Source organism: Doryrhamphus excisus, linkage group LG17 (assembly GCF_037039965.1).
Source record: "Doryrhamphus excisus strain RoL-2023G ecotype Guam linkage group LG17, RoL_Dexc_Guam_v1.1, whole genome shotgun sequence".
NCBI lineage: Eukaryota > Metazoa > Chordata > Actinopteri > Syngnathiformes > Syngnathidae > Doryrhamphus > Doryrhamphus excisus.
The window spans coordinates 9,075,617-9,147,185 of record NC_136373.1 but is presented as its reverse complement, the minus strand read 5'-3'; the positions used below and the strand labels follow the sequence as shown (position 1 = coordinate 9,147,185).

Here is a 71,569-nt window from a genome sequence, read left to right as displayed (position 1 = left end):
ACTGACATTTGGGATCACAATGACGACCAGGGTGTTGTAAGTGTGTGTGTGTGTGTGTGTGTGTGTAGTGGTCTGCCCATTTGACATAATAGGACTTTGTGTTGTTACAGCAACTGCAATCAGGTGTATTCCCATCCCACAAGGGCCCAATTGTCCTAGAAATAGTCTTAAGCAGCCCATTGTCGGACCCTCATCTGCTACTGTGGCAACAAATCTATTAGAGGTGCAATGGCTGAACCCAACAAGGACTGCTCTGGTAACCAATCACAGGAGTGTAATTAGACCGCCGTGTTGTACACATTGCATGAGACATTGCGATGTTTGAAAAGCAGATTCTGGAGCATCTCATGATCCCCCCCCCCCCCCCCCCATCCCTGCAGTCTCATTCATTTAATGACTGTGAACATGAGTGGCTCCTGCTCAGGGGAAGGATAAAGAAACACACACACAAAAAAGTCCAGAATAGTGGATGGCTCAAAAGCAATCTGATAGCAGCAGAGTGACAGGAATACTACAGCAATACAATACATTGCTTTTTCATTGAAAACACAGTAAGAAACATTCATTCATTCATTCATTCATTTTCTACCGCTTTTCCTCACGAGGTTCGTGGGGCGCTGGAGCCTATCCCAGCTGTCTTCGGGCGAAAGGCGGGGTACACCCCGAACCGGTCGCCAGCCAATCATGGGGACAGTAAGAAACAGTTTGTGTTAAAAAAAAAACAGTAACAGAAAAAACAGTAACAGAAAAAGTAGAATTTCAGTAGTTTGTTTAGTTTGTCATGGCTATTTACACCCGGAAATGCTCCTGAAATACTACTAGTGAGAGTAGTAATTATAATGTACTCCAGTTGATAATAATAACTGATACTAGTGATAATAATTCACACAATGGTAAAAAAATTGGATCTTAAGTAGAGCTTCAAAATGCAAAAGAAAGAAATTGGAGTGAGATAAAAAAAAATTGAGTAAACAATTTATTGCTAACAACTAGGCCTGGGCGATGTATATTGATATTTTTTAAAATATCATAATATTTTCATAATAATATTTCTGTTAGGCTGCACAGTCAGGATATCGACCTGGGTTCGACTCTCCGCTTGGACATCTCTGTGTGGAGTTTGCATGTTGTTGGCTGATAGCAACTGCAGACTCGGTGCCCTCCCCCTCCCTGTATGCACACTCTATAATGCTACACAGACTAGCCCTTTCATTCCATGACGTCCACAAAATAAAGACAGTTAGGACCCTGATAAAGTGTTTTTTTACTGCTGGCTCTTCTGAGTCTTCCACACCACCGAGTAACGTTGGAAAGGCGTAAGGCTTCAGCAAGTTTGTGGGCTAAACAAATGTAGCTTTCCCTTACACACGAAGAAACACGTCCTGGCGCATGTGCGAACAGTACAGGAAACGCCCATATAAGGAAGCCCGCTGTGAGGGAGCTGCCAATCCTCCCTCACTGATCAGGTGTATGCCCCACCTACACACTGTCATGTTTTCTATTTGTGTATATAGCTGGCTTCTGTTATTTACACATAGACATTCTGGTTAGTACTTTAATTATATTTGTCATTTAAGTGTTTAATTGCCACTTTAGTTAGTTAGTTAGTTAGTTTTTCATATATAGAAGTCTTTGGTTGTGTTCCTAATTTTTCATCAGTTTGTCCTTTCTTTGGTCGGGGTACAAGCATGGAGGCGCACCCATGTGAGTGCAGGCCAGAGGCATATGATCACCTTGATTGGACTCTCTCTTAACTGGGTAATTTCTGGGTAAGGTAGTTAAATGTAATATAGTGGTTAAAATGTATACAGAAATTGGAACTTAAGTGTGGTAATATTGAAAGGCTTTTGTAACCTAAAGGAAGGATGTTGAAAGTGTAAATATGGTACCTTTTAGATAAATTGCCTCACCCACTCATTGGGGAATTATGGTTGGCCTTTCACTGGTAAAAAGGGGCTGGGTGAATTGTTGGGGAGGAGGCCTGATGTGTGTGCTGGGGGAAATACTGCTGGACTGTCTGATGAAATAAACTTGAAGAGCTCTCAAACTCATGGTCTGGTGTGCGTTTCAGAGGCTATGGCTATCCCGGGCTAGTAAGAGGCCATTTTTACAACTAAAATCTTACATTTTGGTGTCAGAAGTGGGATTTTCTGTGTCACAATCTGTGACATCACAAATCGCCAGTAAGAGAGCCACCCCAAACTTCTTTCAGGACTCACTTTCCAAATGTGCAAACCTCGTTGTGTGAAACTGGAGGGAAAAATCAAGTTTGTACGTTTGTACAAGATGCAGAAGAAAAGATGTGGTTGTCTTTGAGAGAACATTAACGACCCCTTGATTGGGTCATCTCACATTTAAGGGAGGAAAATGACCACTTTTTATCTTCTTCGACATTCCAGCACGTTTTAAATGTCATCATAATAATATCTTTCACACACCATTTTACCGTGACCCGATCCGAGTTTGAAAAGGCTCCCCATAGTGTCCACCATTTTTGGATTCGACTTTGTCCTGTGGGAGGCGGCTTTTTTGATGGGCCAGCTGTAGCAATGACAGAGTGCACAGGGTCTTGTAATGGTCGGCTTTTAGCGAGGCATTGTGCACTTGAATTAGCCATCAGCCGCCATTTGGCTCTGCTGGGAGAAACTGGCTCTACATTCGCGTCGCAGAGGCCAAACAGAAGGACACTCAAGGCGAAACACATCACAGACACCAAGAGAACATAAAGAGCTTTGGGTCACCGCTATTCCTGATGATGTGACTCCGAAACAATATCTGCTAAATGGAGATGCTGAGTGATCCTCAGCAAAAATACACAAATGATTGCTCTACAGTGAGCCCTCAGAAATCCGGACTGTGCCTCGCTCAGAATACACTCACAAAGTAACATTTATGTGATACTACTAAACCACACACGAGTAAAACTTTGCATTCATGTATACGTACACTCAAAAAATAAATGTTTAGCCTCAACAAAAAAACAGTTTCCATTAGTCTTTCTTAGTTATGACAACTTAATTTGAAATTGCTTTGAACCAACAAACAATATTGCATTGCACAAATTAGCTTTTCCTCTTCACTCAAAGCTTATTTTAAGTAATGCTTACTGAATAATTGTTGTCATAGGGACAAGTTTTTAAGTTCGTAACTCAAAAAATATGTTAAGTCAACTGACTTTTCAAAGTAGTTTAATTTTCTGTCTACTTAATTATAATAACAATGGACACAGCTTTTTAAGTAACAGTAACTTTATATATATATGTATATATACAGTGCATCCGGAAAGTATTCACAGCGCTTCACTTTTTCTACATTTTGTCATGTTACAGCCTCATTCCAAACTGAATTAAATTAATCTCTTACCTCAAAATTCTACACAAAATACTCCATTATGACAATGTGAAAAAAGTTTTTTTTGACATGTTTTGAATTTATTAAAAATAGAAAACAAAAAAAATCACATTTACATAAGTATTCACAGTCTTTGCCATGAAGCTCAAAATTGAGCTCAGGTGCATCTTTTTTCCACTGATCATCCTTGAGATCTTTCTACAGCTTAATTGGAGTCCACCTGCAGTAAATTCAGTTGATTGGACATGATTTGGAAATATAATAACTATATAATAACTGTCTATATAAGGTCCCACAATTGACTGTGCATGTCAGAGCACAAACACCAAGCATGAAGTCAAAAGAACTGTCTGTAGACCTGCGAGACAGGATTGTCTTGAGGCACAAATCTGGGGAAGGATACAGAAAAATTTCTGCTGCTTTGAAGGTCCCAATGAGCACAGTGGCCTCCATTATTCATAAATGGAAGACGTTTGGAACCACCAGGACTCTTCCTAGAGCTGGCCGGCCTTCTAAACTGAGCGATCGGGGAAGAAGGGCCTTAGTCAGGGAGGTGACCAAGGCCCCGATGGTCACTCTGTCAGAGCTCCAGTGTTCCTCTGTGGAGAGAGGAGAGCCTTCCAGAAGGACAACCATCTCTGCAGCAATCCACCAATCAGGCCTGTATGGTAGAGTGGCCAGACGAAAGCCACTCCTTAGTAAAAGGAACATGGCAGCCCGTCTGGAATTTGCCAAAAAGCACCTGAATGACTCTCAGACCATGAGAAACAAAATTCTCTGGTCTGATGAGACAAAGATTGAACTCTTTGGTGTGAATGCCAGGCGCCATGTTTGGAGGAAACCAGGCACTGCTCATCACCAGGCCAATACCATCCCTACAGTGAAGCATGGTGGTGGCAGCATCATGCTGTGGGGATGTTTTTCAGAAGCAGGAACTGGCAGACTAGTCAGGATAGAAGGAAAATGAATGCAGCAATATATAGAGATATCCTGGATGAAAACCTGCTCCAGAGCGCTCTTGACCTCAGTAGACTGGTCATGTACCTTGACCATATAGACAGTAGACATTAGCACACAGCCAAGATCTCAAAAGATTGGCTTCAGAACCACTCCGTGAATGTCCTGGAGTGGCCCAGCCAGAGTCCAGACTTGAATCCGATCGAACATCTCTGGAGAGATCTGAAAATGGCTGTGCACAGACGTCTCCCATCCAACCTGATGGAGCTTGAGACTTATTGCAAAGAAGAATGGGCAAAACTGCCTAAAGATAGGTGTGCTAAACTTGTGGGATCATATTAAAAAAGACTTGAGGCTGTAATTGCTGCCAAAGGTGAATCAACAAAGTATTAAGCAAAGGCTGTGAATACTTATGTAAATGTGATTTTTTTTGTTTTCTATTTTTAATAAATTCAAAACATGTCAAAAAAACCTTTTTTCACATTGTCATAATGGAATATTTTGTGTAGAATTTTGAGGTAAGAGTAATTTTAATTCAGTTTGGAATGAGGCTGTAACATGACAAAATGTAGAAAAAGTGAAGCGCTGTTTCCGGATGCACTGTATATATATATATATATACAGTGAAGAAAATAAGTATTTGAACACCCTGCTATTTTGCTATTTCTCCCACTTAGAAATCATGGAGGGGTCTGAAATTTTCATCGTAGGTGCATGTCCACTGTGAGAGAGATAAACTAAAAAGAAAAATCCAGAAATCACAATGCATGATTTTTTAACAATTTATTTGTGTGATACAGCTGCAAATAAGTATTTGAACACCTGTGTATCATCTAGAATTCTGACCCTGAAAGACCTGTTAGTCTGCCCATTAGAAGTCCACCTGCACTCCATGTATCATCCTGAATCAGATGCACCTGTTTGAGGTCGTTAGCTGCATAAAGACACCTGTCCACCCCATACAATCAGTAAGACTTTAACTTGTAACATGGCGAAGACCAAAGAGCTGTCCAAAGACACCAGAGACAAAATTGTACACCTCCACAAGGCTGGAAAGGGCTACGGAGCAATTACCAAGCAGCTTGGTGAAAAAAGGTCCACTGTTGGAGCTATCATTAGAAAATGGAAGAAGCTAAACATGACGGTCAATCTCAATCGGAGTGGAGCCCCATGCAAGATATCACCTCGTGGGGTCTCAATGATTCTAAGAAAGGTGAGGAATCAGCCCAGAACTACACGACAGGACTTGGTCAATGACCTGAAAAGAGCTGGGACCACCGTTTCCAAGGTTACTGTAGGTAATACACTAAGACGTCATGATGTGAAATCATGCATGGCACGAAAGGTTCCCCTGCTTAAACCAGCACATGTCAAGGCCCGTCTTAAGTTTGCATATGACCATTTGGATGATACAGAGGAGTCATGGGAGAAAGTTTTATGGTCAGATGAGACCAAAATAGAACTTTTTGGTCATAATTCCAATAAGCGTGTTTGGAGGAAGAAGAATGAAGAGTACAATCCGAAGAACACCATCCCTACTGTGAAGCATGGGGGTGGTAGCATCATGCTTTGGGGGTGTTTTTCTGCACATGGGACAGGACGAGTGCACTGCATTAAAGAGAGGATGACTGGGGCCGTGTATTGTGAGATTTTGGGGAACAACCTCCTTCCCTCTGTCAGAGCATTGAAGATGGGTCGTGGCTGGGTCTTCCAACACGACAACGACCCGAAGCACACAGCCAGGAAAACCAAGGAGTGGCTCCGTAAGAAGCATATCAAGGTTCTAGCATGGCCCAGCCAGTCTCCAGACCTGAACCCAATCGAAAATCTTTGGAGGGAGCTCAAACTCCGTGTTTCTCAGCGACAGCCCAGAAACCTGACTGATCTAGAGAAGATCTGTGTGGAGGAGTGGGCCAAGATCCCTCCTGCAGTGTGTGCAAACCTGGTGAAAAACTACAGGAAACGTTTGACCTCTGTAATAGCAAACAAAGGCTACTGTACCAAATATTAACATTCATTTTCTCAGGTGTTCAAATACTTATTTGCAGCTGTATCACACAAATAAATTGTTAAAAAATCATGCATTGTGATTTCTGGATTTTTCTTTTTAGTTTATCTCTCTCACAGTGGACATGCACCTACGATGAAAATTTCAGACCCCTCCATGATTTCTAAGTGGGAGAAATAGCAAAATAGCAGGGTGTTCAAATACTTATTTTCTTCACTGTATATATATATATATATATATATATATATATATATATATATATATACACATTTTTAGTTATTATATTTAATAATAATAATGTAATAGTTATAATAATATTGAATAATAATAATTTAATATTAATAATATATTTTTAATTATATATATATATATATATATACACACACATATATACGTATATATATATATATACTTCATTTTTTCTTTTTGGTATTTTTTGTACTTTCAAGAAAGACAGTTCAACCACTGCTTTTGTGCAATTAACTGCATATTTCTATTTTGAACGTGAGCCTTGCACAAAGAAAGTCTTTGTTACAAAAGTTTGTCATTCTTATGTATGTTTGTGTGACCAGCTCAAAAATAACCACATACAAAGTCGTCATAGATATATAACAGCAAAAGACAACTCAAGAGACAAACCGCAACTGCGTATACAGTACATGAAGGATACTTCATGTACTGTATACGCAGTTGTGGTTTTATTCACTTGCCAATATCTCCCTTCCTCCTGTTTTCGCCCTCAACAAAACCAAACCTTTGTGCATTTGAAACAGCGACACACAGAGACACAGTCAAGTTTGATTGACACATTTCCAAGCTTGCTGGATCCTTTCTCTGCTGCTCAGATCAAATAAAATGTCTGACTAGCAGGCATGGGCATTGATGTTGTTGCTCTGGGCACACTTATTGGAGCTCCACCGGTATAGAAAATGGAAGGAAGGATGGATGGATGGAAAAATGGATGGATGGATGAATAAAGTCTGCAGTGGCCAGCACTTCAAATTGTGTTGTGTTCACAGACTCGGGCATGAGGTTACTCTTCTGTATCACAGTGGACACTTTTTATGACGTCCGTCTTTCTTATGGCTTCCTCATTATGTGCCAAGGGAGTTATGCTTTGTAACCATTTTCTATTTTTCTGCTGAATGTCCTCGACTCAAGGTGGCTTTTTGCAACCCAAAGATATAACACCACCACCACCAGCTAGCATATGCACATTTTAAAGAAGAGATTGAACAAACACGTGTGAAGTAAACCGCATTAAAATCGTCATACGTAAATTGTTGTTCAACCGAACAACAACTCAACACTCAATTGTCAAAGGGGGAAAAATAATGATATCATTCAGCTGTGGTTTGAAAGAAAATAACTGACTGTAATGGAATAATCCCACGGCTGTCTTTTATCCAGCAGCATCATCAAGAAGAATAAAGAAAGCAGCGACCAAAGTGGATAATTATTTCCCTTTTGAATAGTTACTCACCGTCTGGTGACGGCCACTGCAGAGTTTGCATAGTTGTACAAAAGAAAAGCCACAAAGAATTAGATCACTGCAACCTTTCATGTTCCAGTCATAATTCAGCCAGTGCCATGAACAATGTTAACTCAACCTTTGCACCCGTGGAACAAGGTGTCATTAGCGCTTATTCTTCCTGTTCTGGAGGCATGTGTGAAAAAAGGCATCCAATGGGGAGTTAAATAAAATAACTTTCCCCAGGCATTTTTCTATGTGGTTTTAATAGGATTGTTAAACTATTAAATAAACTATTAAATCAGATGAATCACAGTTTTCGAATGAATGAATCATGATTAGTAATTTGCAACTATGTATGGAATATGAAGAAACGACAGAACGGGATTATATTTGTATGTTTGAAAAGATATAACAAAAATAAAATTTTAGTGTATTTTCTGTGATTTTCAATCATGCTTAAAGGGGACCTACGTATTATGCTCATTTTTTGGCCATTTGTATCGGAGTCCGACAGAGCAGCTACACACAATAACCGGCACAGAAAGCTTTGTAGATCTTTCAGAATCTGCACCTATTCAAGCTGTATTTCTTCGATTTCATGCTTCCCCGCAAAAAGCTAATAAAGTGGAGGCAGTGTGACAAACGCCGAGTCGTTTTCAACTTCCCAATTGTACCGTGTACGTGAATGAGGCACGGCTGAGCTCGGCGGTCACTGTGTGTGCCTGGCCAATCACAGAGCGTGAAGAGTGAATACATAATGAGCATTTTCTTTCAACTCAAATACGGATAATGACAAAACTAGGCTGTATTGTATTGCAGTATCTGTAAATGATACTCTCTTATAACAGCTCATCCTAATGTGTAGCCAGCCACTGAGACAGATAATTACAAAAACTGACCTACAGTAACATGCACGACATCCCACTGCAAACTACACCCACAACAATAACACTTTATTACTTCTCCGACAGCGCTAATCAAAATGAAGCATTGTTACCTCCAAGCATTACATCAGTTTTCAACCCAATTTTTGTGTCAGTTAGCAGGACCACAGTACATAAAAACTCTAGCAATGATTTCCACGTCTTTGTGGCTAGGTGGCGTAGGTCTACATTAATTAAGTTACAATCCATTAGGCTTTGGTGCACATTGGAGTAAATATTTTATGTATGTGAATGGAGGGAATTGTAGAGCATTGATTTATTTCTATATAGTGGAAAAAGCACAAAGACTCAGTGAATTGTGCTTGCTTATTTTGTAACTTTTGTAACTTTTGCCAGCATGTTGTTGTTCCGAAACACTTTCATTTATTGATATCGTATACACTTCTGATCTTAGCTGCCCCTGAGAGTATTGACACTGAGGTCTAGAAGAACCAAAACTATACAAGAATGAAATACCAGTGGGTTTATTCTGCAGAATTTCACAGCACAAATGGTTTCATTAAAGTGCTTATATGTTTCAAATGTACTTTTAATGGAGTATGCCAGGATTTGCCATTGAACACATCATATTGGACCAAACATCATCTTTTGTACATTCAAATGACGAGCCAAGCAGCACTCATGCATGATTGTAAGGAACTGTATAGTCATTGTCTTACTATGGCGGCTATTGGCTGGATGGAAATGCAAGGCGATGAGGTCAACACAGGCAATGTGGAATTATCCCTCCACATGCTCCAGCAGCTTCCCTTTTGCGTGTGCATGAACCGTTTGCTTTTTTCACTGCAAACAAGTGACAGCACTCCGTAAACTGGAGGTGGATTTACGCTGTTTCGCCAGCGCCTAACGACCTGTGATAAGTCGGTGGAGCGTGTGGTTGTGTGCCCGTGAATTAATAAGGACAGCTGTCAGGTGCTGCTTCAGAGCATGACGGACCTTGATGACAACAGATTCACTGACTCCTTAATGATCCCTAACACCGTTATCTTGAATCTACAGACGGAACACTTTTTGGTGAACTACATTCATTTTCTAAGTTTTAACATTGTCACTCTCCCTTTTGAACAATATATTTTTGTATGACTTGTCGGGTTGGTGTTAATGCCTTTTACATTGGGATTCTTCATTCAATTATTAAAACTGTTACATGTCTTTTAAAGACACCTTTGCAACCTTCAAACTTCACGTCAATGGAGCTTAGTAAAGCCATACATTTTGCATGAACGCTTCAATTTTGAAAGAAGGTGGAAACAATCTGTCCAATAGCAAATGACAGCTACTAAGTCGAAATATTGACATGATTTATTTGTGACCCTGAAAAAAAACAGTTACATCCGTGAATTCATATTTTTTACATAAATAAACAGCATGTCCCATGAAGGCCATCAATGATGCGTGTCTGACAGGATGGTGACGTGCACAGCTGAGGTCCACTACAGTTCACGAGGTGCCGGCAGAGGAAGGGAAGGGACAGGAAGGGGGGGCACTTTTCAAACTGTTAGCAGGAGGTGAAGGTCTTCCAGAAGAAGTTTTTACAGGGTGCCTTGCGGTCACGCTGAGGCAGGGATAGCCTGTTGTAGAGGGCCCGCTCCTCCAAGCGGGAATCCAGCGGCTCCTCCAGGTCCTCGGGTGAGGTCTCCTCAGGGAGCATGTTGGTGTCTAATGTTCCCTCCAACAGGCTTGAGATCAGCTTGAGGATCAGCTCTTTATGCTGTTTGCTCGTTTCCTGCAATGCGACACATTTGCTAGCATTAAAGACAAAATCATTTCCAGTTTCAAAGCTCAAATGTCAACCTGTTCATGATAATGACAACAGTTTAATATTGGATCTTGCTGAACTAGTGAATTAAAGTAACCAAAAACCAATAAATATTTGAATAATAATAAATACCTCTCTGACAGCGCCCATACCATTTTACTATTAAAGACGGAATAGTCTCACAAATTAATTATTTTTCTCTCTCATCTTACAATCAAGATCAAAAATATCAACATAAGTGGAATAACCCAAAAAAAAAGCTCACCTTGGTCGACCCCTGGATGGGGCTCCTGTCCTCTACCGGAAGCAGGGCAGCTGCTCTGACACTGATCAGAACCCCCATGAAAGCTGCGAACACCACCAAGATCTGCATGCTGGGACGAGTGTGCAGTGGAGGAGTGAAGGAAGCGGTGCCGAAATATGAAGGAACCACTGAGTGATCCACAGGAAGAGGAGAAGATGCAGCAGAAGTCGTAAAAGAAGCTGCTCAGTTGGTGGCCAAAGATGTGGAAGCCAGAGAGATGCTGCTTCTCCTCTTTACTCCTCACTCTTTTTATACGGCTGTGTGACTGCCACTGACGTAGACGCTGGTCGGTGGGTGGGTGGGTATGTGTGCGTGAGTTTGAGGGGTGGGTGTGGGTGTGAGATAGGAGAGCAAGGGACAAATGGAACGAGGGAACAGTTAACTTTCTTGACAAATAGCGAGATGGACACATTCATATGGGCCACCGGGAGAAGATAAGACTCACCATGCAGACCAAAAGAACTTTCACCAAGAATGACTGTAAACAAGACAAAAAGTGGCTTTGCACGCTGTGGGAGGGGTCAGCAGGATATCAAAAACATATAAGAGTGTGATCACGAGCTGACCGACTGTCAATGATCTGTCACCAGCTTCTGATTGGCTTTTTGGCACCTTGAAATGACAATCGAATGGTCTGACTGCGGATGTGGCTTGGGGTGAAGCACATCAGTCATGTACACAAGGAAAAACATCTTCACCCCTTCACAACATATCACATGGAGGTTATCCACATTAAAGTAAAACTGCACTTTGTGGGGAAAATTGAACCATCAACCAAAATCTTTATGTGAGATATGAGCATGTATTTCCCTTCTCTGTGTTTTCTAACCGTCAATCCTGTCGCCAATCTGAAATAAGTCAGAGATGTCAGCAGAAATGTAGGCACACTATTCAGGAGTTATGATCACGAGCTACGGTCAGGAAAATTCCCCAGAATTTTAAAACTCCAGGAGCAAAAAACAGAGCTTTTGCCTTGAGCGTCCTTTCCGTAAACACAGGAAGTAAATACATGATCTCACAACAGGCAAAACAACAGTAATATAATAATTCTAATACCAACACGGGCTAGTGTTGTGGCTATGACTCTCCGCAAGTTAACGCTCAACCCCCAATGTCACTTCCTGTCTGCCACCTATTCTGCTCCCCTACTTGCCATGGAACTTGTGTAATGGGGTGGCCAGCAAGGGCGGGGCGTAAGCCCCACTGGACCGTGTGTCCCACAGAGGGTGTCCTATTGCAAAGTTAACACTGTTTGCCTCCAATATGGGGCGGGGGGAGGGGGGGGGGGGAATCAAAAATAAACAAAAGAAGCACAAACACAACCAATACAAAACAAGTTTTAAATCAAACACTAACCACCGATAAGACAAATTAAAGTGTGTATGTGCGTGCTAAACGATGTTGGTCCTCCACTAAAGTGCTACATGTATTACATGTATGTAAGTCACTAAGCCATACTGAGACAGAGCCAAACTAACTCAGAGGACCATCAACACCACCAAATACCTCAAAGATGAGATTAACTAAATGACAAAAATGTAAACCGGCTAGCCGCTACACATGCATTTAGTATGCATAAAAACACAACAAAGGCGATCCACCTGCCTGCAGGTGACAGGCCAATTAAGGAAGCAAACCTCCCCTTTAAAAGAACAAGAACGGCTCATTAGCACAGCTGTGTGGTGTGTTTGCGGGAGACCTGGCCGTAGGACTTTTGCCTTTTAAAGTGTCACACGGAAAACAAGTAATCCAAAGCCACGCCATTACACAGGTACTGTGACACACACCAGCTCAAGTTGTATTTATGTGTTACATTGTTTTTTTTAATCTAATTATATACAAACATACATGGTAATACGAACGTAAATGTGACTATATAGGTGTTATTAACTTATTTAGTTATTATTAGTAAGTAACTAGAGATAAGTGTAAATGAAATATGAATTCTATTTCCGTCACTAATAAATATTACACTTTAGCATTTGAAAGTCTTGCTCGAATTAGTTTTCATTTATTTTGTGTCCGGAGGAAAAGTAAATGTAATGTGAAGAAAACAGTTGCGATAAATGAGAGTTTGGCCGTGCTGTGTGCACACTAGGCCGCTAGCAGGGTGGAAGCCCGCTAGCATCCAACACGCCAACTGATTGATGTGTCAAAATGGATTTGTTGTGCTTTCAAACATATTTTTCACACGTTTTGCTCACTCACCATTGATCTTTCGATGGCCCCAAGACAACCCAAAGATTAAACGACGAGTATTAGAAAGCTAGAAATGGAAGAATCTACTGGTGTTTGCACTTTTTAGGAGACGTCAATAGGTGGGAAAACGTCACCGTGATGACGAACCCATATCAAACTTCAAGACTGGAACAAATTTAGGGTACGTACAGGTACTATCAGACACGTCAGCGACCCAGCCGTCCACGTGCACCTCAAAGAGAAATAACTCTGTTGAGGACAAAAATCTACATATTTTGGACAGAGAGAGGACGATGGTTTGAAAGGAGTTCAAATGAAGCAATCTATGCTAAAATTGAGAAACCATCTCTAAACAAAGGGGGAGGGTTTGAGCATCTTTCCTTTTATCTCGTCTTAAAAGATTTAAATATTTGGCCTCTAACAAATCAACAAGACACAGCCACCTTGGCTTCTGGGGTGTCCATGATCATCATCACACCATCATCCTCCTTTTTGGAGAATAAATACTTCCTGCATCTCTCTAGTCTCTCTAGACTAGTGTTTGTCCCACCTCGTCGTTCAGAGTCAACTGATGACACCTGCTGGATGAGAGGTGAAACTTTCTCTAAGACAACCACAATAGTCCACTTGCAATTGATTCAATGCCCTGGTTGATTATTCATTCACCTACAATGACCAGAGAAAGGCACAAAAGATGCCATAGAGGAAAGGTGTAAGAACCATAGAGCTGGGAAGTAAAGTCATTGTAAAAATAATGTTGAACATACAGGGTTGCCCCTGACCAAATTGGGGCCTTAAGTGAATTATTTGGGGCACCAGCAAAAACTACACTCTTAAAAATGCTGGGTTAAAAACAACCCAATCTGGGTTGTTTCCCAACCCAACGCTGGTTAAATATAGGACCAACCTCGCGTTGGGTTGGTTCTCTTAACCCAACAATTGGGTTGTACATTGGGTTGTTCATATGACCCAACGCTGGGTTCATATTTACTACACGGCTGGGTTATTTCAACCCAACAAGTTGGGTTGCCAATATACCATATATATATATATATATAAAATTTATTTATTTTTATTGTATGCTAATATTATTAATAATACATTACAATGACACCAATGTAACAATAAAATATTTATTAAAATTCAACATTTCCAGAACATACAAATATAACAACTCACAACATTTCCAGAACATACAAATATAACAACTCACAACATTTCCTTCACATATGAACAAATTATGTCCAAAAAATTACATTTTAAGAACGGGTGAGGGGGACAGCTATGAGAGAGTGATATATACATAGAACAAGAGGCTCTGTGAGCAGCAGCACAAATGGGTAGGCGATTGTGCCTGCTGCAAGTATTCCACCATGTTAGCTCCGACCTATGATGAGAAAAGAAAAAAAGGTAAGTATTTTGTAAGTATTTCTAGCAGTGCAGAGCAATTGTCATCAGCTCTCTACTGAAGCTATTTCAATATAAAATCTACGGGGAGAAGTGTGACACCTGTAAAGTCAATGGCGTGTTCAACAATTTATTCAGGGGGTTTTGCCAGTCTTATGTTTGGTCTGTGGTTTGTGTGATATGTTTGGTCACACATCACTATGGAGTAACAACTTACACCAAGTTACAACTTGTAAGAATAGTGCTTCATGAAATGAGAAACAGCCAAATGTTACGCTGTCACACAGTCCACGAAATACAATCTTTTCAAGTCGCTCCTCATAAAAAGAGTCCTGCTTTAAGACTGTGTAAAAGAACAACTGGAGTCATTTCACAATTCATTTACATTTTAATTTCTGTTGAAAGGTAAATTACTTACCAGCTTAACATCGATGAAGGCTCTCTTCACCTCCTGAATACTCGCCCGGGCCAATTTCCTGCCCTTTTTAAACACAGGCGGAGGGAGCAGGATGGGCAGCAACGTCATGGGCAACTTCTCCCCTGGCATCTGTAGGACAATTATGGGTGTCATTACCAGATTGTTGAGAACATGAGTTTTAAATATTATAATATATTACAATTTTAGATAAAACTGTTTTCAATATGTTCCACTACTGTGCAGTGTTGTCGTATTGCAATCAACCCTAAAATAATATTGAGAAAATGTCTCGATTATGTTTACTTGGTCTATATTAAAACACAAAAACACACCCCAAACATTTTTTTTTACCAATTGGGATCATAATGTGTACCATAGAGGGTTTGTCATCATTGTCTCGAGCAGTGGTGAGCAAACTTTGACTCGCAGGCTGATATAACAGCAATATATATTGGAATCGCAAGATGGCTCACCCTGTTAAAAATGTGGGTATTGGTACAAGCAACAGTGACTGACCCACCGCCATTTCTTATGTCTATAACATATAGCAGACACAGTAGCTACTGTAAAACAATACCCATAAAATGAAGGCATGAAGATGACTTACCTTTCAATCAGCCCCGGTAGCTGCCACTCAGTCAATTTGGAACTGACAAACTCATCCATAGATACTTTTCAGCGAACTGAAACATCCCAAAGAGGGTGCATAAGAACAAACATACCATGAAATGAAATAAGATTCAGTAGTCCAAAAGTATTTTCGACATTTATATGCGACTTACAAAACTGTCGTCGAATTCGCGCCCAAACTAGTTCAAACTGATTAGTATACAGTGGACTATCGGTGGCTAACGGAAGCCCGCTAGCATGCAGCAGTCTAGCTTAAAAAAACACCGGTTCATCAGCAGGCTCGTATTAATTCACGAGATTCTTTAACTTGATATCACATAAAATGGCAAATTGACGAGATAACTGACGTTGTCCTCATAACTATCACACATGTCTCTTGTAATTTCAACAACATAGTTTGGTTCCTACATAGCTCGCCAGCGAATGTGTCCGCTTGCCACTTTTGGAGGGAATGGAAGTTTGCTAAGGTTACCGATCGATTCCTCAGGCTAGTACTCAACAGTGCTTCACGAACTTACATTTTAACACGTTTATGAAGCGTTATATAATAATATAAAGTCATTTATACGGTAAAACAATAGTGGGAATGTAACAAACCTTGCTCCGTGCTGAAATTGGTCTCCTCAGATGAAATGTGGGGTCCGAACGAAGTAAGTTTGTGGGCGGGGCTTTGTTGCGCATGTCCAAAATTCTACCCAACGCTCTGGGTTGTCCAAAATGACCCAGCACAATATAATGGAAATCACAACCCAGCAGCAAATAACTCAGCACCCAACTGAGATAACCCAGCGAATTGGGTTCTCAGAATACCCAACTCAATAAAAATAACCCAATTAAATGACCCAACAGGCTCAACCCAGCGATTGGGTCAAAAAAATAACCCAGCATTTTTAAGAGTGTACTATGTATTATTATATGATTATTATTGTTGTTGTATTATGCACATACCACAGTCCTAAGAAAACATAATTCAGGATCAAATAGAATGACATTTCAAACGTTACGTTCGGGTTTAGTTCCCTCTGTCAACAAATGCATCAGTTACACACTGCTTTCAATCAGTATGCCTCTGTAATGTCTCCTCAGAAGATGGCTGGTATGAATTCAATTCACCAACTGATGGTGACATGTTCTCCCTTGGAATAGTTGAAAACTTCCATCATTTGATATAAAACTTTTGCCAGTGTATTGTTGACCACCAACCTGCCATCTTAGGCTTGATTACCCAAACATTCAACAAATGTTAATCAGGTCCAGTGGAAAAGTCTAGACAGATGATGGTTGTCAAAGATGGTTGTTCATTCACAGTAAATAGCAGACAAGGACAGTGTCAAATGTAAACAGATTTATTACAGTTAGTGGGTTTTATAAAAACAATTTCCTTTCATGACCAAAACATGGATCCCAAACTGCTGTAAATGTTAGCTAATTAAAAGGATAGCATCCAGCAGTAAGACTTAAGACAGAGCAAGCTTTTTTCAATAAACCTACCCCAGTCATTGCATATTGATTAGTATGGTAAAAAAACATTTCTACTAAATATGAAGTATATCTTCCATAACAGAGTCATGGTCAAAGCAGAGAATTGTTCTTAAAGGGACAGTTTTGTAACTCACTTCAAATGTCTTATTTTGATACACACAGAACCCTTTTGCAACAATTAACCAAACGAGACACACTTAAATTTTAAAAAATGTATGCCAACAAAATGTGCTGACTTTCCTATGAGCAAAGAACATTTCTGATGAAAGTACAGCAATATACTGTATTACACAAGAATGATGGAGTTGAACAGTACAAACAGGCCTTCAGCATGAGGTCAGGTTGGATGGTGTGAGCCGAGGCCCAGTCCGGTCCACAATTGGTAGAGACAACATGTTAGAGATAACATGAGCATATCAGAAATAAACACGGATTGTGTTTAAGACAAAGAAAGGAAAACGAAGCATCTCCATGATTCTGAATGTTGACCCAAATACAGCTATCACATAAAAGGACCTTTTCTTATAAGAGAACAGCTTGAAATGTTGACTGTTGACGACCAAGAAAACTGCAGTTGATTTTCCGTGGACTGTGGATCATGCATGAACACTTAGCTCTGATGTGGCCAATCACGCTTCGAGGACCTGCCAAAAACCAAGAAAGGTAGAAAATATAACTCTGTGTCTTGAGATTACAACCGTTTTAACCCTTTAGGCACTAGAGGGTTTTTTTCAGTTTTAACATTTGCGACTGCATCAGTTGGCGACGACGGTGGAGCTGGTTTAAACACACACGTTTCATAGCAGTCTCCATGTGTGTAATCGCATCCGGAGTGCTTCGACCCGAGCTGCAAGAGCTTGCAGATCTGCAAAGTGATTCGCTTTTTGTTTTGACTTTGGCATTGCTGCAGTTGCCAAGCAACACCTTATGTGAACACTGTGTCCATTAGCCCGTTAGCTTAGCTTAAACTGTCTTTGGTGTTTAATATTCATTGTTATAGCAGTTTTTGTCTCTCACCAGACCTTGTTACAGCCAGATATATCACTTCACGAAGACTCAAGAGATATTTAAAGACTGCGGCTCACTTGCTCGCTAGTTTGTAACAGCTGTTGGCTCCTTACTGCTCGTTTGCTACGGTGAGTACGGTCCTCTCACTTGTTTGAATGAAGGCAGGGATGTCGGCACACTTTTCTAGAGTTGTTGTCAGAAGTTATGGCCGGTAGCAAAATAAGAGTTTTTGCCATCCATGGTGGACCATCTAAATGTTGATACTAAAAAAATATCTGATCCCCTCATTTACTGATCATTTGAATGCAAGTCTATTAATGACACTGACCTTTCTTGCGAACTCAGGGAGGACAAATGCTGCTTTGTGGATTTCCGTGTTGTAATATTTCAGGTCCATGCTTTCCAGCTCTTCTTTTGATAGTTCTTTCACTGGGCTCTGGAAATGTGTCTCCTAATGACAAAAGGGCACACATTGCAATAGTCAATCAAATGGGTTCATATCATTCCAGAAGGGGGAAAAAAAAGCACTTACGGGATTCTTACTGCAGAGCATGAATCCAATTTGGCCGCTGGGATAAGTTGGGATGGTGCCATAGGCGTAGTCCACCACTGGGAATAAGGTCTTGCAGAAGGTGTGCATTTCTTTAATTAGCTTCAAATGGAGCCATTGACACTCTCCTGGAAGTATGACAAGCAGCAAGAAAAAGAAACGATGTTTGGCATGTTGCCCAGTTTCAATGAAACAACAACCATTTTTCAATTTTATCTTATATTGTATGGACTTTTAATTGATCTTTTATCAATTAACGACCAACAGGTTTGTTGCTCATGCTGTGTAATGAAAAAAGTTAATTCAGCAATACTTGGTTGCATTTACCCTGGGAGCAAAGAATCCCGCCTTTTGTCAATGCAGTTTTCATCAGTTGATAGTAACTCTCCTTGAATAAACTCTCAGCGGGGCCTGCAATGAAATATATTTTAAGGGCCCTATTGAACATTGGGCAAATGAGATGCCATTGCACTTACCAACAGGATCAGATGAATCGGTAATAATAACATCGAAGGCATCTTGGTTTTGCTTCATAAACTCAAAGCCATCTCCGACATGGAGGGTAAGTTTGGGACTAAAGAACCCTTTGGCCATGCCCGGGAGGAACTTCTTGGAGACGTTAATAACGTCCTACACAGCAGACAACAGCGTATGGTAGTGAACACCAGAGCACAGATTTACAAAGTCTTGTTTCTTACCTCATCAATCTCACAGAGAACTACTGATTCTACCAGAGGATTCTTCACCACTTCCCTCAGCACGCCACCATCTCCACCACCAATAATAAGAACCTGTTGAATGTTAACACAAGCAGCTACAGGTACTTGGTAAAAGTAGACGTGGTTAACTTGGACTGCTTGAAGCACATTGTTTATATTCTCAATGTGTACCTTCTTGGGACAAGGGTGGCTGTACAGAGGGAGGTTGGCAATCATTTCCTGATACGCAAACTCATCTCTCTCCGTGCATTGAATCACTCCGTCCAACACCAACACGTTGCCGTATGTTTTACTGGGAGGGGAAGTTGAAAGTTATATTAAAGTGCTTTTTACTTATTTCACTAAATAATCAGTGCAATTTATACAACATTTATATAGGACAAACTAACGTTATTTCATCAACAAGCTAGTGTTGTAGGTTAAACCGAGATAGCTAGCTTGAAGCTACAAATATACTGGTAGTGTACCGGAGCTAGCACTGTTAGCGCAGTCATGGAGGCTTAACCGCTCACCTCTTGAACACCAACACGTCTTGAAATTTGGACTTCTTGTGGTACAGGACCTCGTCCACTTCTAGACTCGTAGCTTGCCCGGGCCACAACGTACATGTCTCCGTAAACCATCCATCCCTGATGTTGTCCATGCTGTCAGCCCGCTAATTTTTATAACTGAACTAACGTGACAACGTTTTGACACTTAAGGAGATGGCTGACAGCCATACTTGCTGCTTTACCTTAGCAAATAGATGCCGCCTGATGTCATGACGTACAGCTGCGTGAGCCATTAGGGTGAGGGCATAATGAGGCTAGTAGCATAGTTTGCTTGACTTCGCACACACAGGCGCCTCCCTGAAACCCACGTGAAGCCCGGAGCAGTGGGGCGCATAAGCGCATGCGCGCTCCGGAATACCCCAGGACGAAGGAGGGGGCAGTTCCATGATGGGAAGACAACATCTCTTTTGAATAGGTCCAGATCACTAAAAGAATAGGCTATTTCAACCCCAAAGTGGTCAATTAAGATTACAAAAATATTTTAGACCAAAAATAATGTAAAGTTGTGTGTAAATGATACAGTAACCAACAAAAGATATATAATGTCAACTGAGACATCCTCAAGACACCTGAGTGAAATCAAATTGTATATCTTCTTCTTTCTCTTTCTTAGGGGTCACCACAGCAAATCCATCTCCTCCATCCAACACTGTCTTCTGCATCTGTCTCTCTCACACCAGCTACCCTCATGCCCTCCTTCACTAGATCCATAAACCTCCTCTTTGGTCTATATGAACTAAATATTTTGGCAATAAAGACAAAATTCGAATGATAACAGATGAATTATAATGAAGACCAAGAAACAACATTGAGTCATCAGAAGCCATGTCAATTAAAACAAAAGTTTACATTTTTAATACAAATACAGGGTAAGCAATTCCACAATTTGAGGGAGTGGGGGGGTTAAATTCATGAAACATTTAGGTCAAGGGTGGAAAAGAAGGAGTTCAACCTATATCAAAAATGCTCTCAGGCTGGTCTATCTTTTGGGCCAGTTGTGGCGAAATCCTCTGTAAGAATAACACAATAAGAAAAGTGATTATATAAAATACAGACATTTTAATATACAACCAATTATACAAATATACAATATTTTATATACCTGTCAGATCTTCCAGCAATGTATGACATACTTTTCCCAGCACCAGCATTATTTTTTTTCCCACCTGCAAATTTCTACAAAACAAAAAAAAAACTTTAAACACCAATACACATGTACAATACAGACTTATTGAGCACCAGAAACAACAACAAATACCTTTTTCTTAAAGTCGCGGCTTTGTCTGTTGGGATCAAATTGTGCGTTGTCCTTTGCCTTAGTACCTGTGAAAAGAAATAGTCAAATATTAACAAAGCCTGTTGCATCTTTGGGCCATGAAGTACATTTTTGTAAGTTTGAAGAAAAACCTTACCAGAAAAGACTTTGAGGTCTGACTGACTGTAGTCAAAGGGTTCAAATGTGTCTTGAGGAATAGGTTCTGGCTTTTTGGTCTTCTGTGCAGTTTTTAGTTTCTTATTCTGTATGGAAGTCGAATCTCCAGCCTCACTTGGGGCCCTCTCGCGCTTCTTTCCTTCCATTTTTGCACATTCCTGATAAAATAATACTTCTTAATGTATATGTAATGTGATTGGCATTACATGACAGTAATGTCAGTATTTTACATCCATACAAAACCATCAGAAGCCTGAAGATTTTTCACATCAGGCATGGTGTCAGGAAACAATCACAATTTCCACAAGTCTCTGTGCAAGCCATGTGTCATGAACATTTGAAATTATGTGAATACGCCAAGCCTAGATCTCTAGTGGGTAAAAGTGTCCAAAAAGGGACGTGTACATGGACAGTGAGGCCTACCTGAATTGGAACAGCATAGACAAAAGGACAAGGGAGAAAATTACTCACGGCTGCCTGCTGACGCACTGTGGGCACATTCTTCAGGGACTCTTCGTAGCTTTCCTGAGCCTTATTTCTTTCCTCTGCAGGAATCAACAATAACGTGCAATTAATCTTGTGATGACACATCTCACAAGGTTTACAGCATAGTCAAGGGTCATTCACGCTTTGCAAGGGTCCAATTCTATGTTACCTCTTGCTTTCTTTGCTTTTTCCTGTGCTTTCTTCTTGGCTTTCATCTTTGACTCCAGGTCTTGCTGCTGCTGTTCCATACTCTGCAGTTTCCATCTTCTACTGATCTGAAATGAGTGAGACAATTTGGTTAAAATTGTATTGTTGTCTTCATTCTCATTTGTGACTTCTTGAATGTTTGGATCTTTTCGCTGTACCTCGAAAATCTTTGAAGAAGGGTCAGACTTTGCATTCTCACTGATATGGACGTCATTAGAAGGCAGGTACTGGAATGACAAATAACACAAGCAAATATTGTGGGTCTGTTACATTAGATGACAAACAATTCTGGAGGGTGAGTGGAGTGTTAACTCTTACCATCCTGAAAGGGTTTTCAAAAGACTCAATGATTTGCCTGGCTTTCTTTTGAGCCACAGAGAGAGAATCTTGGCATTCATTCCTTCCAGGCTCCTTGGGGAAAAAAAGGTATATATATATATATATATATATATATATATATATCTAAGCGGGTGCAGTACCTTCAAAAATGTACAGTAATCCTTATTGTTACCTCAAACAATGAGATTTTGGCAGATGACATAAGACTGCTTATTTCCAGAAGATCTGCATCAGATTTGTGGTCATCACAGAAGAGCACTCCTTGTTTAACAGGCAGTTCTGAGGGGGAAACGGGTTTACTTTTTTATGCAACAGATGCCAGAAGTAGCAAAACATGTCAAAATTGTAATGTTTTGTCATATGCATGAACTGTATTATATTGTATAGTATATGTCGCTTATTCAGTACTTGTCGCACTGGACATTAAATCCCAAATGATGTCATTAAAGAAACGTCAATGTCAATTAATTAATTAAAGAAAACATTCAAATACCTATACAACAAATATAGTCTCAATGTGAAGCTTACCATCAGTAGAAATGTAACTGGTATTGCTCTCAGGGACTCGAGATGTATCATGTGGACCAAATAACGTAACCTCAGGCTACAAAAGAAATCAACAATTATACGCACTCCAAATGCGGACTGTCTACAACCCATTGAGTGAAAAGTTTCTCACCTTTTTGATTGGTAAGAGTCCTTTTGTTTTTTGCACTGCGACCTCAGCCTGTGTGCACAAAATTAAAGCAATGATAAAGCGCACAAACATGGCAATAGATCATGCGAGAGAGCGTTTCTTACTTTGAGGAGAGGCATTTCTCGAGCCTCCTGCACTAACAAATGGAGCTCGTTGACCTGCTGCCTCACTAGTGGTGGGACCGGGTTACAGCAAGCAATGATGCCCTGAGGCTCTCTTAGTGGATAAAATAACAAAATACACTATACTGACTTCATGAATAAATCGGTTAATAAAACGGTTGGATGTGGAGTGACTGAAATAGATTAATCATCATGTGGCGATTGAGTCAACTTACTTTGGCAACTCTTCAGATATTTTCCTCATCATGTGAGTGGGCAGGACATATCTAAAATAAATAAATACCATCAAATATCATCATACAGTGAACTGACATTGTCACTGAAAACGAAGGCTGTAGCTAAAATAGTTCAAAATCCATTTTGAAACATCCTACCCAGTGCTTTCATCTTCCTGCCGAGCCAGCTTGTCCCTCCAGGCAAACAGCAGTCTGAAGGCAGTCAGCTGCTGGGTGTTAAAAGACTTCTTCTGCTTCCTCTGAACCTCCAGATACGACTCCTCTGTGAATATTGGCTTTGCATATTTCTGTGTGGGAGGAGAACTTGTGAGAAATGTCAGGATAATGCAAGAGGAATTGTAAAATATGAAAGGGATAGAAGAGAAGAACATCATCTGGATGGAGCGAGAGCAAAGAAAAGGATGGAAGGGTGTCATTTCAATCTCTTTGGAGAAATTGAATTTGTGCAAACCTTAAGGGAAACATCTTTGCTTCTGTTCCAGACAGACTGCAGCAGACCAGGCTGGCCATGGTTGACGTCCAAAAGCTGTGCCCTTGTGCAGTCATAGATGTAAAGGAGATAGTGGGTGTCACTGCGAGCGTACAGGGACATCTCATCTGGTAAGGGCCTATGGAGTTAAAGTCGCAGGTCAATCTTAGGGTCACATTAAAAAAAAAAAGACTATGAGAGGTTGAACAGTCATTATCATCAACACACCAATCTGCCTCAGTTTCAGACTGAGGCAGATTGGATCCCTCAGTATCAGACCTCAGTTTAATGAGCGCCAAAATTTAACTTTGCATGTTTGTTTGCCATTTCGCAAAAAAGGATCTAAAAGAACCAACCTCAACAAGGAAAAACATAAATAAAATACCTCTGTCCAATGTCATCATTCGTGCTGTCATTTTTACATTGAATATAGACGGCTAACAATCTATTAAGTGCACATACAAGGTATACCTTGTATGAGACCTGTACTATGTGAAAGGTATGCTTAAATAACGTCTATTGTGATCTGGCGTCACAGAGAAAATACAAATCACATTAAAATTGGATGGATTGTGGCACTTTAACTTTGTAGCAGATTTGTCCTACAATACAGGTCAAGGCATTATGTTCAAGCGTCCCCAGGTTTCCCCTGAAATAAACTATAAATACCGGATCCTCCAGTCAGCAAGCTGATAGCGTTTATCTGAATCCACGCAGCAGAAGTGCTTGAGCAGGTGGTCGAGCGAATGTCTGGCCAGGTTTAATGCTCGACTGGCCTGGTGCGTGTCAAACAGGTTGACCACATACAGGCCAAAGTCTCTCTGGAGCCACTCGATGTCAGAATCTGCGCCATGAAACACCTGACAGCCGTAAAGAAAATACAAACATCAGAACATGAAATGTTCTGCAGAAAGTAACTCCTAAACCCTCCATCAGTGACCAACGACTACTAAATCACTACAGATGAGATAAACCAATTGGTAGATGAGTTGCATTACCTTGACTATAGACTGGTTGGTGAAGGCCTCGTTGAGAATGTACATCTCACTGCGGAGCTCCAAGGTGTCGATAATGAAGTCCTCCTCTCTGGTGGAGATCTGCATCAGACACGTGATTCCTAGGAAGCTCCTGTAGGAATGGTGCTATCATGGAGACCAGGATCAATTGGCTGCTCTGCAGGAGCACACTTAATGACATCATATGCTTGATACATAGTTGTGTGTGTACCTCAAGGTCCACTGCAAATTCAGACACCTCATTCAGCTTCTCATTCAAAGCCACCAGATCACACAGCGTGTCAACGAAGGAGCACCTTGTCTCTTCTATTGGCTTGTACATCTACAATGAATCCACAAGGCCAGTGTGTGTGTATATATATATATATTTATGTATACAAACACACACACCACTTCCTGTCATTTATTAATAAAAAGTGAATAAGTAAAAGGAGGCATATTTCAGAGATAGCTGCTAATGGTGATTAATCCTGATTATATAATCACAAATGAACAAATTACTTCCAACCCGTGATTAATCTGATTAAAATGTTGTGTCATTCATTCATTCATCAATAATGTACCTGTGGCTCTGGCTTGGATAGAAGGTTTTCAGGTACTGTAAGATGATCCAGTTCATATTGGTACGGGTGTGCAAACCTACAGAGAGAAGGGGGTGTGAGACATAATCCCCCAAGCATGCCTTTGGTCTACCCCCGAGCCTTCTACTGGCTGGCCAGAGGGCATCCAGACTACATACTTGAGCTCCCTCTCAATACAGAGGAGCAGCAGGGTCTGTTTTGAGCTTCTCCTGGATTACAGAGCTCCTCATCAAATCTCTTAGGGCAGGGGTCTCAAACTCAATTTACCTGGGGGCCACTGGAACTAGGGTCTGGGTGAGGCTGGGCCACATCAGGTTTAAAAAAAAAAAACACATTTATTAAAAACAGGAAAAAAATAAATTAAAAACTGTCTTCAATGCTTTTGCTTCTGCTATACCCTACACTTTTTTTAGTGCTTTGGTTTAGATTTTCCACAAGAAAAGCTCTGATAAAAGATTCCACTGTTCTCAAATATCTTAATTTTTATTTTTCTACACAAAATAAGATGAAAAAAATAAATAAACAAATCAATAATAAAGAAAATAAATCAATCAGTAATAACTTAAATAAAATAGAAAATAAAAACTCAAGAAACTACGTATAGTTGATGGGTAGAGAAATTATTTTCTTTAGATTCAAATTACAGTTTATAACAGTATTAACAGTTATTTAACCTTTAACATGAACATTAATGAAACTTAATTATTTGACCCAATTAGCAAGTTAGCATCGTTCCATCTAGGCGCAGGTTTGATGAGCTACTTTATCTTGTGACTTGTATTTACAGTTTTATTCCAAATCATTTCCTGCATTTATATTTGTAGCCAGCGTCATAAGCCTGTAGCTTCACTGCTAATACAATGTTGGAGTTGTTGTTGGACCAGACAGCGCATTGACAGCACCTTATTTATGGATTTGGACACGACAAACACCTCTATACACACCAGAGACAGGTGGACAGGCACTTAGCAGCTGAAATAAAGCGCCTGTAGTTGGTTTCCTGTCTGGAAATCCTGGCGCTAACCCGAGCTAGCAGGTCCTCAAACTGAGCCTGAAGTACTGCTGGAAGCACTGTCGACCAGGCGGAACTGCGGGAAGAAGCGTTGGAACCAGCCGAGCGCTGTACGTCGCCAGAGGGTATCATGTACCCAGAAATGACAGCGGAGCTTCAGACTTTCAGAGCAGTACAGCGCAGGGACGCTGGTGATCTCAGTCATGGATGATGAGAGAAAAAGCAAAACAGGCGGTTTTGCTCGCGTATGGGCGGGGCAAAATCACGTAAATTGTGTCCGGTGTGCACACAGCTTGAAGCTGTCATTTCTGGGTACATGATACCATACAGCACCCATATGAAACTCGCGGCCCGCGGCACTAGTTTGAGACTCCTGTCTTAGGGTGATAGGCCGCTCGTATCGGCATATATTTTATAAATAATAAACAATTTAAAATGATGGTGGCTCAGTCTTACATGTCTTCTACATGCTCTTGGGTTCTCTGGAGGTGAATGAAGTCTGCCAGTGCTGCTGGGATGTCAAGATCTTCTGGTCTCTCTTTGCGGATTTGTTTGTTGGTAAAATCTACACTCAGGGGAGTAGGGAGAGGTAATTTAACATTATGTAAGATTTTACACTTGTAAAAACATGAGAATTGGATACGTTGCTGATTGAACTTTGACATCTTACAAGATGGAAGAGGTTTCTGTGCGTTGGGCTTGATGAAGATCTTGGGAATAAATGGTGTGTTGCTGTTGTCAACCTTTTCTTTGAATTTCAGTTGCGGCCGTGGAATATTCTTAGCCTGGAGCAGCCTGAAAGTCTCGCCACGACTGCCAGAGCTCGAACCCTGATCAATACAAGCATGGTTTCAGATAAAGTAAGCATTTAAGGACATGTAACCAGACTATGATTTTCAAACCAACCAACCTTGCGATTCCAGCTGGAAACGACAATCTTAGGAGGCAGAAAGCCAGCTGGCATGACAGGCTGCTGGCTCCGGTTCACACCATCAGCCTCATCCAGAAGAATCCCCTTGTCAAGTGGACGCATGAACTTACTTGCTTTGCTTTTCATAAAGCAATTAGCATAACATAAAAAAAATAACTCATACCACTTTCTCTAAGATGACATCATTGGAGTCCACAACCATGTCAAACCTTTCCTCCAGGTCAGTGATCTTGTGGCGGTCTCTCATACGAGATCGGCAATTGTGATGCTGCATTATCTGACTCATGCTAATACAGAAGCACAGAGGAACGTGTCAGGATATACTGTACGTCAATAGAAAAATATTAATTTACCTAAATTATTTTTTGGTTAATAACATTTTGCAATGAGTTACAAAAACCATCATTGGGATAGGATCTCACCAGAACAAAAGCTTATCTCCTTGAACTCCACAGAATTCCCGGAAACCAGGAAAGCTGCGATAAAAATCAAAATCGTCTCCAGCTTGAGGCAAGCCAGCAGATGCTTTGGTGGCTGACAATACTGAACCCAATCCATACTGCAAAAGGAGACAGTTTGTTACCAAGTATATAAGCGTGCTTTACGATTGGAGACGCGTGTGTTTCGTTGTACGGGTTCAGGTTTGTAGATGTTTTATGCAAGACTACTGAAATCAAATTTTACATCGTCATATCATGATCCAAATATTCCATGATATATGCTAAGGTTCATATCAATGATATTTTTCAAATCAATAATCAGTTGATCTATTACTTTAGGCAATTCTGCCATCTCTGGGTTTGAGTTGCCTTAATGTGCTTTTTACAGCAGTTAGACGGCAATATGTGTACCAACTGGTTTTGTTTGTTTCGTAGCAATTAGCTAACTGTGTCAGCAGTAGTAATGAAAGCAAAGTGAGCTAGTGTACATCCACGTTGCTAGGCTAGTTCTACTACATACTCATAACCTCCACTTACTTTGACAAAAGCATCGACGTCTTTGAAACCGGAGCAAAAGTCTGTAGCTTCCTCTTCCCGGGCGTCAGGATGAGAGTCTTGCTGGTGACTCGTAGATGTTTTATTTTTCTTTAAAGAATCCATCGCCTGGTTTCTTGTAAACATGTGAGCCGCAAGGCGACTACTGGTACCTTGTCTTCTTCTCAGCCGCTGAGATCGATACTCATGTAACACCAGCGCCATCTAACGACGCGGAGTGCAGAGGTAGTGAAACGAAACTGCAGCTCAAATTCACAGACTTCATATTACAATCTGGATGTATAATTCATACATTAATCACCAGTCTATGCTATGTAATGATTTCATTTAATTTACAGCCATAATCGCGATTCTCCCTGCCTTGTAAATGCAATTGGCATTGCCGCAGACAGTTTATATTGCAATACTGCACTAATAATGCTAACCCACAGGGAGGCAGTGTTGATTTTTCCTCTCTTTTTCTGTTTACTCACACCAGCTCCACTGTTATATTCCACTATGCGCCTCGGCTCTTAGAATGCAATTCAGCAAAACATGCACATACTAAATGTCTTCCCACTGTGCACAGGGTACAATTTTGCCCTGTCTGCAGTCCAGAAGATTCCTGGTGTGTGGATTCAAGTGGTCAATACAAGGAGGCGAAGAGTCATTGCTGAGGTATTGACACCCCCAGCTCATTATGGATGATCTGTGGTGTGTGCGGACAAACCTAACTTTTCCTCACTTCCCTTCGTCATTGATCTCTTCACAGCGTCCTCGTCTTGTTATCTTAAAAGCATCTCTGCAACACTGGCTCGATCAATATTTGCCAGTATCTGTGTCATTGTGTTGTTTTAGCTGAAAATATGTGAACTTCAGCACATCTGTGCTCTGTTAAAGCTGGACACTTGCAAGGCTGTGAGTTAAGACTTAAGAGCAGAGTGACTGTTCGGATGCGGTCCAGTTTACCGTGTACATGAGGCAAAAGCAACTCAAGACATTTTCAAGGCAATTATATTAAAGTGGACCTATTATGCTCAGTTTTCGACCCTTACTGTATATTGATTTGGGGACTCCTATAGAGCCTGAATCCGGGTCCCGTTACAGGCCTTCCCAACGTTCCCCTGTTAGCACACGTGAACAAACAAAAGTCAATTAACAAAACGGCTATGTAACAAAACAGCCCCCCCCCCCCCCCTCCCCACAGGAGTTGGCATGGAATCCACGCAAACTTCACCAACTAGACCCTGATCCTTACGACGGTTATTACACAGGGATGTTCTTACGCATCTGTTGTAGGAGGTGACGGGATTCGGGGCAGACCTGTCCAGACAGCTTCATCATATGTTGCAAAAAGGCACCGCTCGAGATTCGTCTCTAAGTGGCGCTCAAACAATAAGACTCGCAGGCTTAATAAGGCTTAGCCAGCCCGGGCCCTCAACACGTAGGCCAGGAACAGAGCCCCAGACAGAGGTCAGACGTAAAACTCCTGAATTTGCCGAACTCGTAAAAAAAATGGCACACAGTTATCAAATGAGTACATCATTTGCATAATGTGACTGTGTCCAAGGACCATCAGGGCCCTGCCATGATCATGAGGATGACAGAAATAGCTGATGCAAGATGCAAGTCCTGTACATCCATTTGGAGTTGCCAATGTTCATCCACACTGAGTTTACTGGTGGGAACAAATATTAAACCTTTGGATAATAAAGACCTTTGTGCCTGGGATGGCACAAATGTCAGAGACAGGATTTTGATATTCTTATATTTTGAATAAACTTGAGACCCCCTTTGGCCTCTTGCTTTCAGGGGGCTTACAAGTTTAACCATTCCACCCAGTGGTCAAACACGGCTTCTGCTGTAGCCGAGGTTCAATGAATTAACTTGCTGTCAGTGAGGAATTCATCCCCAGACAGAAGTGGGATTGATATGTAGTTGTTTCATGTTTGCAGAATCTGCTGTTCCCCCCCGGGGGTAACAGTGGAGAGAAATTAACTAGTGGAACCCAGATTTCTGCGTCTGGCTACCCTCCACATCCTAGCCCGCCACAAGTTTCCTCCAAGGGCAGCAACAAGAGATGGGAGGACCTGCTAGCTAACACAAACATAGATGGCTCTTTCTTTCTCTTTCATAGATGGCTCATAGATGTGCGCTTTCTCTCTGTATTTCTGTATTTCCTAACGGCAAACAATCAATGCTGGAGATGCGCCCATGAACACTTTGCAGCAAAGTGCAACCTCAAAGCGAAATGCAAACAATGTGAGAGGATGTATCTGGAGATCCCGGCCAAAATGAGTCAGGAGCCGGTAAACCCAAAGCACCTGAATCAAGCACTTGTTTCATGTCAAAAGCATTAGAATTCACGTGATGAATTCCCTAACAAATTCCCCATCCATTGAATTGAACAATGTGACTGGAATTTAATCTCATTTGTGTGCTTGTTCATAATATTTTGCACTTTATTGTTTCGGTGGCACGCCAAGTGTCATTTATATTCCACCTCCAGTAAAAGACAATAAAGGTGCTGATGCTGAAAATGACGCAGTGCCACATTGTATGTGTTGCTGTATTTAAAAAAAAGGCTCAAGAATTGTCAGTTGATTTTGTACGGTTTTATTATCTCCCTTGTTTAGAAAACAGAAATACACCAAACAATATTATACATGCACAGCTTCAGCATATCAAGATCGGCTGATGACGTTTCAATGTGAAAACGCTACTGACACAATCTCACAGAGATCACCTGCATGTCAAAAATACAGAAAAAGGGTGAACAGAAAGGCCAAGCATTGTTGTCAAGTTGGGCTTTCTTTGTGGGGGGGATTGCGACCTCTCCTATTGTCAGAGACAATTTTGACTCTCTATTCTTCAATAAACTGATAAAATGAGAAATCTGCATGGGTGTAAAAAGACAACACATACATTATGAGCAGTTGCTTGCAGATGCGTCTAAAGAGAGCGTGTGATGGCATCGACTAAGAACGTTACTTTCTTCTCATGTACTTTTTGATTTCTGGAGTTTTCACCATCACAGGTAGGCAAGCCCCCATTTTTCATCAAATATACAGAAATGTATCATGATAATTCCTGGTTTTAAACAACACTTGACCTTTTGTGCAGAATTATTGTCAAAAACAAAAATCTAAATCAATCGAAAGTCAGAAAAACAATCGCGCAAGAGCTCGGCAGCGCTCACACGTACAAATGTCAATAAAATATTTGCCACAGCACTGCTACTTAACAAAACAAAGAAGTTACTAGTTACTGGTTACTAGTCTGTAACCAAAACATGTTTCATTTTCGACCGTTAAATATCATAAAAAGAGGAAATTGTCTCCCATGTAAACATTGGTTAGATTCATGAATGACATCCCATGATGCAATAATGTACACACATGGATGGCATAGAAAGCTACAAAAACAGCAAATGTACGTGATGTTGACTGACAAACCTCCATGTAGTTACATTTTGCTTTCTTTACGCTCAATCATCTACAAGACGCAAGCTAGGAAACACTTGCACACCCTAAATTAATCATGATCTGCCCACATTTTTCTTTAAATGTATCTCATTATGTAAAATGTAACTTTTGACTATGACATAACCGTCTAAATCTATCATTTCCCTCACTTGTTTGCCCCACTTGTGAGAGAAGATGCACTTAAACGTTCGTCTTTGAGGTTCTGGGTTTTCATGACGTCATGATGGAAAGACCTCCATCATATGGGAGCTGTAATTAATTTGAATTTGTCTTCCACAAACTAAACTAGCATAATGTTCCTGTTCAAATGCAACGTGTGTATCCTGTCCAATTCCATCATGTTATATTGTTGCATGTGATATATGACATTTATTACGTTGCACAAGTGCAGAGTTACAGTGGGTGTGTAAAAAGGGGATAAAGTGCACAATAGTACTTCTCAGAGCCACACTCTGTCGGAGACAAGCGTGGACAAACACAGCTCATTAGCATTAAAGCTACAAACACAAATGGCATGTCCCAGTAGATTGTGTTACAAGCACTTTTAAACTGTCTAAATTCCAGCATTAAGGCTAAGGCTACATCCACACAAATACAAATATTTGAAAAACACATTTTCCGCAATTTGGCCTCTCGTACACACAGGGTTTTGTACTTAAAAACAAAGATTTTGGAAAACTATGTGAGGATTCTTCTGTGTGTTGACGGGTAAACTGAGCTTTTTGGTTTGTGACATTATCTCATGTTTTGAACTTAGTACAGAACTTATTTTGTGCAGCAATCAACACGCATGCATGTGCCTCGGAGCATGCAAGGGCAATAAAAAAGACATTCAGGATGCCTCCTCGGCACCTTGTATGCAAGTGTTGCTTTTAAAAATGATGTACATCCAATAGCTCATTAAACGGACCAATAGAGGTGTTATAACGCGCAACCACTCAGCTGTCATTGATTTTGAAGGCTTTCCATTGGCCAAAATGTGAATGACAGCTGGTAAATGTGTTTATGTGGACAGAGTTTTTTTTTTCAAAACACAAACAGCAACACAACAAAACACGAAATATCTGTATATTTGAAAATATGTTTGTGTGGACTTCATTTTGGACAAAACCTCCAATACACTAGTGTGGGACCTCTGAGATCTACTGTATTTAAAACTGTTGAAAAGTACTACAATATGGGATATTCATTCATTCATTCATTTTCTGCCGCTAATCCTCATGAGGGTCGCAGAGGGTGCTGGAGCCTATCCCAGCTGTCGCCAGCCAATCACAGGGCACATATAGACAAACAACCATTCACACTCACATTTATACCTATGGACAATTTGGAGTGGCCAATTAACCTAGCATGTTTTTGGAATGGGGGAGGAAACCGGAGTACCCGGAGAAAACCCACGCATGCACGGGGAGAACATGCAAACTCCACACAGAGATGGCCGAGGGTGGAATTGAACACGGGTCTCCTAGCTGTGAGGTCTGCTAACCACTCGACTGCCTTGCAGCCTATGGGATATTTAATGATATCTTAATTTTTGTAATGTGCTAAAAGATAGCCATTCCCCAAAATTAAACATTAAAAAAGCACTTAACATTTGGCCATGGCATGGACAATACCTCAATTGTAGGAAAGTTAACACTATAGTAAGTACTGTGTTCCATCGCTTGCCTTCAGGCATGCTCTCATTACTAAAGATGTTTAAACGTCTGCTAAACAACCTGGTTTTCCATGAATCAATCAGACGGTTGTCAAATACAGTATCTGACGTACCATCTGTAGCCATCAAATGCTATTTTAAATACTATGAAGTAATGATTGAGCGAGTGTGGTGCTTTGATTGATTTCAACAAACAATGACGACAGATACTGCACGGAAATCAGCCAATCCAACTGACAACGACGGACGGACTCAAAGTGATAAACACAGCTGAACATACATTGTTGCCAAACAAGCCGGTGGCGAGATTTCAATGATCAGACTGGCACATTTGGCAGCACTTAAAACTTCTCCCGCTGACTTCAGATGCTGTTAATGTTTCGCTCTGCAACCGTGTACCCCAGATGGATTTTATTATTGATTAGTCTGTGGAGTGTAGGCCTTATTAATTGGTTGAAAATGTCAGGAAATAGAACAGAGAAAGCTCATCAAAGTATTCCCACAACTCAAAGTGACATTTTCTCAAGTTGCTTTGGCAATCATGAAAATTCAAAGATAACGACTCTCCGCTATTATACCTGTGCTCAACAACTTTCATGCTTGGAAAAGTTCTCTTTTATAATTGGGTTTCCTGTAGCCTTTCCTTGTGTCTGTGTGTTAATGTGTTCTAACACGTTGCCAAAAATGGTGGTAGCAGTCATTCCAAGACCCTGAATTTCAGTGGTTCCCAAACGCTTTGGTGCGGCACCCACCATCACCCATCACTGACAAGTGGTGACCCCAATTTTCAATTCAAACTTCTCAGATATATTTAACTGGACTGTTTAATATCTTAAGGAACTGCGGCTGCAGTGATAAGATGCTGTCTCTTCTCCAGCAGATATCTGCAGCTGTGTGTTGAATGGACAGCACGTTCAGTCTCCACTCGATGTCAAAGCCTAGCAAAGCCACTAAACTTGGCTCTGTGACCGACTTTTGGGTCCCAGCCCAGTAGTTGAGAATCACTGCTGTACTGTATATACTGTAACTACATGGCATATGCAAGTGAAAATGAAAGTAAAATACAATGTGTTCTCACAAGAATTGTCTCGTCTTTATAATGTTACTGACGTCATAATTATTTTTGTCATTATATGGTAATGTTCCATCCTTCAAACTTTTCTTGGGATGCCATACAGCGTAAAGAAAATTACATCCTCCAAATATGACCTCATCTTGTATTGATCATCACACCGCAAACTAAATAAGTCTGATTGTTTCAGCACGGGCATGGTACTTGAACACATCCCGGTCAGCAGTTGTGCTGCAGATCCAAGCTATGTAAATCCAATCCATCAGTCAGCAATAAATCGCAATGACAGCTCTCAAGCATTAAAAACTGGAGGAGCCCTCAAGCTAAATGGAGCACTCCATAATCACATCATACGGGGTAAATTGACTTTCATGAGTTTCAATGGGGGACAGGACCACCAACAAGCAAGTAAAGATGGAGATGGCTGTAAGTAGAAGTATCGTTCTCATCTGTCAATATGCTTGAGAGGTGCGGGCAGGTGTGAAGGATCGTGTTCCTGCTTGCCAATTCAGACGGAGGAAGGAAAAGCCCAAAACACAAAATATCGCTTCTCTGGAGGTTGTCCAGTTGGTACATAAAGATGTATGGAATAAAAAAAGGACGACTGATTCTACGTAGCACATGAATGGAAATAAGGCATCTGTATCGTTCGAGACACAAAAAAGGCAGAGATGTCGGACAGTGTTTCTGCTCCTCATACCCGCAGAGTACCACAGCAAAATAGCATGTGGTAACCTCCAAAACAAACACAAAATATAAGAATTAAAAATGCACACAATACTTAAAGATGAAAAACGGAGCAAGGTCTGTCACAATGTTGACCTGAATGTTGATATTGATATTGCGAGGAGCAAGCAGGGTGGCGACACGTCACCTTTAAAGCCTCTTGAGCCACGTGCACTCATACCTGCAGCATGCACAAACACAAAAAGGGAATAAGAATTACTTATTGTTTATGACATCTCAGATAATGATGTAGAAGATACAATTAAAAATGGGTACAATGACTGACAACTTCGACCTTCAGAGGATTTGAAGTACGTGGGCCTGTCCTGGCAAACTGTTCATGTGGTAAATGCCCCTTAAAGTAGCAATTTGGGTTCAAAAAGGATCGTCAAGCCAGTGGCAGTATGTGTTTGTCACCAATTAGCTATAACCATTTTCACAAATGAAAGGTTGTCGTGTTCTGACATGTATGGATGAAAAGAATTGGGGGTGGGGGCTCGGATGGAGAAAGCTTGGTCGCCCCCAAGTTCGGGGTTGTACAGTCTAAACCTTTGAGTTGCAATGTCTAACAGAAGGGTAAATATAATTACCTTGTGATAAGGCGTCTTTTAATAATAGTTGTTTTGAGAGTAATATTACATAATGCAACATAACACCTCTTTTGCCACCTTTTTCCCAATATTCACACAATATTATTGTAGTAGTATAACTTTCTTCTAAAAAACGATATTATTTTATTTTTCTAATATATTTATTGTCATGTTATTGTTTTTGTGGCTCAAGTATTTTTTAAATCTGTACTGCACGGAGTACCATTCTGGTTGAATCTGTTTCCTATCTGAGACTAAAGTGCCTTCTTTCCAGTAATCCATTAAAAATGTGAAGCATACAAAAGTGAAAACCTTTGATGTTTCAGAGTTTCTTTGAACACCACTCCCATGCCAAAGTGTTTTGCGCATATACTTTTAAGATGGAGCATTCACGCAATATAAGAAGCCTATTTTTCATGAAATACTTCAAAACACACCCTGGACTTCTACCTCTCTCCGCTGCTGTTTTCGGGGTTTGAACATAAAAGTTAGCTTCACATGCAAATGAGCATTTGGAGCTGAAGAGGAGCCCCCATGGAGTCACACGGGACAGTAATTCTACATGATAATAGAGGAAGTCAACCTGCGACAAAGATGAATTCTACAGCAATATTCAGCCAAACATAAGCCGTTCGAGCCCTGTGCCTGCGCCGGGGACTTGTGTAACGGTGAGCCAACAACACAGGGCTGATATCCTTCTTTAAAAACGTGCGGTGACTTTATTGTGCAAGTGGCTGAATGAGAAAAAAAATATGTAGGTTTTAAGTAAAGAAGACCTATTTAATCCTTGTGTCATGGTCAGCATGCTCAGTGTTGCAATATTGCAAACATTTAACACATGCTATTTCTTGACGGCAGATGAAAACGTTGTGGTCGATATTGTCCTTGAACCACTGAAAAAGAATGTGCTTACTAAGCTGGTGGATTCGAATGGGAATGGAAGCCGGGCCCAGGCCTCCTTCACTCAGGGACTGAATGTGAATGACGTATTCAACATCAACATCGGTGAGGTTCAGCTCTGCTGTTGAATTGGTTGTTGTAAAAATGCTGACTTCTTTGTGTTTACTCCTCCTGTATGACAGCTGAATGAGGCAAACAGAGGTGGGTGAAATCCATGAATAGTCTGATGCTTTTTGTTGAACACAAGTTATGTCAGTGTCAATGTGTGGAGAGACTCACTTGGTAACCTGTAACTTCCGACTCGGACTCCATTGCCACCACGGGCTCCCAGTACAGAGAGAGCTGGGAACCAATTAGAGTCCATTCAACGTCAAGTGGTGGTTGGGAGGGTGCTGTGACATAACATGCCAATGAAAACATTACAAACTGTTAGGAGTGAGGAAAAATCCATTTGTGTCAAGTCAAAGTTCTGGAAAACATGATGTAAGGATGTGAACTTTAACCCCAGCTATCGAAAGTGTTGTATCGTTGACAATGAAAAGTTGGGATGAGCCGGACACTCGTTATATACGAGTATCTGTTAAGGCAAATACATTTTTGTCCAATACGAGCATGAAACATCTTGTCATTATCAGTATCCGACTCTCTGAGCGGCAGCCACAGAGGCTAGCGGTGCCCCGTTCACGTACACGGTGCAATTGAGACAATGAAAACACCTCTCCGTTTGTCACAATGCCCCCACTTTTTTAGGTTTCCTTCAGCTGGCCTCTATGGCAGTTGGTATCGAACGTTACTTGGTAAACGTGTTCCGTAACATGCGTGGTGCACAGCGCTGTGCACACACACTCAACAACTCAACTGGGGTAGCATGACTGCATTTTTCCCTTGAAATGTGTTTTTGTCTTATTTCAATAAGTCATTTATAAAACAAGCGTGCTACTGCTGAACACAGTGCTTTTGAGAAAAATACAGTCCAAAAAGCTGTCAGGTTTTTGCCATGTTTGCATGAATGAGGACTCACTCAATGGTGTGCATTGTTAGCTGGTTCATATTAACTTGTTTCCTCGTGTTATAATGCACAAAAAAGGGAAAAATGTGTTCGTGTTTTACATAAGGATTGTGAATGATGGGCAAAATTCCCCAAAAAGTGCAGTTCCCCTTGAATGTTGTTTTGTTCAGCAGTGTGTTTCATCTTGGAACTATTCAGGTCGTTTATGCCCAATGTCACTGAGGCAGGCCTTGAATGTTGTTTTGGGGTCTTTGTGTGACTGTTTTTCTCCATTTGTGGAGCATGGCTGTCACTGTGTTTTGCTGGAGTCCCAAAGCTTTAGAACTACGGTAGCTTAAGAAACGTTTCCAAACTGATAAATGTCAATGAAATTCTTTAGCTCTCAGCATGCTGCCTAGCTTATGAGAATCTTTTGGTCTACTTCCCTTTGTCAGGCAGGTCCTATTGAACTGATTTGGTTATTGAGAACAGGTGTGGCAGTCATCAGGTGAACTCAGGTGTGATGAATCCCAGTTCAGGTATCTTTTCATGAATGACTTTTTCACACAGGGCTGTGGATTTTTTTTCTCCCTGAATAAAAAAAAATGCCAATGCTTTTTCACCTCCCTCGTCTTAAAATATCGTTATGGTGATCCATGTATCGCAGATCGTATCGTATTATTAGGTACCCTGACTTTTCCAGGGTTAATAGTAAGGTTAAATGTCATGAAGGTTGCTCATATCTACGTATATATTGTCACACTCTCAAAGGTGAAGACACTTTATTTGTAACACAAATAGGAATCCATCTATTTAGGAAAGTTGAAAAACTAAACTAAAAAAAGGACAATTTGTAATAGAATGGGCCGTGACCAAATCCACTGTTGTCTTAACCTTGGCGGCGCCTTCAATTAGAACAATCCCACTAAGTCTCCCAAAGGATAATTCTTTGACTGGAATGCAGTGAGTGTAGTGTGTAATTGCTTTTGTCTTCCCAGACATACTGTAGCAGAGCAACATGAACGAGCAACAAGGAAGGCCATACAGAATACACATCACCCTCCATAGTTTGTACCACAAAATAATCAACACTTGGTGCACAAAAATCAAGCTCCAGAGCTGCAGGATGTCTCAAAACTTACGTGGCTTTTTTGTGGTGACATTGATTGCAGGAAGGAAGGGGCCGGTGCCGGCTGTGTTGAAGGCGCTGACAGTCAGGAAGTACTGCGTGTGCCTTGTTAAGCCGCTAACTGTAACCGAGGTTTGGTTCCACGGTATTCGAACCTTGCCCATGGTCTCTGGTTTAGTGTCATCTTCCCAGTACACCACCTGCAGTGACAAAGATTCACTCATAGCATTTGGACCGGAGGTCATTATGGTTGTTGGTTTTTGCTGTGTTAGCATGCGCTGCTGTGAAATGATCCCCTCCTGCTGTATCGCCTGAAGAGACATCATAGCATTCTAGCTATCCACTGCGATGTTTGATTCGGCATAAACCTCTTTTTTCTTTCTATTTTACCTCCAACAAGTCTTATTTAGGCTTCGCTACCATCAGGAAGGGCAGTCTGTTAGAAAATGACGAATCCATATTTTTCAGATTGGTAAACCATTAAATCAGGAAGATGCTAGTCAGATGAGTCGGATGCACAAACTCCAGAAAGCACAATTCTTCAGATTTTTTTTCCCTCTGCAAAATTTAAATGGGACCTTTTAGTACATTTGGATTAGAGAGGAATTACATTATGATAAACAAACTAATTAAATAAGCTATTATTTAATTGATATACCGTATTTTTTTTAAATTACTGAATCAGCTATATGCACACTCTATTAACTTTACTATTACACAGTCTTATCTTATTTAACGGCTGTCTGGTACATTTTAAACACATCAGTAATTGCCGGGTTGAAAACACATGACAGAGAAACAGCACAATTCACTTCCAGTGAGCTGATGGGGGTCAAACAATGAATATGACTGTGTGTTTGTACAATGTTAGGCAGGTTAAGAAGAAAGTGTCGTTGCAATTAGTTGGTCCAATTGTGACGAGTGTACATGGTGTGTTGCATGAGGACATGAAAACAAGCTGCTCAAACAGCGTGAAAGCTTATCGTCTCCGTATTAGAATATTGAATGTAGTCAGTCTACATGAAAACATTCTTGCATGCGTCCTTCATTGTTTTCCAAGGCGGTCTTAATTGTGTCTTAATTGTTTCTTAATTGTGTGAATCTTGAAAGCATTCATTGTGTGAATGATGAAAACAATGTTATTGTAGCCGGCCGTTTTCACCTATTTATTCCTCCTCTTCTTATTCTCATCCCTCATCCTTTGTCCACTAACTACTATTCCCCACTCCACTCCTAAACTAAACAGATATCAGATCGAATCTGCCCAAATTGAAAAGCCCAATCCCACAACAGGACCTGCGAAGCGACTATTTGTTCCTGACGCTGTCCGTATCCAAGTGCTGAAGGTTATTTGTGTCATGGCCCTTCTTAGGATTCTGACAGGAGATCTTGCATGGTGTTGTTTTGTGTGGGATTGCTATTTTCTATTTAAAAGCATAAAATGTACCTCGTAGCCAAGAACTCTTTCAGGGGTGAAGGAGAGAGTCTGCCAATTCACCTCAATCTCATAGGCTGAGACACTTCTGGCCCAAACTCCCACTGGTACCCCACTTGGCTCTGAAAACAGACAATAGGTGCCTGAGCATCGCTGCCTATTTTCACAAAAAAACAGAATAAATCTATATGAAAATGAATTACATTTGTAGCATCACAAAATCACAAAGAGATAGCGATAAATCATCGCTACACTTTGAAATAACCTTTTTGCAGAGTAGAGATCGAAGTGTCAGAATCTTTTGTCCTTTTCTTGCTTTTACAGTATAGTGATATTCCCAAGCAATCTTCTTTGCGTTTAAAAATGCCTCCATTTTACAACCTTCCATTTGCCTGCATTCGCCTTTGTTTGTCCTGCGCTGTCAGCCGAGTTCAGCTATCAAGACCACTTTCCTGACCTCTCCAGACGAGGAGAGATTTTGCATCGCAGCCTGATTGGCTTACCTGTCTCTGCAGAGTAGATGGTAACCACAGAGCTGAAGGGACCTTGTCCTTTGCTGTTGTAGGTGCCAACCTTGACGTGGAATGGGGAAAAGGGCACTATGCTTTCGTTGCGATACACATAGCGGGATGCGCCGGGGGCAGAGGTGGCCACGTGCGTCCAGCTGACTTCTCCAAAGGCACGGAAAGCGATGATGTAACCAAAGCTTTCGCCATTCTGTAGTTCTTCAGGGACAGGCTGAGATTGAAACACAAAACTATAGTGATATTAAAACATATACAAACCACTCGTGTTCATCATTGCCTTGGGCCGACAAGATCGCTGTGTGTGACCCTAAAATTGCTTCTGAGACCCACCTAACAATATAGAATGAGGAAATGGCTTTAAAAGTGTCTCAGCTCACAGCAGATCCAATGAAAAAGTTATTTGAAAAAACAATGAAAGGATTATCTATGTTTACATGAAATGCATTGCTTGGGCCCCAATCACTTAAGGGTGGTTCATGCTTCTCTGTAGTCACTACTCGGGTTGCCATGATACCAGAACTTTAGTAGTTCTTACCACCACTTTTGGGTTTCCACAATTCTTGATATTCATTCGATACCACAATCAAAAACATGAATTTTATGATATTGTATAAACTGTCAAGTGGATTGTCTACTTTTTCTAAAATGTTGATTTGGGGTGACGAGCCATTTACTAAGGGTGGAATTCTTTTTTGCTGGTCGGGAATCAGAACTCCAACCACTTCTGCCTGATGTTTGCCTAGTTAGGAATTGTAAACAAATTTATATTTATTTATTCAGATTGATATTGTTACCATTAGCATTTTCAAATCAATCATTTCAAGTCAAGAGTCCTGCATTTTACAATTGTATCAATTATCAATCCCCCAAAACTGTTGAACAAGTGAACAACATCCACTTTGAACAATTTAAAATCGATGACTTACCTCCCATGTGATGACCAGCTCAGACCTGCTACCGCCTCCTCCACCCACATCACCTGGCACTGCATCAGGGACTACACACAGAAAAGCTATCAACACCTCCACATAAAAACAACTCTCCAAAAAGAAGACGAGCACTGCGGGAGCAAAGATATCTGCCAAGGAAATAGCTTTGAGGGAAAGTTTCATCCAGGTTCAGAAGTTTCTCTCAATTCAAGGGAAGAAAATATTACAATAGATGGCATCATATGATATTCCAAGATGACAAGAAAGATGCATCTGAAGGTGTTATAAATTTTAATTGCTGCCATCTCACCGTTTCCAGGTTAAACTTGGTTTGATACTGTATATACATAGCAAATTTGGTAAAAATCAGAAAATATATAACAAAGATATTTACAAATGATCAGGTTATTTCTTTGTGACATTATTAATAGAGTCAATCTTTAATAAGAATTATCTATTAAAATAAAAACACAAATGAATCAGCAAACAACAGCGGCACATTCAAAATAGTATATATACCATATTTTCCGGACTATAAGTCACACTTTTTTTCATAGGTTGGCTGTTCCTGCAACTTATACTCCAGAACGACTTATAAATGAAAAATATAAACACTGGAATAAACACTGGACACCTTTTCTGTTCATGTTTATTTTTCGTGTAGCTGAATAGCCATTGTTTTAGCATATCTTACACCTATTCAGCCTGTTCTCTATTCTTTTATTCTTGTTAGAACTTGCCTTCCAAGAGGATGTAATGTCTGTTTTGGTCAAGTAGTTTGTAAAATAAATTACCCACAAAAAATGCGGCTTATACTCCAGTGCGACTTATGTATGTTTTTTTTACCTGATCATGCATTTTTGGCCTTGTGCGACTTACACTCCGGAGTGATTTATAATCCAGAAAATATGGTAATTTGTAAAATATGAATATAATCCAACACTGATTTCAGATGATTGTGCACAGTATGTACCTGCATCTTCTGTCCTGGTCTTGGCTGACACAGGACTAGGTTCTCCAACTCCAACACCGTTTCTGGCCAAAACCCGAAACTCATACTCCACCCAGGCGTTGAGGTCCACCACGGTGGCTGTCAGCGTGCTTCCATCAATTGTTTTTGGAACTACAAAAACACAGAAAATTCACAATACAGATAATACCTTCCCTCATTGCTCAGTGATGTAAAAATCATGCAGCAATCTGTAAAATCAACCAATACCATTATTACATTACAATTTAATACAATAACAAAACCACATATTTTTTCTCAAATGACCTAGAAATACTGCATGTTTACTCTGTACTTCTTATGCTGCATTACCTTCTGTGAGAAGAGGCTGCACTTGTGTTACTCTCGGCATTCTTCTGCAGTGGTATTACCAAGTGACGTTAATATTAGGGTGCTTTTATAAAAGACCTACTGAGAAGGACTTTTAATAACCGTGGATCTGGGATTTGCAGGTCAATTGTGTGGTCCATAATCTCGAGACAATTTCGATGATTGAGAGGCAAGCTGCAGATTTGAGTCTAGACTGGTAAATGGTCACTGGAAGTTGGGATTTACTGAGCGGCGGCAGAGCAGAAGGGCAGCTGTTTGTTCCCTGACTGTGAATTCATGAGCCTTAATTATATAAGCCTGTGTTCACTCGCTTAGATCCCCCAAAGCTTCTGCTTATGGTGCCAAAGAGTTCAAGCTGTTTTTTTTGCATCAAAGAGCTGGACCAATGACCATCCTGTGACAATTTTTACTTCCTTGCCTCTCTGGGGGTTTTTTTCCAAATGGGATCTTTTTCCTCTGGAAGATCTAGAAAGCTTTCTGTGCTGGTTATTGTGTGTAACTGCTCTAGAGGAGTTCACAACTCAATAGAAGGGGCCAGAAAATGAATTAAAGGGGGAACTGCACTTTTTAAAAATGTGCCCATCATTCACAATCCATATGTGAAACATGAGCACTTATTTCTTTCCCTTTTCTGTACATTTTTTTAAGCCAGAAAATGAGTTAATATGAGCTGCCTAACAATGCACGTTATCAGGACACACTTATTTTACCACGAAGCCCTCTAAAAAAGCAATTTTTTCGTTTTATATACTGGACATGATGAGATGCAAGAACAAGTACATTTATGATAGCGTGTAATACTTACAGTATTTTGATGATTTAAAACCTTACAGGAACGTCTTTTCGAGGCGCACTGAGGCACACACACACACAAAACAGTTACTTTCAATATATGCTCTCACTGGGATGCCGACTGATGGAATAGCTGTATCTTTCAGCACAAGACTTGTGCTCCCTGCTGAGTTGCTAAGTTAAAAATAATCCTAATCTAAAAAAAAACAACGCTCAGAAAAAACAAGCATCTTGCTGCGTTTTTGTAGCAATGTCGTCTGGGAGCCGGTGTATCCACTGCGGCAGTTTGTCCTGTGTTTTTGTTGGTAGCATATAGAATCTTAAAGTTGACCAACATTTCGGCCTATTGTCACAACCCTCAACAATATACATGTGAGGCATGATTTATAACCTAACGTTAACTTTTCAAGACTAACAATACAGTATCAGCACCATGAGGGCGCGTTACTACGGAGTAGCAATGACGTGCATTGTTAGCAAGCACATATTAACTCGTTTTCTTACATTATATTGCACAGAAAAGGGAAAGAAATATGTGTTCATGTTTCACATAAGGATTGGGAATGATGGGCAAAATTCCCCCCAAAAGTGCAGTTCCCCTTTAAGCCTGGTGCCTGGACTGATTCTGTGCCAGATTGTCGCTTCATGCTCGGTTGTGCTGCCTTCCTCATGTACTGCAGCTCTCACCTGTGTTGTTTGCCTTCTGGTCCTTTTTGGCTTCTTTGTTGTAAGTTATTCACCCTGCTGGCATTTCAGTAGGGGATTCATTGGTTACCTAATTGTAGCGTAGTTCCCTGCTTGGCTTTTTTCCAGCAGGTTTTCCTTTTTGTAGCTTAGCCCGGTGTTTATGTTTGGACTCTGTTTGGACCCTGTTTTTCTTTTTTTTTTAAATTTGTATTTGAACCCGACTTCAGCCGATTCATAACGGATTCTTTCCAATTCTGTTGTTTGGTAAGCCCATGCAGAGTTGACATCCAACGATCTCAACCACACTAGCTTGTTCATTTTCATCATCACAAACACATCACACGACAACAAACCACAAACACATACTGCACTGTTGTGCACTGTACAACTGGAAATGTTCCTGTTCTATTATTTAGCTGAACAGACAAAAACAAGTGGATAAGATGAAAACAGTTGAGTAGAGATCGGAAATGTGGAAACAATTAATGCTGCACTTTCGGCAATAAGGAACTTTGCATTTTCTAAATAAATAGATATATTCAGACTGTTCAAACAGTTACTGTTGCACTTGTTTGCATCACCGCACATTCCTAAGAAATGTTAAACTGTTAGATGTTTCGTATATATTTTTAAAATGATGGAGGGGTAGGATTTAATAAACTTGGTTTCTTCCTACTCCTTTTGGACATGTGGAACTATGAACTGATTATGGGATGCACTCAATTGGAATCTGATGCATGTTCAAATGAAATAAAACCATTACCAAAATTTATTTAATTTCTTTCATTTGAGAATTGAACCTATTGGTGAATTACTTGCTAGCAGTTTGTAGTTTTTCTGTTTTTGATTTAAAAAAATGTTTTGCATTACCTTCCTTCTTTCAACGAATGCAGTTGCATCTTTGCCCTCTCCTCCCTTATCTTCCCTGCTTTGCCTCTTACGTCTCATTCAGTCCCGTCTCATACTTTTATAGCCACTGTTCTCCAAAACCCAAATTACAGAATCCATCAACTGGTCTCTCCATGCAATTGACAAGATTTTCTTGACGAGAAGCTTGCGTTCACGGGAACCCGCCGGGTATGTGATGGACGGTTATAGGTCGTGTGCAAAATGAAATCAGTACTTGTAAGTTAATAATTAATATACTGTTGTTAAATAACATTTAAATGAAGGAGATAACAGCAGAATTCAACAATTCAACAGAATTGTTAATATTAATTATAGATCATAGATAATATATTATAATTATTGATATAGAATATTAATAATAGAATTGTTAATTGTTAATTCATACAGAATTTAACAAAACCCAAATTATAGAATCCATCAACTGGTCTCTCCATGCATTTGACAAGATTTTTCTCGACGAGAAGCTTGCGTTCAGGGGAACCCGCCGGGTACATGATGGACAGTTATAGGTCGCGTGCAAAATGAAATCAATACTTGTAAGTTAATAATTAAAATTCTGTTGTTAAATATCATTTAAATGACGGAGATAACAGCAGAATTCAAAAATAACAATTCCAAATGTGGTTCCCTGCACAACAGAGGGTTAATCAGCATGACTGAAGAAGATACCGCTGGTTTGACTGACACAGGTGTAAAGTGGTTCTGGTGAGCTCCAGTGAGCACCACATCTCATCTCACCCTTTCACACCTCCCCATCTACAGCTGACCTGTCTGCCTGCCCTCCCTGCAAACCGGGATAGAGTTTCTCCCTACGGAAGTTCTTTAAACGCTTTCCTACCTGTGTTAACCCTCTGCCAGCCCACAGTGAAAGGCGTTCTGGTCTGAACGATGTAATTGGTGATGGGGCTGCTGTTGTCCCGCCCAGGGCTCCACACAAGCTGGGCTGTGCTGTCTGTCACCTCCTCCACTGTCACTGAGTCTGGTGGGCTGGGCGGGCCTGGCTCGATCACACAGACACACATTTAGTCACAAGTAGCATGAATGCACTCAAACGGAAAACATACACAGCTCTCAGAAACGTGTCGGCATGAATAAAACATAAGAACGATGATTGTCAGCCCTTAGCCCAAAGCCTTACCACCTTTAAATCAATATCAGCAAGGGGAAATATTTCTTAATTTTTGTGCGCCAAGAGAGGTGATGCCCTTCACAAGGAATTAAAATTTAATTCACAATTTATCCACCAATGTTCACTCAAGCTGCAATTCTTCCCTTTAAAGGTCCTCTTGGAGGTTGATGGATGAAACAGCAGATGCAAGTAGATGCTGGGAGTCACGTAAAAAAATAACAGTAAAAGATGAAAGCTCTCATATCTGGGATTGGCATTTTATCATTCATTTTCATTAGGTCCCCTTTTGAGGAGTCATCGTCATCTACTGTTTCCTCTTTTAATGAAGGTGTCAGCTCATCAGAAATAATAGACCACTAGAGAGCTATGAGGTGCACCACAGAATAACAACACCTTAGTTTGGTTCACAGACTGAAGTGGTTCTTAAACCCAGCAAATTATACCCAGATAATTATATCTAATTATTGGAGGGTTACATCGTTTTCTAGATTCTAGATTAACATTGTTTACCAGCCGACATCCGCTTGCATTTACAGCACAGAAATATTGATTGCAGTAAAACTCATTAGTAGCTCTTAATAAGAAAAAAAAAGAACGCACAGTCTTTTAAATAAATAATAATGACAAATGAAAGCCAATCAATAGTCAATTCTCCATTTTCTTAATAACATTTTGCTGGATCAAATGGGCGAACGATGTCACTGTTTACCTATCCATTAGGCTCACAGCAAAATATGTATTTCGCAGAATTGAGAACAGTTTTTTTGAAGATACAGCACATAAGACTATGGATTTTTAACCTTGAAGATAATGACCATGCTCCTCAAGATGGCGTCATCTTTACACGCTGACCTTCTCCACAGCCGATGTGCCACAAAATAGTGTTTGTGGAGTAGTTCCTTGAGTGGTATCTAAAACATACCCATTGTCTGCAATGTCAAGAGGAAAGATGGTCGGCCTTCAGTGCCATGACAAGAGTGCAGAAAAACACTCAGCCAGTTGTAGAAAGACAGACCAGTTTGACTTTCTGTTGGGGTCACGGTCGGGTGTCCAAATACTTTTGTGCATACACGAACCTCAATTCCTGGTGACGTTCCCTGCCTTCCCTGTCACTTGTCTCAGACTGCTGAATGCCAAATGATCCTCTCTACCTGCCCACACGCAAAACTTTAAATTGTTATTATTTATTCAAAATGATTTAAATTATTTGTACAAATTACTGTTTACGCTGTACATTGTTCATATTTGATGTCATCTATTTATTCTCCACATTATTATTAATTATTTATTTGTATATTAATATTTATATTATATTAAATATAAAATATATAAATATTAATATTTATTATCATTAATATTTATTATATTATTTTAAATTTATTATTTATTATATGGAAGCCAGGCAACAACATTTCGTTGGCAATTTCACTGCTGTATTAATTGTGCAATGACAATAAAGGAAGTCTATCTATCTATCTATCTGTGCAATGCACTAAAACGCTTTTTATGAATGTAATTCCAGGACCATAAGCAACTGCTTTTTTTTTTTTACACGATTTGAACCCTGCATCTTAATTTGAAGCTAACTATAGTTAGCGCGGTTGTTTTCTCTTGTATCACTTGGGAGATGCCGTAGCCTGCCAATGTGTAAACAAAGCTGGCAGTACTGTCGGGCTGTATGGAGACGGCGGTCAGACCGACATGAATATATCAGTCAAGTGACAAACGTCATAGTGATGGATGATGGAGATCTTTGTTAAATACCACGCGTGATCCACCCACATTACGTTTGGGATACCACAACAAGGACCTTTCCCATTGCTAGCAGTGAGTTAGTAGTCTTATTATTGCTTATAATTGCACATACGTATAAATGTCTAGGGTTGGTAAAGGCAAATCTCATGAATTACTCACCAAACCATAATTTTTTTTTATACCTGTCTTGTTGACTTGTTTGTGGCAATTGTTTCATTGCTATCCTAAGTATCAGTCCCAGCTTTACAGCAACAGCAGGCCTTCCACACAAGATACCAGCTGGCCGCTGGATTGGAAAGTAATATCTAAAATGACATCGCTGGGTTGCCACAGGTTTTTCGCTTTACTGCCAAACATTTGAAGCGGTTTGATGCGTGGAATGACCCATCCGTGACAGCCGCCATGAGCAGGATTTAAAAATAATGCAGAGTCACAGGGAAGGTTCTCTTCACTTGACACCAGGGTCGTGCATGCCATTGTTTTATTAAGAAGAAGCCATTCAAAAACCTTTCTCTCTTCCAACTATCAACAGAAATTCTCATCAATGCTTTGGTCACTTCCTGTTTTGTTTGGACAATTGGATTGGAATTCACTACACACCGGTCTTCACTGAAACTCATCCAACAATTACAGCTCATTCCAAACTCTAGTGACAGAATAATTACCCGTGCTAAATCTTCAAACCACACCACACCAATTCTCTTTCAGCTCCACTGGCTCCCAGTCCTAAAAGAATATTCAATATAAACTCCTCTTTTTAACTTCCAAGCCCTCCATAACCTGACTCCCTCGTACTTAGATGACATGATCTCTCCTCATAGCCCCTCTGTGCCCTCTTCCTCATCTGCTGCCCTCCTCCTTGCTTCAAGATGACTGCATTAGGTGCTTCCAGCATCCAGACTCTGGAATTCCTTACCACCACATACTGTACAGCATCTGTCTGTTTGACTAGGATGGGATTTCAAACACAACCCAACACACCAGTTCAAAGCTTACAGTATTCTACTTGGGATAGAATTTTGGTACTTCATTGTTCTGTCTTTATTGGAATGGATTATTTTTTGTTGTGGCTGCTCATAAAGAGTTTGAACAGTCTCTTAAGGCTCGTTAAGGCTGTTAAAGTTCCTTATTTTTAAGTGCAGCATTAGTAGTTCCGCCCGATCTCGACTGAACACACTCCTTTTGTCTTGCCCACGTCTCCTCGTCCGTTTAATGACAGAAAAGAGTTTTCAAACTCTGCATTCACCTTGGCACCCTCGCTTACCAAAGGCTAGTTATACTTCCTGTCCCTCTCATATGTGTCCTGTGTGGGAACTCACTAGCCTCTGTAACGTACAGAAAAAGCTGATATTATTGAAATGATTCTTAACGTAAACTCGGAACTAAATTATGACACACTTTTTACAGAATATTATTCATCTTGATGTAGCTCCTGACAAATGGGATCGCCTTGGAGACAACCGTGCTGCATGAGTGAGACCAGACAGGCATGGCAAGTACTATCAAATACATCACCGTACAGAATGTTGGCCATAACAAACAAGCTGGCATAAAAAACAAGCCTGTTGTACAGTATGCGTTGTCATCAAGTGAGTGAACCTGGGGAGTAATCTATATGACAATGTCCATAATTCCTTCCTCCATTGGGCCTCTTGCAATAAAACATATTTAAGCTTAAAAGCCAGAGTGAACAATACACACCCGGAGGGAAGCATGCATGGATAATGTCTCCCGTAAGATACACTGTGCTTTATCTTTTGTGCTGCACAACAGTTTTCCCATGCGGAGCACATAAATAGCATTTTGGATACATTTCTGGCCACTTTTTAAAAGTTAGTTGGGGGTGATTCCATTTTTTATATACTTCCTGCCTTCCAGGGCCTCCAAAACGACCCCGCTCTGTGAAACCCATCTTAATTAGCTAGTTCAGAGCCGTGGAGATGTTCTCCTACCTTTCACGATCAATATGGCCACGGCTGAGAGGCTCTCCACATCCGTGTCCACCACACAGATATATTTGCCCGTGTGGTTCAGCTGAATATTCCTGATCATCAGATCGCCTGCAGCTCGCTGGCAAGGAGAAAAGAAAGCTTTAAGTTGCGTGGAATATGCAGCGCTAGTGATAGCATATTAACGGATGGAACCAGGAATGTCTAGTATGAAATAAAAAGTTTTTGATTTTGAAACTATTTGCTTGGAATAGATCTAACATTTAAATAATAATATATATATAATATAATATATATATATATATAATATATATAATATATATATAATATAATATATTTATATAAATATATGTTTCTTCAGCTAGCCTCTATTTCAGTTTGTATCAAAAGTTACTTGGTAAACTTGTCTCGTAACGTCGTACGCAGGCTTGTACGTATGTGTGACATCAGTCACTTATGCATCAGGGGTCGCACGAGCGCTATTGAAATATATTTTTGTCTTATTCCATGAAGTCATCATAAAACAGGTGTACTACTTACAACATAAGAATTTGGTTCCTTTTCAGTTGGCAGTATACCGACTGACTGCCGCATTGACTGGCCACAACATTAGGGACACCTCCACAGTGGCTGCATGGACCACTCTGCTTGCAGAGGGTTATGGCCAAATATTACAGCCCTCTCAATATGCTGCAGTATGCAGGTTGTAATCTTAAACTTGTTTCGTACACCGCTCCTTTCACTATTGCAGGATTGCTGGGCTGTAGAATAAAAAAGGGGGGGAGGTTGTGAGGACACCCCAAAGCAGCAAATGGTGAATTAGTGGTGAAATTGTTCACTTGGCATCGGCAGAGAAAATGTGGAAGTGGTGCCAGCATGGTTTAATTATGGAAATTAGATTCCTTAGAGCAGCAAAGTTAAGTTGATAATCTCTTTGGGCTGGAGACATTCAAGCATTTCTGGGGAAGGGAGTCTCCTTTCAGATAAGAAAACACACACACACACAAAGAATGACTCATCTGGAAGCCTGTGAGGGTGTTCTGAAAGTATACTGTCATTTGGGGCTTTGCCATGCTTTCGTTCCTTTTAAAGACACCTTTAATTATGTGTATCCGCTTTCTGTTGTGTGCAGCAGACAGCATCAAAGTTAATGGCGAACGGATTCACTGAGACTTCTGCAACTAACTGCATCATATAAAAGTGTATTTTCACACATTTCATAAAATAATTAATTTCTTTCAATGTCCACTGATTTCATTGCAACTTATGGTCATTGTTTTATTTGTTTCTAACATAACATTTACTGTATACTATCGGTAACAATACATACATAGCTTATGCAATGATGAAAGAAAAGGAAAACAAAAGAACAAAAACACACATTTATTAAAAGAAGTAAGTAATAAAATACAGTAAATAAAATACATTGAAATTGGCTCATTAAAGCAGACAGCAGTAAAGAGTGGCATCACACTAATTACGATCATATTTGCCAATGTCAAGTTTTTTCTCTTCACACTAACAGCACGGATGAGGTGAAGCAAAAGGTGCCAACCGCTCATTCACACATCCTGACGAAGCGCTCCGAGAGTCACTCACCCCGCCCACCAGCTCGAAGTGGCCGTTGTCATTGGCGATGAGCTGTCCGTTGAAAGCCCATGAGAAGGAAACATCCAGAACGGGGTCGCTGGTGACCTGACAGGGCAACACGATGCTCTCGCCCACGATGATGTCCATGTCTGCTGGGCCTTGGGTGAATCTGGTTGGATCTGACACAAAGAACACATACTTTATAAATGTGGAATGTTGGAATTTTAGACCCTTTCGGCTGTTTGATTTTACAACTCCCAAAATACCAATTAGTACTCAAGCTATATATGTTCAAGGTCCCATTTCATAATCATTCGAAACTATTAAAAATATGTTTTAGCGCTCTCACAGTAGTGTGTGTGTGTGTGTGTGTGTGTGTGCACTGCTCCCAAAATCTGCTCATGCTTCTTGGAAGTCCGACTTTGTGTGTCAATAAAAACTTTATGAAATTGAAGGAGATCTTTTATGCTCATTTTTGTCCTGTGTATTGAGTTGTGGACTCCGACCATATAGAGCAGCTACACACAATAACCAGCACAGAAAGATTTCTAGATCTTCCAGAATCTGCACCTATGCCAGCTATATTTGTTTGGATTTGGCGATTACTGTGACAAATTGTTTTATTCTACCCACAGCCCGCCTCCAGGCACGCCCACTCCCCTGTAGTTGGTCACACTGTCAAGTGCTTCGGTGTTGTGCTGCTAGCTGTCGAACCCAACTTTATAGGAGTTGATAATAAACGGCAATTTATCTTCTTAAAATGTATGCCTGCCTCTGGGTATATGCTCATTGTTATTTTATTCCTCTGAATTATTCATCATTTTATATACGACTTACAATCATCCCATTATTGTCTGCATTGCTGGAAAATGTCCTCTATGTACGACTAGAGAGCATCCCTATAGTTTAGAAGGCAAACATTCCTGAATTTGATGGAAAATATGTGATGTGAACATAAATGGATGGCGGCACACCAAGATGAGGAGCCAACAAATCAAAGGTTGACATAAGCAACACTAAGGAACGGATCCCAAGTCATACCTATCAAAGCTTTCATTTTTACTAAGAAAGTACCGATCGCCTCACGCTAATACAGGAAAAAGTACTTTGGGACGACGGGACGATTCAGTTTTTCAAAGGATGAATGGCGACCCCAGATCCATGTAAGACACAAACATTTGGCGATCAAGAAGAGTTTACCTGTAACAAGGAGCCTTCCAGTCGTACTTGACATGCCAAATCTATTACGAGCGAAGCATGTGTAGCTGCCTGCATCCGATTTGCTCACATTGGCAAGCCTCAGTGTCCCATCAGGTGAAAGGGTGATCCTATAGGAGTGCAGTGGCAGACACAGCAGTTTCTGAGCCAACATCGCTCCATGCCAGGTGATTTTATCATGACATATAGCTAAGAGTCTGGATTGGAGTCCGGGGTTTGAGCTCGTTCAATGAGCACTTCATGTATTCATGGATAAGCGTTATTGGCGTGGTTTATGAGAGACTGAGAGTATTTCTTAAACATTGATCCAACACTGAATCAGAGCTTCTTCAACGCCAAAATGCTTACCTGTTGTTGGTGAGAATAGGAAGGTTTCCTTTTTTCCATAAAATGCTGGCCAAGGGATACGCTTGGGGTTTACACTCCAAAGTCACGGTACTTCCTGCCTTGGCTTTCAGCAAAGCTCGGAGGATGTTCCCTGTAAAGTCTGGGGGAGAGGCTGATGGGAAACAGTAACCAGGCTTAGGACTGCAGAAATCAAGAACAGCTGTTATTGATATTTTTAAAATATCCATATTTGCTTTAAGCACGATGTCAAAATCAACCATTTTGTTGGTATCGATATATAGACTGGATCATGCCTACATGAAGGAGCAAAGAGGGATAGATCACATTATACACAGACTGCAATATATTTTTTTCCCGTAAGGGAAGGGTGGGCAAACTACAGCCCGGGGGTCACATGCGGCCGACCAAGCGTTTGAATCCGGCCCGCCACTTGCTTTCTAAGTATTTCTACTTTTAACATACAACAGCTGGCAACATAACATGCAAAAATCAAAAGAAAATTGTAAAATTAAATTTCTTAGTTTGCTGTGGTCTGATGTTTAAATTGCTCCTGAAAAAAGGGACATGAGAACATATAGCTGATAGTATTACAATTTTACAGCTAAAATTGGACAAATAATTCAATGTGGACTGTTGGAATTATAAGCGTAAAATAGTGTGTGTGTCTTAAATATACATTCTGGCCCTCCAGACAATTTTGTTAACTCAAAGCGGCCCGCCCCTGGTCTGCGGTGGAAGAAGTCAGCAATAAAAATAATAACCCATCATTGTAATAAATAATAATAATAATAATAATACAAATTTAAAATTTTAATTTTAAGTTACAAATATTAAAAATAAAACATTTATTTATTATTATTATTATTATTATTATTATTATTATTATTATTATTATTATTATTATTATTATTATTATTATTATTATTATTATTATTATTATTATTATTATTATTATTATTATTATCTCATATTGAACTGTACTTTGAACTAGAAATAGAAAGAGCTGTCCTTATTGTTACTTCTACACTTAAAAAAACAGTAATATTGTGGCATTTCTGGTTCCATCCGGCAGGTAAATAAAAAGATATATTTTAAATGTGTTTGACCTCCACAAAACATCCTCACTGACCCCATTATCTGTTAAGCCAGACAACCTTTCAGAATGTCACTAAAATGACCTTTAAAATGGTGAAGCAACAATAATTTGAAGGCTTAAGGGAGAGATAAAAGTCACCTACCTAAAACCATCAGTTCAGCGGCAAAATATATAATGCTGTGCTCGTTCTCAGCCACACACTGGTACATTCCGGCATCGGAGAGTGTCAACACCGACACTGACAGAGCTCCATCCTTCATGAGAATCCTATCCTGTGAGGGATAGAAAAGTCATTATTACTTCAGACTTAAGATAGCCTTTGCTTTGCTCAGCAGACCCTGGTCAAGATCAATAAGCATTGGATTGGGAAGAAGACATAATCGCTGGATTTACAAATCAGGAATGAATCAATGTAGGTATAAATCACATTTGCGTCTGCCAAATAGCTCCAAGCTAAGTCTCACCATCATGTAAACTAAGATTTATAGTATGTCGGTTGGTCCGGCTTCCAGCAGCGCCACTCGCTTAAATGCACAGAAATATTGTAGAGTGAAACAGTGGCTTACGGAAGTAAATATATCAAGGGACAACACAGTAGAAATGAAACCTGGCTATAACATAGAGTAGTCAGTGTAAAGCTTGCATAGTAGTTACAGACTCCACACACACCACTCAGCACCACTGATTAAAGAGCTGGAAGCACAAGTGAGTACCAAGAGCACCAAGCATATCAAGCATGGTGATTATACTAGATGATGCAATGTCAATTCTTTCAATTCTGAAACGCTGACAAAAACTAACATGATTCCAAAAGGTGCGAAAATCTAAATTTAGAATGAACGCAGGAGCCATTCGGAAGCTGAAGCTGGACTGAAATGCTGTGGAAATGTGCTAAAACGTAGAATGGAACTAAGAGTAAGTTGGTAGTTTGAGCTCAAATCAGGAATTGAACCAACCAGCTGTGCTATACAACTTTTACGACTGTGCCACAATTGGGGGGAGGGGGGTAGTAGTAAGGCATGCCAAATAAATCTAGTACCATTTTATTTGTCCATTCATTTTTAATGGGAACATTTCCATCGAAAATATGAAATTACACTAAATGTGGGAATATTTTGAAAAGCCTGACTAGGTAGCAAACCTGTCCCGGGTGAGCTGAACATTTTGATGTTGGATTTTTTGGAATTGGTTAAGAATGCTTTCAGTGTTCACACAATAAATAGATGCAAAGATGCAAAGGCTGTAGTAACGGTAGTAAAGGTGTTCGGCTCCAAACTAGATTAAGCTCACTGTCCCTTAATCAGGCGGCTCTTAAATATGCGCCGTGAATAATGAAGAGCAGCAAGCGAGTCCATTCATATGAAATGGAGCAACCTCTCGGGGATCATGCTGCTGTATGATCTGCTGGGGCAAAGACAGGGAACCGTCTCATTATTGGCTCACCTCAGTAACATGTTTATAGTCTCCTTTCATCGCGTCCTGAATTGCACTTGGAAAGACAGCAATCGCTTCGACGCTAGGCATCAAAGGTGAAGATGAAGTCTTCAGAAGGAAACACCGGTGAGGACAGGTGGCATATTTACCTGGGAGATCAGCTGCTTGCCGTTCTTCAGCCACGTGTAAAGGGGTTTGGGTTTGCCACTGGCTCGACACTCCCAGTCCAAATTCTCCTCTATCGCCAAGGCCGTGTCCTTCATGGTCTGAATCCACTGAGGCTTGGCTGGAGGAACACAAACATGAGGCACAGGTTTGGATTAGGCTCCATTACATCACCACGTTCTGTGCATATTAGCTCTCACATAGTAACGACTTTTCAGGAAATTTCCATGAATACAGTATTAGAACAACTCACTTTGTCTTTTCCAATTCACAAGCACAAAACGGCTGTAAGTGGCATAAAATTAAACCCAGCAGGGCTTTTTCTCTGAGAAGATGGCAATATCTGTTCTGACTGTCTGTAAAAACGGGTTTTACTACTGTCATTACATCACCAAATTAGAATTCTCTACTTTATCTCAGTCAGGCGCAATATGAAAAAATAAAACCAAGACAATTACACAACAATCGGTCTCATTTTACACCCAGCTTTTTCTAATAATGTACTCTACTTATCCACATAAGAGACCCAATGGCGAGAAATACCTCGATACTGAATAAAGCTAAATTTGTCCTGATTCAAAAATCACTCCGTGCTCTCTCTGGTATTCCTAAAATCACAATTCTTAAAATGTGTTTAGCTAGTAGATTTTCAAGGAATAACATGCTACACAATACAATTCTTCTCAAGGAGAGAGGATAAGTATGACCTCAAGAAAAAAAGAAAAAAACCATCAGCATTTGAATATGTGGAATCACATTCTGGAAAGGATTGAGTAAGGAATTCAAACAATACATTCAAATGAATGATTTAAAGAAAGAGTACAAGCAGTTGATGTTTACTGTAATGTGATAATAAATATAGGAACAAAACAAACCATAGAAAAGCAGTCGACCAGTGGCTGTGTTCTTGCCCATCTTATTCTCCGCCACACACTCATATCCTCCCGCATCCTCCTGCTGGAAGCTGGGGATCTCCAGCACAGCATTGGCATACTTCATTTTGACTTTGCTAGGGAATGGAACGCCATTCGCCCTCTTCCAGGTGATCTCTGGGACAGGACTGTTAGGAGAAATTCACATTTAAGTTCTTCAGAAGGGTTGAGATTATTGCTCAGGATACACACATGTGTTTAATAACCTTGCAATAAAGTTTTTGGCAGACCTGACAACCTTTTTTGCAGAGGAGGGGATAGAATCCATAAAAAAAAACAAACAAACAAACAAAACGGATTCACATTATACGCTTTCAGCACAGTGAAGGCTTAAAATGGAGCTGCACTTTTTGGAATTTTGCCCATCATTCACAATCCTTATGTGAAACATCAACACATATTTATTCCCAAAACAAATTGGTATAAGCTTGCTCACAATGCACACAAGACTTGTGCTCCAGTCCTCGGGTAAAAAATGCTGACAGCAAACAAGCATTTTGTTGAGTCTTTGTAGCAAAATTGACAGCTAGGTATCCACTCTTCCGTCTGTGCGGCTAGCGAGGCATTGTGTTAGTCCAGCATATAGGTACAGTTTTTTGCGTTTGTTTCTACAATAACAATATCACAATAGCTTGATTAATACATGAGTCAGTTATGTAAATGGAACAGAGAGCTTGAGCATGAAAATAGGTACGTCCGTTGGTAGCTCATATTAATTGTCGAATATGCAACACCAAGATTGAAAACGTGCTTCAGCTTACTTCCCAAGAGCAAAACACTCCAGCGTAACTGTTGATCCTTTTGCAGCAGCTACATTGTCCGGGAAATTAACTTCTATTTTCGGTTCATATTCGCCCATCACTCCTATAAAGAGAACACAGGAGGTGTCATTCTTTCATGATTCACATTTTACAAGGAATATGGGTTGCATTATGTTACCACAAATACAACCACAAACAGAAGGTGGATTATAAAAGCCACGTAAACCTTCTCTAATGGATGACCACAATACAGAAGGCCACTTACAACAAGGGAGCAAATGTAACAAAGGGATAATTGAAACCTTGACTGGAATGGATATCGAATGCTGGACGTTGCGTCGGTTTTAAACTTGCGATGGAATTGAAAGTTACGAAAAGACATGTGCAATGGGTGGAAACTAACTAGTGGAACCACTGGAACACTCAATGTAATGGTTCAGTGATGTATGGCTTATGTTTAATTCATTTCAAAGGAGATCTTTAGGCTCTATTTTTACTAAAGTGCAAACCAAAGAACAGGGGCTGTAAATTCTCCAGGGAGAGCTTTTAAAGTAGGGTCAGTGAGCAAAGAAGAGCTTGGCACTCATTGTTTTCCTGTCCTACATGGACAAGCAACTATTTATTTAAAGGCATTAGCACTCAGTGACTGAACTAAGACCACAGCACACACAACGCTCTCCCGCTAGTTCTGGTAATTAAAGCCAGCCTTGAAAGGAAGGACAAATAATAAAATCACACTGACAACCAAATTGGCCACATCAGGACCGCTGCTTTCTCACCGTCTGTCCTGAGTATGAGAGATGTAGGTGAGCTGTGAACTTTGCCCTTTGTGATGCTGTTCATCACAACACAAGTGTAGTTGCCCACATCGGAGGACTCCACCTTGGCGATGTAAAGGTTCCCTGTTTGCTGAGAGACAAAACGCCGATTGTCTTGCTGGACGAAGTATGGGTACTCATTGAAGACCCATGCATAAGTAAGATCTGGGGGTTGGGGGGATATTAGGTGTTATGCAATATTTTTCGGCAAGATGATTTGATGTTTTCACCTCCTGAGGAAGTGGGCGTTCCACAAAGCAACACCACTCCTTGTCCCTCTCGGACCGATACTGCGCTTCTGGTGTGGACTTTGAAATGATCCAAGTCTGGAAGTGGAAAAAAAAACAAAAGACTGAGAAGTCACCACTGGATCCCACTTGGACTCTACAAGTGGAGCAGAGATCGGGTAGAAGTTTTGAACAGCACACTGATAAGTCCATCAGAAAGCATTACTGAGAAAACGTTAGCACACAAAGAGTAACGTAGCTACTACTAGTAACGTTCTACTCTTAGTGCTAAAGGTATTCAAAGTTAGAAGGCACATTCAAGTACTGTCAAACAAGGTGAGACAACACGCCACTCACATTAAACATACAAAACCTTTGGGATTGCCTGTCAATCAAACCACTGGAAGTCACAGGAGGAGATAATAGGAGATAATATTTACCAACATACAACATAACAGTCTGACTCATGGTGTCATCTAACTTAAGCTAAACCCATCACACATCAACTTACCAATCAACTTAACATAAAACTCTAAACCTTTTCCCATAATGCATTGCGTCTAAGCAACGCATTCATAGGTGCGCTGCAATAATGTCAGCCTCCCACTGGGCTCCCCCGGCTCCCTCTAGTGGGCAGAGGCAGCAATGGAATGTTGTGCTATACTATATGAAACTATATTATGCAATGTTGACACGTCTTGTAGCTTGTACAATTATTTATTTATTTGTGCACAAGCACATTTGTTTTTAAAAGATTTAAGAACAAAATAGGTCCAACCAAACCCATGACTGATTAATTCGAAGTCTGAGTATTTATACATCTGTCTAACCAGATGTTTTTGTAAATTGGGATATGAACATCTTTTTCTTTCTATGCATTTTTTATATATAACATACTGCACAATCAACACATGCAAGCGTGGATATTTTTACATTTTTATCCTCAGCACCAGTCCAAAATGAAATCCAAAATTCCAATTGAACGTTCAAACTGCAACGGTTACATTTGTACATTTCTACTTTAAATCTTATTTTCCATTCATTATAATAATTTTGTATTCAGATTGTCCCAGCAATGCCAGTGCATGCTATTGTATTGCTATTCAACTGTATTTTTTACAGTCGAAGTTCTAAACAGATAAAAAGAACCCATGCTAAAGTTGAACTTCCTTGAACGTGTTTTTACAACCACCATGTTGTTAAACATTTGGTGGTCTGCCAACCTCCAAATTGAAACATTTTCGTAATCCTTGAAGCTAGCTGCAGTGGATTAATTGTAACAACACAATGTAGATGCATTGAAGACTCTTCGGTGAGCTCAAATGTGTCGCTTAAGAAGTTCGAACAACAGCATTGTGTCTGTAAAAACGGTTGAGACATTTCCATTTATCTTTCCTTATTTTGTGCAGCATGAATCTCAGCAGTGGATGTCTTAAGAGCTTACTGATTGGAACCGATTGTGCATGGCTGTATGCCTCAAGCATAGGTGATCTGCATGAGAGGAGCTCTTAATGAGTAGTGTGAGGAACACAATCAGATTGCATATTGTGTAAAACACAGCATTTCCATGTACCTTTTACTCATTTGCATTTCTTCCCTTTATTCAAACACTGGGTATTTGACTGTTGCTATATTTGTCTCTGACTGTCACACAAAACAACACATTGTGAATTCAGTAAACAAGTCTACCAGATTGTTTCCAAGTGCTGACGTTCTTTCTTGCGGTGACCATTCAGAGGTTTTACACTCAACCCCACGCACACACGTTAACTTTTAATGCACTTTCACACTGAGGCAGTGGCAATCTGCTAAATATTGCAAATAATTGCTGGGTGTGTGTCCATGTTATTCCCTGACTTTGCTGACATGCCATCTCTGTGATGAGTGACACAAAGTGACAAGGAGTGACTTACAGGCAAACTTGAGATGGGCTCTCCTGCTGAGGATGGCTCCTGCAATGTTGTAGGCCATGCACTGATACACGCCTACATCCTGGTAGCGGTCCAGGCTGCTTATAATGAGGTTGCCCCCTGACAGACGCCGCCGTCGATCCAGGCTCAGATTTATGAAAGTCCCGTTCAGCGACCATCTGTGGGGGCAAAGACACCATCAGTGTCTGGCAAAATGGGCCGTCCAATTCCTTCAAGCAAGCAAGGTGCTCTGATAGAAGATGAGTGACCGAGACAACTCACTTAAGGTACAGATAATATAGCCTAAATATGCACTCACTAGCAGGTTGAAATAGGCAGAGTGATGCTAAAGGTTGTAACTGTGATCATTCATTCTGCAAGCAGAGACTTCAGACTTTCTAAAAGCAAACTATGGAACTTCTTAGCTTGAGTGGCCTTAAGTGGCTTTTTGTTGCAGCACCACAAGCTTACAGTGGATTCCTATCAATGGCTGCCCGTTTTTTTATTGTTTTACTTTGTCTCTCCCAGTTGAAAGTCGACAAAGAGTATGAGCGAATATTTCAAATATATACATAGAGAATGTTAATGTAGAGTCATATTGATGTCAAAATCTAATGATACAACTTAAAAAATACACAATTTAATTTTTATTGCATTCTTATAAAATAACACTTTTATTCTCATAACCATACAGTAATTCCTGGACAGGGCCGACCGTAAAAATAGGAGGCTTTAAACTTGAAAATGTTCCCATTTTGTGTTAATAATGATACCAAGGATCTCAACATGGTCAAAATGTCATTTCTGTTTCAGTTTTGATGAATTATGATAGCACTTTAATTTTCCTACACATAATATTAGAGTATTGAGCTTTCCGCTTGGACACTGGTGACAAGTAAGGGAATGAATATAGTCATTGAAATGATAACTCAAGTGCAAAGTCAACACGAGAGGCATCCTGGTCCAGCAATATTATAAACAGACGAAGGTGATCCAGAGTTGCCATGGCAACGACAGCGACACTATCCTCCTTATACAGGCCTGACATCATTATTTTAAGGTCATATTCCGGCGTATTGGTCTTTTAAATATTTACTATACCACTTTTCCCCATGAATCTATTCTATGCATCAGTTAGGCTAACAGTGTACTGTTTTAGTTCAAAACATAATGGGAACATTTTATTAAGGCATATGGTTCTATCCACTTAGTCCATTTTCATCCACTGTGTCTTTCTGCTGCCGCTGCCTGCTGCCGAAACAATCCGTGTTTCCCCACAGGGGCCATGAAATATTAATCTTAGCATATCATACACAAGGCTGTCCTCTGTTATTTAGGAGGAACAGAAGACAAAGGTTTTAGAAGGCATCCCAGATATTAGCTTCAGTCTCAACCCTAATTGCCACTGTCCTGACACATTATACTGAAATAAGGTGACATTTTGACTTCTCCTTATGGCCAAACATTAGCATCTGGCAAGAGATATGCGTCTGATGTTACAGGAACGCCTTTTGTTCTATTTTTAACCTGCCTTGGCATCATTTTCACATTCAGCAGAAATGTAAAAATATCGTAGCATGGTACAAACTGAGTAAAAGAGGGACTTTAACTGATTCAAATGAATCCAAAAGTCTAATTAAGTTCACAGTGCACTCATTTTTGCCATGTACTGTATCTCATTGAAATGCTATAAAAAAAATAGACTACTAACGACTTGAAGGACAGAGCACATTCAAGACTGTTCCCTTCAATTTTGTTTCAAAGTGGATAAAATAAGTTGTCTTTCCGTAGCCACATTGCTCTATTGTGCCTTCTTTAACAGGAAATGGAAGGCGTGGAGGGCATACTGGCAAACTCTGCAAAAGCTTTTTAGTCTCGTCTAGTTTATAACCTTGAAAATAATGTCTAAGAATAAATCCACAACATCGATGAGCGCTTACTGCCATATTCAAGGCACTCTTAAGGGACTCTATTCTGTGGATTTAGATCAGTGATGTGTGGTGATCATGTCTGGTGCGTCACATACGCCCACTCAGACACTCACCTTATGACTTTTCAGCAAGAATAATTATGTCACATTCAGCTTTTCTGCCCTGTATTTGATTGGGGAATCAAATACATGTGTCACGTACGTCACGTCCATGTAGCTTAATTCTCATTAGAGGCGTCAGATTTTGATATCACATATGGCGATCGAACACGACCCGACTTAAGACTGTTCCTAAACTCACTAAACTCAACTTTAAGACGCCCTCCTGTGCAAGTTGTGCTGAGAGAATTGTCACTGCAGTATTTCTACATGGGAAACTTCATCCTGCTGCCTGAGCAACAGGACTGTCGCAGGAAAGGAAGATAGACGAAAAGGGACGCGGGGCGATGGAGCCCATTTACACTTCAAGAGAGGAAGCAGAGAGGTGCTGCGGGCGTGCAGAATCCTGCACAGCCAGCTTGACAAGACACCGCGTCAAAATGTGCTCAGCTAACCTTTCATCACCACATAGAGATACCTGGTCTTGGGCATGGAGGGAGAAATAATGAGCCGACATAACCGGTGCTGCTATCATTAAGCTCATCTGTGCTGCAGTAATTCAATGCCCAATGGAACAACAACGCTTATACTAATCAGTGCTGCTCAGAGACAACTGGCGTCTGGGAAACCTGCCCGGGTCTCGTGGAGCTGATCATTCCGACACTCTACACGTGTCTCTAAGATACTATCTGGCAAGACATGACACAGATTGGTGGTAAGTTACTCAATATGAATTAGTAAAGACGTGACTGAAGCTCTGGGTCTGTCTGTGCTGGTGCTTAGAAAAGGCATGCTTTAGGTAGAAATAGGTAGACATAACGGTGATGTCTTTACAACCGTATATATAATATAATAACAAGTTAACACAACAAGACTTGTATTTTGCAAACTGCTTGCATGGTTTCTTGAATTATTATTGCCAGTGGTGAAAGTGGTGAAAGTGAAAGAAAAACAGATAAAAAGAGACAAGTGCATTCTTTTATACCAATTACAGGTCTCACAATGAAGTAGGACCCCGGAGAAACTCAAATAATGACATTCCTTTATGAAGAATTTAAACATTCAATCTGATATTTGAGTTTATCTTGTAAATGATTCCCGGGTGAACGGAGCACAAATGAAGTTCTGAGCACGCTCAAGCCGAGTGCAGATGAACCATCCCCACGATGCGGTGCAATGTAGAGAGAGGGAGCATTCAACTCCAATCGCTAGGCGCATGCAGCAAATGAAAATGTTTTAATCCCATTTCAACACAGATGTTGGCTTGAGTTTCACAAATGTACAAGATAAGAAATAGTTACGCTTCTACCTGTACTGAGGGGGTGGGGTACCCTTGGTGTCGCACGTCAGGGTGGCCTCTTCTTCGATGGAATCTACTGGGATAAAAAGGTCACCCGGTTCCATCCTCCATCTTGGACCATGGTACAAGCCACTGTCCAGACTATCTGTGAGGAGCAGGGACAGACTGTGGTCATGGGCATGGTTTTATTTGTGTGGCACAACAAATTATCGTCATTTCTGGGCGATAAGCCACTACTTTTTTCACGCACAATGAGCCTTGCGACTTAAACAATGATGCGGTTAACTTAATAAACAAAGACCTCCATTTACCGCTCGATCAATCAGCTTTGGGTCATGAGCAAAAGAATGAGATTGTGGATACAAGCGGCTTCAATGAGTTTCCTTGGTAAGAGATGGAGTGAGTATTATATCGTTATTTGTGGATCTTCAAATCGTTGTAAATATGGAGGTCATTTTCTTCTAATATTACAGGAGTACAACAGCAAATGTCTGTTCATCAGCTAAATGAAGGAGGAGTGGGGAGAAGATCAGTGGGTGTTGTGAGTCAATACCAACGACTTTTTCCCCTTTCAAACCAAGTCAGCCATTCTTCACAGTCACAGTCAAATCATTTTCATCTCCTCAGCATCCTCCCCATACCCGTAAATGTCGAAATGGGGGAGAACCATTACTCTTGTAAAAGTATGTATGAAATAAAATTGTGGCTTACCTGACAAACACTCAATGATCGATAACAGTAGAAGCTGTTTCCATGGCAACGTCATCTTTGGCAAGCAAGGGCAAATGAGACTTTCATCCAATAAGATTTTAAATAGCCCTTGTGATCCGAGTAGAGAAGGTGCACTTGACCTGTTTCAAAGAGAACATTTTGCTTTAAAATTCCAAACTCAGCTGCTCCAGGTGATGCTAACAGTGTCATGTGTTTCAATGGGAAGCGTACATAATAATAATGTGTCTCATAATGTGTCAGCCTTTTTGGCTGTACCACACTGGGTACTACAAACAGTTTTCCAACTGACTTTATATAACCAGCCAAAAAACTGTCTGTGGACCAAAAAAAAAGATACACAATCGTGCCCCATGTCTTGAAAAAAATATGCTCCATGTACGTACGTTATTTAACAAGTTTAAGATTGAAAGGTGCATACAGCAACCTATTGTAATATTTTAGCATGAGTTTAAGTAAGGAAGGAGGACGAAATAAGCAGGCAAAGATATACCACTGCCACACGGAATAATAGTCCATGGTCAACCACAAATAGCAACCATTCATTCATTAAATGCTTTTTGAATAACTGCACTGTGTGAGGGAGAACCGCGATGTAGCGAGGGACGACTGCACATTGTGATAAATTGAATTCAGTTTGATTTTTGCAGTAGTATAAAATGAATGCCATACTACATGATCGAAAATATGTACATTCATTTACTGTTGCTCTGTGTAACAGTACCTAAGGTAAACAGGGTTACAACTGAGCTACTTAGGCTCTGAATGTCATGAGCATATTCCCAACTCAGGTTGCTGTCACGGTACCCACAAGTGAAAATGTAACGCCTGTCTGAGTTGAAAAGGCATAAAAGGCATATTAGGGAAGTGTGTGCAATGGGGGGCACCTTGGGATGTCGGTGTTCCAAACAGAGCTAGAGGTGAGCCATGTTAGTATTTCAGGCTTACATACATCCTTTACATTAGCCAATTCATATAACCATAGCGTATCTCTACCCCCCCAATGTGGTCTACTTATGGTCAACACAGTAGATCAAGGGTGTACAAAACTTTCCCCAATGAGGGTGGCATATTGAAAAATCTAAGTATATGAGCGCCACTTTTTCAGCTTTTTCTTTCTTTTTTTTACATTTTATTCCTACAATATGGGTCAATGAAAGACCGGGCCACAAATGACCCTGGGCCCCACTTTGGACACCACAGCAGTAGATGGTCATCAAACTACATATACTGTAGGCACTAAATTGGACACTGCAGTGTGAATCCAACCATAGAGGGTGACACCACAGGCGTATAGGATCAGAGGTAATGTTACACTATTAGGGGAGCCACCGTCAGCCCAGCTCATCCTTCACTTGGACAATTCACTTTCTGGCAGCCTGAAAAGACTTCGAACTTAGAATTGGGTGCTATCCAATCAATTAGATGCACCCACAGTGGTGTGTGTCTACCCACATCTTGCTATAGACCTGGACAGGCCCATGAAGAAGCCATTCCACCAGGGTCCTTAATCAAGGACAAGTGTCTGTCTGCTTGAAGCATGTGTTTGCAAATTGCCGTGTGCTTCCTTATGGCAGGAGGGAGGGAAGGAGAGATGGAGTGAGTAATGATGCAATTATGAAATGTCAAACACACACACATGCCCACAACAAAAAAATGTGCACACTGCGTTAAAGTGAGTGAGTGGATGAAGAAACACACGTTTCTGCTCTTAGTGAGCATAGTGGTGACTCAAGAAGTCCGGAGGCACAGGCTGCCTTTTTTTGTCTTTTATAAAAAATGGACTAATTGGTGTGCTGTCTTAATTCATCTCTGGTGGAGTCATCTTTTTTCAAACAAATAAGAACCTCAAATCAAATTTCTGTTCTTGGATAATAATTCCAACAAATACTGAAGAGCGTCCCAATTGGAACGTAGCTGCTAATCAAAACAGAAGCACCGACTGAGGCAAATAGGATTCATCAAATGTGAAGTCATCAGTGGGGGAAGTAAGTTTGCCTCTTTGCGTGCTCTGCTGTGTTACGTTAATGTGTTTTTACGTTCCAGGTAGCTATGGTTCTCAAGATTAGTTCTGCACAATTCCCTGTACTAATTCTAATAGAATCCTTTTGATTTGTTTCAGCAGGGAGAATGGAACAATATAGTTTGGACAATGTTTGACAGGCAGATATTTTAAACAACTGATCAATGGTGGGATTGCTTTCACAAGGTTGGAGGAAATGTTAATACCCAAATACCTGATATTCCCTTAGCACAGTGTATGGAGGTGGTGCTCAGGAAAACAAAATTAATGGGCAATACTGAGGATTTACACCAGCTAATGGGGTAGTCTGAAAAGGTGCTAAAATTATTGATGAGTGAAATAGATTTAAAAAGTGAGGAGTGTGAATTTTTTTAGGAAATCAGCATAAAGACTTATCTTATGATGAAACTATTTAATATTAACATGTCATTTTGTGGCTGCAAGAGGTTCAACGAATATCGCAAACAAGGAGGGAGAGAGTGGATATGACGGCAAAGAAAATAACGTCAAGCAATTTGTAAGGTCTGATTTTTTTGTAGTAGGCAATTTTGTGATGCAAATGTATTATGCTTTTCATCGCATGTTTGAGAAGCCTAACTCTACTTAACTGTCCACACCAAGCAGCACAAACCGGACGTCTTTTTAAGCACTCACGATTGTGACCAACTACAGTGGAGTAATGCCTGGAAAACATGAAATTCCTGGGTGGAATACATTAAAATAGACCACAAAATCCAAAGAAATACAGCTGAATAGGTGCAGATTCTGGAAGAACTAGAAAGCTTTTGTGTATTTTGTTTATGTGTATTTTGAACTTTTAAAAACATCTCAGAAAGTGAAGGAGTACTGTTGTCCCTCCATATTCCATTCATAAATAAGAATTCCGAGGGACGACGGTACTGTGATTTTCCTGCTATGTATCCTTAGTTGATGCCCCGCCTATTTTTTCACAGTATAAAAACACCAGAGAGTGGAAACAAGCGTGAAGATGTGCTGGTTCACCCACAATGAATGAATGTCTTCAGGAGGGTTTCAGGATGTATTAAGGCCACAGATTGATATCAACACCAATCTGCTAAATGTCACACACACACACCATCACCGCCGTGCCTCCACACATACACTCACTTTCCATTTAGAAGACATAAGTCGTGATGTGCAGCTCATTTGTGGTCTAATCCCAAGAGAGCCCAGTTCAGAGCGCTACTTATAGAGGCTCTAATTGTTTGTCAGCTGCCTTGGATGTCAAATCAGACACCATGATTTCGGGGACGGTGTGACTCATTTGGTACAGTGGTCGACTCCCAACCTGATGGTTGTGAGTCGGATCCTGTCGTATCCTTGGGCAAGATACTGAACCGCCAGTTGCTCCTGATGCTGCACCATCAGTGGGTAAATGTGCTAACAGTCTCTAAGCGCCTTGGAGGTGGAAAAGCACTATACAAGGGAAAGACCATTTCCCATGATTTTCGTCACCACCTTTCATGTGTGCTCTGGCCTTTTTCTCCTCCACATAGTCAGCCAAATTGGATTTTTATGCTTTCTCCCTGCAAAGAGTCCTGCATGCCATAGCTCAGTGATAGGACTGCATTGTACAAAAATGCTGGCACCCAGACTGAGGATTGGTGAGTGGAAGGCACACTGGGTAACACACTCCTGTCTACTTTGCATGTTGCAGTGTGCATTTGGAGTGGGTGTTTGACGTGCTTGGCACCTTTTATCAACAATGTGGGCCTCTCTTTAATAAGGCAAATGCACATATAAAACTGTGACTGACATTAGCCAGCAGCTGGTAAGTGTCACACATGTGGGCTATGAGCTGTTTTTACAACACACAGGCAGCTTGTATGTGGCCGTACATTCTGAGCTTGCACCGAATAATGGTGCTAACGATGATGGCAATGCAAGATGGTGTGAAAGCTTCACAGCGTGAATCACTTTCCGCCAAGGAGCGTATACCTTTCATTGCAGGATTTAACTGACATTGTACAAAAAAATAAAAATCCTGACATCTACCTCCTCCATCACACCCTAGCATCCAAGCAGATTGACGCTTGAACAGACAGTGCAGCTGGAAGAGTGGGAGTCTACTTACTTTGAAGGCCTAAGCTGCATTCATCACAGCTATTTCAGCTGACATGGTGGCATACCAGTACACAATTACCTAGTGAATGTGTGTGACCGTGTTTTTACTAACTGTATCTATTAATGCATACTGCCAACCCACCCGCGGCACTCTAATCAGGATGATAGGTTTTTTTCTGTCCATTTATAGAAACACTCAGTGGACTCTTAATAAGGTATACCAGGACAATCTAATACACCACAATACAATAGTACTTAAATATGTAAAATACATGACATTTCATATACATGATACATAGAATGAAGTACATGGAAGATTTCAATCCTAGAATGTAGGGATGTTCTGATTAGGATTTTATAATAAACCATGCGTGAAATCGGCCGATACTGATACGGATCACATACATGCAGTATAAATATTTAAATGTACTACTGGCTATATTAGGGCTATATGCAAGGTTTTTTTTCTACTTTTACAAAGTAAAGCTTCACAGTTCTTCTGTGCCCGGGTAGAAGATACAATATCATAGTGATATGGGTGTGCACAAGGCCTCAGTCATACGGTCACTCATAATACCGAAGATGCAGTCCCGCACACAACCAATGTTCCTCCTGCACTAAAAGTGCTACATCGTGTCTGCATGCTCCCAAATCCGTACCGAGGCAGTACTCATCCCCAAATGTTGCCCACGCTCACAAGTACACCGGGTTGGGACCGGGGCTTTATAATCGCTGCCTGACAGAAGATCACATTGAGAGCCTCAAACTCCTCACACCCTGCCAAGTACTCGCCCCCAATCTAAGCTTTTTAAAGCACCACCCTGGTGAGACCTTTTAGAGGCACGTTTTACAGGATGCAGAATTGATATCACTCTCACAAAGACTGGAAGTCCAGCAAACGGCAGCCATGCTTCTGGATGCTGCAAGGGGGCAAATACTTTAAATACATTTTTTAAAATACATTGACTTCATGAACCCTACAATATGTACTTAGAGCTTCATATGCAACATTTTAATCATTGAATATTTTATACTTGCAATACTATAAAATGTAATCCCAGACTAAAAATACTTCCCATGCCAATAACGCTTTATATCATGTATAAAATATAATGAATAATGTTTTTATTCTAGACTGAAATACTCAAAATTCTGCAGAAACTTTTTTTAAATAAAAAATGTCTCTTTGCCCTGATAAATCTAAAAAATAATTTGATTGTATAAATGGTATAGACATGCAGCCACAATGAAGCATATTGATCAATTCTTGGACAGTGTCAATCCAAACTGAGCCTACTGTAATATTCGGAAAGACACATTTGAAAACACCTCGTGGTGAATTCCACTGGCCTGTGCAACGGTTTGGAGGTCCTCGCATTTTAATAAGCATAAATCTTCCCTGTGCATGAATTAGCATATCATGTAATCCAGTGAGACCAAGACTGAGTTGGGTGTGAAATGTGTTGCTGTTGGGTTCCGGCCAAATGTTTGACGAAGTGATGACAAGAGGGGGTGAGTCCATGTAGCATCACACCAGGTAAGCACACCACAGACTATAACTTCACACAGCCCTCAGAGTACACAGCATCAGTAATGAAATACATGCTTGGAATTGGTATTAAACACACCCCAGCAAACAACTCCAAGTGGAGGAATTGGATGCAGTTTTGAGGGCTACTCATGACTATTATTTATGCATGGAATGATGACTTGATTGAGACAAGCCCGAACGGTGAAGCTTATTAGATGCAATAAATATTAAAAGCCTTCCTTGTCAGCGTGGAACTAATGAAGCTAGCGTGCATGCACATCCACAATAGCCACTGCCTTTTTGTCTTACCTCTTATCTTGGAGTGTCTTCACCAGATTCACAGAAATTGAGGGAAAGGCGGCACATGTGTCCTCCGTGGAAAGCTTTTTAGGAACATTTCAGTCACAACGACAAGGTCGTTCATACTGGGGAAACTGAGGAGAGATGACAAGCTCTTCATAGCTGCTCCCTCCTCTTCCGCCACTCCTCATCACACGCACACTAAACAAACCAACAAAAACCCAACACACACACACACCTCACAGACACGCACAACACCCACGTTGTTTGTGGCGCCGAATCACATTGAAATCATTCCACAAGCTTCAAATCCAACGCAGCTCTCAAAGCAGGCTTGGGCAAAAAATGGGGGGCAATCTTGCAGAGATGATTTATTAGACGCATCAAGTCAGCTCCCACCGAGAGGAGGAGGAGGAGGAGGAAGGAAGGAAGGGAGGAAGGAAGGAGAAGTGGGCAGTACGGCAGCGGGAATGCGATGAAGCAGCGGCAGCGGCAGCAGCATTAGCACCTACCCATCCCGGTTGTTGCTGATGCAGGGAGACGCACCTGACAGGGAAGTGCCCCCCCTTGCGGCAAGTCACAATACTAACAGCAATTGACAACGCAGTCGCCCTGTCAGTCAAAGATGAGATGGGGTGTAAAGGAACAATCTTAAATTGTCATGAACTCATTAACTGGCCATTAACTCATGAATCAACCAATCAGGAGGCCTGTCCCTTAAAGGGATAGTTGCTATTTTTTGACATGAAGTTGAATGACACCCCCATAAGCTGTGAAGTCCGAACTGCTGCTGCCTTGCCTGCTTTGTTGTG

The 71,569-nt window shown here is 40.6% G+C and overlaps 4 protein-coding genes and 1 long non-coding RNA gene across 6 annotated transcripts; all 5 read right to left on the bottom strand.

Moving 5' to 3' along the window:
- Positions 1 to 10,021: 10,021 nt before the first annotated feature.
- On the bottom strand, positions 10,022 to 11,238 carry LOC131137146 (somatostatin-1B-like). Its single transcript, XM_058084744.2, has 2 exons — positions 10,759 to 11,238; positions 10,022 to 10,460 (listed from the first exon to the last, which is right to left on the bottom strand). Exons 1-2 carry the CDS (start codon positions 10,864 to 10,866, stop codon positions 10,233 to 10,235), a joined length of 336 nt encoding a protein of 111 aa, XP_057940727.2. The 5' UTR covers positions 10,867 to 11,238; the 3' UTR covers positions 10,022 to 10,232.
- A 2,961-nt stretch (positions 11,239 to 14,199) lies between these two features.
- On the bottom strand, positions 14,200 to 16,127 carry LOC131104133 (uncharacterized). The gene is made up of 4 exons (XR_013630207.1): positions 16,049 to 16,127; positions 15,429 to 15,504; positions 14,822 to 14,950; positions 14,200 to 14,383 (listed from the first exon to the last, which is right to left on the bottom strand). It is a non-coding gene; the product is annotated as an uncharacterized LOC131104133 (long non-coding RNA).
- Positions 16,128 to 16,781: 654 nt separating this feature from the next.
- srm (spermidine synthase) lies at positions 16,782 to 20,001 on the bottom strand. Its single transcript, XM_058085502.2, has 8 exons — positions 19,723 to 20,001; positions 19,382 to 19,502; positions 19,190 to 19,282; positions 18,968 to 19,121; positions 18,819 to 18,902; positions 18,474 to 18,619; positions 18,270 to 18,392; positions 16,782 to 17,577 (listed from the first exon to the last, which is right to left on the bottom strand). Exons 1-8 carry the CDS (start codon positions 19,851 to 19,853, stop codon positions 17,563 to 17,565), a joined length of 867 nt encoding a protein of 288 aa, XP_057941485.1. The 5' UTR covers positions 19,854 to 20,001; the 3' UTR covers positions 16,782 to 17,562.
- A 588-nt stretch (positions 20,002 to 20,589) lies between these two features.
- exosc10 (exosome component 10) lies at positions 20,590 to 28,488 on the bottom strand. Its single transcript, XM_058085501.2, has 25 exons — positions 28,267 to 28,488; positions 27,712 to 27,848; positions 27,453 to 27,576; positions 27,269 to 27,373; positions 27,029 to 27,188; positions 26,815 to 26,923; positions 25,329 to 25,404; positions 24,977 to 25,087; positions 24,748 to 24,891; positions 24,419 to 24,609; positions 23,732 to 23,888; positions 23,419 to 23,567; positions 23,260 to 23,310; positions 23,027 to 23,138; positions 22,905 to 22,952; positions 22,754 to 22,829; positions 22,398 to 22,504; positions 22,205 to 22,297; positions 22,045 to 22,113; positions 21,849 to 21,954; positions 21,665 to 21,738; positions 21,174 to 21,351; positions 21,020 to 21,084; positions 20,864 to 20,937; positions 20,590 to 20,771 (listed from the first exon to the last, which is right to left on the bottom strand). The coding sequence occupies exons 1-25, from the start codon at positions 28,486 to 28,488 to the stop codon at positions 20,741 to 20,743; spliced, it is 2,769 nt and encodes a 922-aa protein (XP_057941484.2). The 3' UTR covers positions 20,590 to 20,740.
- Positions 28,489 to 30,876: 2,388 nt separating this feature from the next.
- On the bottom strand, positions 30,877 to 71,211 carry cntn3a.2 (contactin 3a, tandem duplicate 2). 2 transcript variants are annotated; one of them, XM_058084604.2, is made up of 23 exons: positions 70,767 to 71,211; positions 64,801 to 64,940; positions 64,099 to 64,234; positions 60,764 to 60,939; positions 58,854 to 58,949; positions 58,585 to 58,788; positions 57,806 to 57,908; positions 56,988 to 57,172; positions 56,097 to 56,233; positions 54,656 to 54,785; positions 53,418 to 53,568; positions 53,052 to 53,179; positions 51,861 to 52,030; positions 50,265 to 50,382; positions 46,267 to 46,425; positions 42,675 to 42,824; positions 41,699 to 41,769; positions 40,749 to 40,983; positions 40,258 to 40,367; positions 38,824 to 39,010; positions 36,973 to 37,085; positions 36,707 to 36,875; positions 30,877 to 35,384 (listed from the first exon to the last, which is right to left on the bottom strand). In XM_058084604.2, the coding sequence occupies exons 2-23, from the start codon at positions 64,853 to 64,855 to the stop codon at positions 35,287 to 35,289; spliced, it is 3,081 nt and encodes a 1,026-aa protein (XP_057940587.2). In that variant the 5' UTR covers positions 64,856 to 64,940; positions 70,767 to 71,211; the 3' UTR covers positions 30,877 to 35,286. The 2 variants fall into 2 exon arrangements, with proteins under 2 accessions (XP_057940587.2, XP_057940588.2); XM_058084605.2 differs by lacking the exon at positions 46,267 to 46,425.
- Between the last annotated feature and the right edge of the window lie 358 nt (positions 71,212 to 71,569).

Bases quoted from the DNA above. Each gene is read 5' to 3' on its own strand.
- LOC131137146 (XM_058084744.2), bottom strand. From the start codon at position 10,866: ATGCAGATCTTGGTGGTGTTCGCAGCTTTCATGGGGGTTCTGATCAGT. The intron at 10,461-10,758 runs GTGAGCTTTTTT...GTCGCATTGCAG, and splicing joins CCATCCAGGGGTCGACCAAG to GAAACGAGCAAACAGCATAA.
- srm (XM_058085502.2), bottom strand. From the start codon at position 19,853: ATGGACAACATCAGGGATGGATGGTTTACGGAGACATGTACGTTGTGG. The intron at 18,620-18,818 runs GTAAATGCAACC...TCATACTTCCAG, and splicing joins CGGGATTCTTTGCTCCCAGG to GAGAGTGTCAATGGCTCCAT. The intron at 18,393-18,473 runs GTAAGTGCTTTT...TTTTGTCATTAG, and splicing joins TGCTCTGCAGTAAGAATCCC to GAGACACATTTCCAGAGCCC.
- exosc10 (XM_058085501.2), bottom strand. From the start codon at position 28,488: ATGGCGCTGGTGTTACATGAGTATCGATCTCAGCGGCTGAGAAGAAGA. The intron at 27,374-27,452 runs GTATGAGTTATT...CCACTTGACAAG, and splicing joins ATGTCATCTTAGAGAAAGTG to GGGATTCTTCTGGATGAGGC. The intron at 25,405-26,814 runs GTAAGACTGAGC...TTCTCTCTGTAG, and splicing joins CAAGAGCATGTAGAAGACAT to GTTTGCACACCCGTACCAAT.
- cntn3a.2 (XM_058084604.2), bottom strand. From the start codon at position 64,855: ATGACGTTGCCATGGAAACAGCTTCTACTGTTATCGATCATTGAGTGT. The intron at 57,909-58,584 runs GTGAGAAAGCAG...TTCTCTTTATAG, and splicing joins TCTCATACTCAGGACAGACG to GAGTGATGGGCGAATATGAA. The intron at 37,086-38,823 runs GTAAGTTTTGAG...GTTATGTCACAG, and splicing joins TGTCACCACAAAAAAGCCAC to CACCCTCCCAACCACCACTT.